Raw genomic sequence first — 72,089 nt, 5'->3', positions numbered from 1 at the left:
ATTCATCACACCCACTTGAAATTTTGTCTAAGTCGTCTTGTGTCTTCCTACAGTCACTCATCTTCGATACCTTACCGTGCACCACAGCATCAGCAAACAAACGGAGATTGCTGCCCAACCTGTCCACCAAATCATTTGTGTCTACAGAGAAAAACAGCGATCCTATCACACTTTCCTGAGGCACTCCTGACAATACCTTTGTCTTTGATGAACACTCGCCGTCGAAGACAACATTTCTGTTCCTTAAGAAGTCTTCAAGTTCCTCAGAAATCTGTGAACTTACTCTGTATGCTCGTATATTTGCTAACAGGCTGTAATGAGGCACTGTGTCAAATGCTTTTCGGAAATCAAGAAATATGGAATCAGCTTGTTGTCCTTCATCAATAGTTTGCAGTATATTATGTGAGAAAACTGCAAGCTGAGTTTCGCATGAGCAATCCTTTCTAAAAGTATGCTGATTCGTTGACATAAGCTTCTCAGTTTTAAGAGAGTTTATTAAATTCGAACCGGGAATATGTTCAAGGATTCTGCACCAAACCACAGTTAAGGACAAGTCACCTGTGCTTCTTTCCAGTTGCTTGGAACTTCGCGCTAGGCGAAAGATTCACGATAAATGCAGACTAGTTAGGGTATCAGTGCCGTACAGTACTCTTTGAAAAACCTTTTAATTGATTGATTAATTAATTGGGGGTAATGGGACCAAATGGCGGGGTCATCAGTCCTACAATTTCGAAGTTAGTCATAGTCGAAAGGCGGTCCGCTAAAAGTGGACAGATCCAGTCAGGGAAGTCAAGTTATAAAATAGTGAACATTAAACACACAGAGTAACAGGCATAAAAGGCGAGACCAAATTAAAAATTGGAAAAAAAGGGGCATTCATGGGGTCACACACCGAGAAGACTGGAAAAGAGGTCCCAACCGCAACCAACCTGTCACTGCTCCAAGACTAAAGTAGAACCTTATATCTGCAAATAAAAACGACTTTCACGGAGGGCAGAGAGAGATTTGATGTAAATCTGCATATCTGCAGTTGGAATCATGAAAGGAAATGGGGGTAAGTATCTGCTTCTCTAGCCAAATGGTCAGCCAGTTCATTCCCTGGGATGCCCATATGACTTGGGACCCAGAGAAAGACAACTGAACAGGTGACATGTCAAAGGCCAAAGAGAAGGAGATGGATAGCGGAGACCAAAGGGTGACGAGAGTAGCACCAGTTGATAGCCTGCAAGCTGCACATTGAGTCTGAACAAATTAAAACACTGCCAAGGGCGGCGTGAGAAACAAAAAGGAGGGCTCTGTGATTGGCTAAAAGCTCTGCTGTGAACACACTACACAATCCTGGCAATAAATGGTTTCCTTACCCAGTAGGAGCTGTGAAAGCATATGCCACTTTATCGATTGTCTTAGAACCATCAGCATAAAAAATGGTGGCACCCTGAAACTCTGCGAGGATGGCACATACATAACACCAAAAAACCATATGTGCGACAGAGATCTTAGGACCCTGGAATAGATTGGTCCTAATCCATGGTCTAGGCACCATCCAAGGGGGAATATGGGAGGAACGACACGGGGTGCATTCCAGTGAATGGATATGGAGATCCCGACAGAGGGAAGTGAGATGCATGCCAACCAGCAATCCCACCCATGGGCAGGTGTTAGGAGGGAGACAACCCTCATTGACAAAGAGTACAGGGTACATGGGATGGTCAGGGAATTGGCGAGAGCGATTGCCTATGAAACCAGGAGTTGGCTTGTATGTGTAGAGGGGGAATCCCCAGTTCTGTGAGGAGACTATCAACAGGACTAGTGCAAAAGGCACCAATAGCCAGACACACCCCACAATGGTGAACAGGGTCAAGCAGTTTCAAAGTGGCTGGAGCTGCTGAGCCATAAACCTGACTACCATAATCTAGTCTGGACAAGACTAGAGCATGGTAAAGATGGAGAACAGTGAAACGGTCTGCACCTTAAGATGTGTAAACCAGGAGGCAGAGAGCATTAAGCTTCCGCATAAAAGTAGTCTTTAGGTGGTGAATTGGGGGCAGCCACGTCAGCTTGTTATCAAAAATAAAGCCTAAGAAACGGGACTGTCCTACAACATCGAGGAGCTGGTCTCCTAAATAAAGTTCTGGATCAGGGCGTACTATGAGTTGATGCCAAAAATGCATAACTCACATTTTGGAGGGAGAAAACTGCAAGCTATGGGAGGTGGCCCACACAGAGGCCTATCGGATGGCACCTTGCAGTTGGCACTCAGCACATGCTACCAAGTGGGAACTGCACCAGATGCAAAAATCGTCAACGTACAACGCTGGGGTAACCAGAGACACAACAGAGGTCACAAGCGTATTAATGGTAATGAGGGAGAGAATGACACAGAACAGAACTCTGTGGGATACTGTTCTCCCGAATCTGAGGGGCACTGAGTGAAGTGCCAACTCGAACCTGGAAGTGCTAGTGAGATAAAAACTCGTGGATAAAAATCGGAAGGGGACCACGGATGCCCCAGTCATGGAGGGTAGCTCAAATGTGATGGCGCCATGCCATGTTGTATGCTTTATGTAGGTCAAAGAAGACCGCGACAAGGTGCCGGCAGTGAGTAAAAGCCTGTCATATGGCTGTTTCCAATCTGAGTAAATGGTTAGTTGGAGATCGTCCTGCCTGGAAGCCACACTGGTGCAGGGACAAAACGCCCTGAGATTCGAGTACCCAACATAATCTGAAACTGACCATGCTCTCAATTGTTTTACGAAGTACACTCTTCAGGCTAACTGGGCAGTAGCTGTCGAGAGATTTTGGGTTCTTCCTGGGCTTAAGGGCAGGGATAACTATACTGTCTCGCCATTGAGATGGCAAAGCACCCGCATGCCAAATGCAGTTGAAGACCCTGAGGAGATGTTGCCTCTCAGGAACGTCCAAGTGTTGAGTCATCTGGTTGTGGATGATATCTGGACCTGGGACCGTGTCTCGTGAAGAGGTAAGAGCTTGCAAGAATTCCCATTCGGTTGATTATAGGGCTCAGCGTGGTATGGGATGAAACAGAGGGGGAGAGGGGTGTGTTCAACTATCTGAGATTCTGTCAGAGAAAGGTAGGATGCCTAAGCTGTCGCAAAGTGTGTCGCGGGGTGTTCTGCGAGAACCAATCGATCAGTGCACAGAGCACCTTGGAGGTTCACAACCTGGACAATTGACTGTCATTGATGGTCCAGAAGGCTATGGAGCTTGGACCAAACCTGCGACTGGGTGTTGCGTGATGTCCTTAGGTTAGTTAGGTTTAAGTAGTTCTAAGTTCTAGGGGACTGATGACAATAGATTTTAAGTCCCATAGTGCTCAGAGCCATTTGAACCAAACCTGCGATGAAGAGGCATATGTCCCCAGGGAGGAAACATGACGCTCCCAGCATTTCTTTTTATCCTGCTTAATAAGGTAACGATCTATAACACAGAGACACTTAAAACCGTGGAGACTGGTCTGTCAAGGGTGTCACTTAAATCACTGCAGCGCCCATCAGCGATCCTGGACAGCGACTGTGACATCCTTGGTCCACCATGGTACCGGTCGATGATGAGGGGGACCTGTGGATGGTGGGATAGCACTGCCAACAGCATGAAGAATAGTGGCAGAGACGCCTTGCACGACTACATCAATAGAATTCGAGAGGGAGGTGCACAGCAGATGTATATAAAGGCCAATTGGCCCTCCAGAACACCCAACGTGGGGCCCTGGTGGCAGCAGGGGAACGATAGAATCACCAGAGAGTGGTCACTGTCACAAAAGTCGTCATGAGATGACCAATGTAGAGAAGCCATGAGGGCAGGGGAGGAGATCGTGAGATCCATAGCAGAAAGGGTGCCATGAGCAGCACTGAAGTGAGTAGGGGAACTATCATTGAGGAGACACAAATCGAAGTCCGTGATAAGTTGGTCAATTAGGAGAATCCTACCTGTTGAAACGACTCATCCCCACAATGTATAGGGGGCACTGAAGTCCCCGAGGAGGAGAAATGGGGGCAGGACTTGCTGAATTAAGGTAGACAGTGTAACTTAAGGAAGTGGCCTACCTGGAGGGAGGTAGACATGCAAATGGAGATTGCAAGAGTCATTTGCACTCGATCCACTATTGCTTCCAAGTTGGTAAATAGGGGGACCCAGTCACTAATGACATTGGAGCAAACCAAAGTGCAGACCCCACCAGATGCTACTCTAGGGCCAGTACGGTTCTGATAGACTGACCGATAACCACGATATGTTGGAGAGCGGTCATCATGGAAATGCACTTCTTGAAGAACAAGGCAGAATGCAGACTAGCAGGAGACAAGATGTTGCATTTCTGGTAGGTGACGATAGTATCCATTGCAATTCCACTGGATGATCAAGTGGTGAGAGTCCAGGTTAGACATAAAGAAGCCAAGAGGAGGGTGTGTCACACGGTCACTAGCCATCATCGACAAGGATAGGGTGACATCCATAAATAAGATGTCAGACTTAGGCTGCGAGGGGGGAGATGGCACTCCGGGGGCAAGGGGGGGCCTTGCCTTGGGATTTATGTTTCTTCTTCTTCTTATTCTCTTTCGGAGGTGGAGGAGGGCAGGGCATAGAGGGAGTACAGGCGTCTGCAAGATCTGGAACCAAAAGAGAGTGGGCAATCTTGGGATGAACAGATGGTGCATCTCATGGCCAAGTGGTGGTAGGAGTCTTCCAGCCTGAGAGATGTCGGGGAGATGGGTCCTGCGAGGGAGCCTGATCACTGGCAGGTGCCAAAGAAGGGGGGCTGGGGTAAGGAAGAGGTAGGAGGAGGAAATGAAGTAACAGAGGCAAAAGTTGAAGATAGTGACACTGGATGGAGTCTCTCATAATTTTGGCGATCCTCAGCATAAGACAGGCGATCCAGGAACTTTTCTATTTGTAAGCCAGGCAATACGGCGAGTCAGGGGAGTGGCGGCCACAAAAATTGACACACACAGGTGGCAGAACACAGGCTTCCCTCATGGAGTAGATGTCCACAGTCACCAAGCAAAGGGTCTGCTGTACAGCAGGAAGACATATGCCCAAAACGCAAGCATCAAAAGCACTGCATAGGTGGAGGGATGTACAACTTCACATCACATCTGTAGCACATAAACTTGACCTTCTCTGGGAGGGTATCACCGTCAAAAGCCAGAATGAAGATGCCAGTAATCATGTGGTTGTCTCTGTGACCTTCTGGACATGTTGAACAAAATGAATGCCACACCGCTCCAGATTGACCCAGAGTTCCTCATCAGTTTTCAGGATGAGCTCCCTATGAAAAATCACACCCTGGACCATATTCAGAGATTGGTGCGGACTAATAGACACTGGAATATTTCCAAAACAATCACAAGCACGGAGAGCTGCAGATTAGTTGATAGAAGATGCTTTGGTCAACAGGGAGCCCCACCAGGTCCTACTAAGAGACTCCACCAAATATGCCCTCGATATTTTCCACAAAAACAATGGCTTTGTGGCAGTGAATATGTCCCCATCAATCTTAGAACAGATGAGGTAATGGGAAAATTGTTTCATCCCAAGACAGTGAGCCTGGCCCTACTCCCATGGTATAGCCGGGGAAGGGAAGGTTGCCGGGTGATATGAAGTAGCATTCAATGATCCTCATCTTTTGAAGAGATGGCTGTTTGAGAATGTCCAGATTTTTGTAGCTTGATATGCTTTATGCTCCATGCATCCGCCCTGATACCACCCACTCCGACCTGGGGCTCTCCCCATGGGCACCACCCAGCCACAACAAGGGCCGTTTGGCATGGCGGCCATTGCCATTAGTTCCAAAGCTCCAAGAAGATAAACAACCACTCTTTTGCATACGTGGGGAGGAAACAGCTCAGGTATCAGTAATGTGATCCGTGTGTTGTCAGGGGTGTCAGCCATATGGGTATATAACAGCCCCACCACATGGACTGGCTACATGTGCTGGTGACCTAGCAGGGTGGAAGGGGGCTACAGCAGGGAAGGGAAAGGAGAAGCAAGGGGGAAGCAGAATACACACCATAGATGCTGGGGAGGGAGTTCTTCCCAAAATGGCTCACACTAAAATAGGAAATTTTGAAGTAGAGGTCAAACCTCAAGTGGGGACCTAAATGCCAAAAAGCGTGAAAGAACAGGCAAAAGGAACAAAATTGCAACCAATGCAGGAAACCAGGTGATTAGACAGATCAATATAAATCAGAACAGTGAGAGAGAGCAAGGAGGGGGGCAATGGGGAATGAATGAGGATAGGGAGGGATGGCAGGGTGAAGGAAATGGGACCAGGGAAGGAGGAATTGGCTGAAATAGCTCATGTCATCCATATGGGAGCCTGTCCGACGGTCAAATGACAGTATGTGTGTATGATTCTCTTGTGTGAATGATTTCTTGAAAGTTAAATTTAAAGCTTTGGCTTTTGTTTTGTGAACTGCAACTGCCACACCGGATTGGTCAACAAGGGACTGAATGAAAGCCTTAAAACCACTTACAGATTTTACATAGGTTCTCTGTTTTAGGATTTTACATAACTTACATAGGATTTTACATAACTTAGGTTCTCTGCCAGACCTTTCCCTAAGGTATGGCAGTGGTAGTTGGTGGGTGCTTCTCACATAGATCTATTCACAGAAATATAAAGCTCTACTAACCCTTGCTTGTAGTTATTTGTGTGTTCTCTTTTGAATCGTGAGTGCAACAGCCTTTGCTTTCTCAGCCTCTTACGAATTTTGTTATTAAACCATGGTGGGTCTTTTCCATCCTTTACCCACTTACTAGGCACATAACTCACCAGACTACAGTTTACAATCTGCTTAAACATTGCCCATAATTTCTCTACATCCATCTTACTGGAACTAAGCGATGTCAGTCACTATCTAAGTGAGATACTAACAACTGCTTATCTGCTCTACGTAGCAGAAACACTCTCCTAGCCTTCTTAACCGATTTAATAACTTTCATAACCATAGTTGCTACAATGACATCATGATCACTAATCCCCATCTCTATACTGATAGTGTCGGCCTATTTGTGGCTACAAGGTGCAAGATACTTCCATTGCGTGTGGGATGCTGAGCTAGCTGCTCATGATGGATTTCAGAAAATGTGTTCGAAAGTATTTCAGAAGGTTGTCTATCTGTACCCCTGTGCAATGAATCCATAGACATCCCAATCTATACTCGATAGGTCAAAGTTGCCTCCAACTAGTACTGCATGATCTGGGTATTTACACACTACTGACCATAGACTATATTTGAATGATTCTAGAACTGTCACAGTGGAGTCGGGTGGGCCGGCAAAAACATTCAACAATTAACATGGTTTCACCTACACCAGTTATATATGACCAGATAACTTCACCGTGACAGTCAACTTCGACCTCAATAGAGGCAATATTTTAGTCAGCTGCCATGAGCACTCCCTGTCCAATGGATTTCTAATCTCTTTCCGATATACATTCCACGACTTGCTAAACATCTCAGAGCTTTCCCAGCTTTCAGTCCCAAGAATAATTTTGAGTGCGAGAACTTTCCTGGAGGGCAGCAGATTTGGGAACTTTATTACAAATACTTTGACAGTTCACTGATAAAATTTTGGAAGTCAAAGTGTCTTTACTCTAAACACACTCTGAACTTCTGCTGCGTATCGACTGGTGAGTGGCCGTCAGAATACCTCAAACTACTGTCTGGCCTAAAAACCTTCATGTTCACTTCACAAGTACTGTGCTGCCCAGGTAGCTGTTTCCTTTGTGTAGTGCATCCCACATCTGTCAAGGGGACACTTATGCTGATATAGGGTCAAGAGTGGCTTTTAATCTCTGAAGCCACAAGTAAATTCCCACTTCACCGTAATATTTAAATTCTTTGACTAAACAACAAAATATTGTTATACAGAAATAAAAAATACCTTTACAGTACCAGTATTTACTGTTCTGCAACACTATCAACCTTAGCAAGTTCATGCTCATCATTTACAATTTTAATCCACTTCACCACTTAAAACGATGGTATGTTAGTCTCTTACAAATAAGCGATAAGGAGTTGCTGAATATTCCTATCGCACATTTTAAGAACTTTTTTCCAACTTTTCAAAGCATTAATTTACTTAGTTGAAGACAGTCCATGCCACTGATCTGCGATCGGGCACCGTTATCCTCTTTTCCTACATTCGACTTCACTTTACATCTTACTGTTCACCAGAATTAACATTACAATGTTCTCTCATCAACTAGTATGCTGAGGAAGAGATTGTGGAGATGCTGGAAAAGAGCAACTCTGAGGATGAATTTGAAGTGATAACGCTTCCAAATTCTGAAAGCAACAGTTTCAAGCTGTCTATCTCAGCAGGTGTAACACTACAGTCTTTCAACAGGAGATGTAACTGATTGTTCATCTGAATAACCTGAAACTGATTATGCACTTTAAGAAAGCAAAGTTTAGTGACAAATTGGATTGGAAAAGATTTTCAACCACGTAATCATGCACTTGATAATCATCCTTTGAGACTAAAAAGTCAGCCACAGGATGATACAATTGTCATTTTCTGTGTGTGTATGTGTGTGTGTTTTTTTTATTTACAGAAGATACTGTGCTGGGGTTTGAAGTGCTACAATATTTATTTTGTTTGTGAAGTATACAAAAGTGAAAATACAGCACATTGTGCCAAGCAATTAAGCAGTATCAATATATGACACTGAGCTACTCATACATCAACCAAAAATATGTACATACAACTTGATTTCCAATGCCTTTAAAACTGGATTGCACACTAAACCGTTTTTGTATATTTTGTAGAGCTGTTCCCCACTTCTTTAGCAAAAGTAATAAGAAGTAGCAAGGAGGCACTGAAGTATTGCATTAGCAACCGTGGTGTGGAGACTTCACCCCGCACTGCAACAGCCTACAATATCATCATTTGGGCTGAGTGAAACTACTTTGTTCTTTTGTAGTGACAGTCATGGGGTTGAGGATTTGGGATTACTTTTTAAAACTGGTGGAACCAGCAAATTTATCACAATTTAAGGGGAGTTCTAGATTGCTTGTGCAGACTGCCCCTTGTGCAGTCTGTACAGTGGATTGCTGTAAGTGTAATTATTTTGGGCGCATAGATAAACAGTGTAGAAAGTCTACGTGGCTCATGACTAGACAAAAGATGCAGGTTGGTACTGCAGGTAACTGTGGAGTGCTCTGTGTTACTGTTGGAGTATTATTTTTCAATTGTTTCAGAGACTTGATTCTGAATCATGAAGATGAGTAACAGAGAGGCATTGAAGATAGGAGTAGGAAACTGAATGAGTTACAGTGAAGAGTTGAATAAAGTATCGTACAGGAAGCCAAGTAAGTTTCATGTTTTTCTGAGAGGTCTGGCACCAGAGACGTCTAGTAAGGTGCACACAGCTGTGGCTAAAGATATACATGCAGTGGTTAGATTATCACTGGAGTATAAGGAAATATATGTGTCAAGAGGTATAATGGACTGAAGAAATGTGTTAGCATCGAAGTTACAATATCTACAGCAAGGATATAGGGATAATGGGAGAGGTGGTCTAGGGGATATGAAGTACCTGCTTAACTCAAGAAGGAACCCAAGAGCTACCGAAAAAGTTCCCAGTAAATATAAATGTAAAGGTAGAATGTGTCAAAGTGGATGTGACATATTATACGGAATATAATGTTTTGTTTGGCACAGAGACATGTCAGCAGACTCTTGAGAGTTGTAGGTAGGTGTTGGACTCCATTATGATACAAGTTGCGTGATATATCAGTGAGGCCTACAACATGATACCGTAGTCAGACTTCGTGCATCATCACTGTGCCATAACTGACCTTCGGCTATGTGTGGTGAACTTATTGGAAAGACATTCGAGCTTGGGGAAGCTGTCAATTTGATCTCTCACAGGGAGTGTCTAGTATACAGGACAATCCATTTAAGACTGGGAACAATGGCATTAATACTTAATTTGCATAGGGGGCAAGTGGAACCAGAAAGTAGCAAGGGGTGAACGTGAACCCTGACTTGTTGTGTTTCGTGGAACCAACAGAGGATAGTGATGTATCGGATGCAGCATGTTGTTTGGTGAGACCAAATATTGTACACGCACAAGATAGGGATGGAGGCCAGGCAGTACCCATCAAAGTAGATAATGTTGGCACCAAGCACTCTAAGTTATTGGAGGCAATGTTTTTGGCTACAACGGACATTTTGGATGAGGGAGATTGCCACTCAGAGGATATAAACGATAGGACACAGGATGCTGCTAGGACTGCATTTTGCAAAAAACTGAAGCATTTAAAGGGGGACAGAAACAACACAGATGGAGAGCCTTCTGCTAGAATTTCAGGATCTGTATTTTGCACAGGGGCTATTGCCTGCTACACCAGTAACACAAGATTCTGCAGAGCACAAAGTGCCAGTGTATAGCATTACATGGCCTCACCGTCCAATTTTGGAGGAATTTATTAAAAATTCACTGACATAATAAGAGAGCAGTAACCCAGGTGGTGAGGGCAGGAATTGTAATTGTATTCATGAAGTCTAAAGGTGGTGCTAAGAAATATCGATTCTGTTGTGACTACTACCATTTAAAGAGTAAGAATACGACGGATCGGTACCTAATTCTGAATTCCACAGAAATGATTAGTCTTGGATAATGCTTTTACTTCTTGACCACGGACTTGAATGGTGGACACCAAGTTAAAAGTGGTTCCAAAGAATGGACTGAAAACTGTGTTTTCAGCACCTTGGGGAAACTCAGTACAGAAGGATGTCATGTGGGCTAAAAAAACTGCAACAACATTCCAGCATTTATCGAAAGGAGCACCAAGAGAATTGATACCATGTCAGTGTTTGGTGAATACCAACAACATAATCGCCTTTTTCGAGCGATGTGCAAAAGCATAGGCAATGACTGAGGGAAGTATCCAAGAGATTTCACGTAGCTCATTTGACATTAAATACTGAGAAATGCCACTTTGCAACAGAATAGTCAACTATTTAGGCCATGTGATTACTAAGGATGATGTAACAACTGATCCTAGATTGGCGGAAGATTTTCCGGTATCAGTGACAACCAAGGAGTTACTATCTGTTCTTGGTCACACAAATTAGTATAGGAAGTTCATGAAGGTGTTTTTGGATATTGCAGGACTGCTTAAACAGTTGTGGAAGGCTGCTTATGTGGTCAAAGGGATGTCGGAGTGTATGCCTAAAGAAATTGTTAAGAGTTCAGTCCTGTGTGTGGGCCTTTCAGAACGAGTTTATACTGCCATGTGGTATGTCAAATCATTCTCTTCGGTGTGTTTTATGCCAAGAAGGCAATGATGAAAAACATTCTATTGCCTTTGCATCATGACAGTTGAACACAGTGGAGAAACTTATCCAACAACAGAAAGAGAAATGCTTAGTTTTGTGTATGGAGCTACATACTTCCGTGTTGCCTTTGTGGAATAAAGTTCAAGGTAGTGACTGGCCACACTGTTTTGAAGTGGTTACTAGGTATTGTATTGTATTGTATTGTATTTATTGGTCCAGTAAATCTTACATGTACAGTACAGCACATCAGATATTGGACAGGTCAAAGTATATCTTATAATTAAAACACTTTAGAAACTAGAAAATTATGTTCACAAAATTTTACAGCACTTCATATACTGGGCAAGTCAATGTGTAAGTTATAATTAAACCACATTAGAAACTTGAAGTTTACAACTGAATACATGTATAAACCAATATTAACGATTAAAGTATTTGCATGATCCTCACTTAAGCTCTAAGGATTTTTGAGGAACTCTTCTACACTATGAACTGACATGTACACTAGAGAATTACATTCACAGAATTTTGCTTCATATACTGGGCAAGTCGCTATACAACTTATACTTGAACCCCATTATAAACTTGAGAATTACATCTGAATGTATTTATAGGCCAATATTAATGGTTACAGTATTTGCATAATCATCACTTAGACTCTCGAGGATTTTGGAGGAACTCTTCCACACTATAAAAGCAATGTGTCAACAGATATTCTTTTAATGCTGCTTTAAAATTTTTTACATCTGTCATTACTTTAATTTATCTTGGCAATTTATTGTAGATAATTTTTCCATGGTGTAATGTTCCTTTTTGGCACAAACTGGTTTTTGTATGGAGTACATGAAAGTCAGTTTTCTGTCTTGTATTATGATGATGAACATTTTCATTTTTGGGGAGGATACTAGGATTTGTTATTGTATATTTCTTTATAAACATTGCACTTTCAAATAGGAAAATACACGGAAGGGGAAGAATCCCCATCCTTTTAAATAATGGTCTACATGGTTTGTTCCTTTTTATTCCAGCCATGATTCTCACTATTCTTTTTTGCATCCTGAAGAGTTTTAGGCAGGATGGCGAGTTACCCCAAAAAGTGATCCCATATTTTAGGACAGAATGTATATTAGAATAGTAAACTGTCATTAGACAGTCCTTATGACAGCAGTTTTCTAGCACTCTCATTAAATAACACATGGTACTTAGCTTCTTTAATATGTTGTCAATGTGAGTTTCCCATCTAAGATTATCCTGTAGCCAGACCCCCAGAAATTTTGTATTAGGCACACTTGCAATATCCGTGTCTGACATCTGAATTTTTATATCCTCTTCAATGTTTCTCTTGATATGAAAATTTAATACTACTGTTTTGCTTTTATTTATTATTAGTTTGTTTTGGTTGAACCAGTTTACAACATTTGTTAATGCTTCAGACAGTCTTGTCTGTAGTATCTCTGCAGTCTTCCCGCTGACTAATATGCTTGTGTCATCTGCAAACTGGATAGTGTTATGGTACTAGTTGGCTGATGTTAGGTCATTTATATATATCAAAAATAGGATAGGGCCCAGTACCGAGCCCTGCGGTACTCCATGTTTTACTGCTTTATAATCAGAATAGTGTCTTGTTGATTTATTTTCTTTGTGAAAATGTATTTCTACTACTTGCTTGCGGTCAGTAAGATATGATCTAAGCCAGCTGTTAGGCATACCTCTGATACCAATTCTTTCAAGCTTCTGCAGCAATAGAGTGTGGTCTATGATGTCAAAAGCCTTAGACAGATCAAGGCATATGCCAGTTACTTTTTGTCCACTATCAATTTTTTCGAGTACTTCACCCAGAAATTCATATATTGCTGTTTCTGTTGATCGGCCTTTCCGGAAGCCATGTTGGGTTGTGGATAATATTTTGCACTTTTCTAGAAAATCTAGCAACCTCTTATGAAAAATTTTTTCTAGTATTTTAGAAAATGTAGATAGCAAGGCAATAGGTCTATAATTGGCTATGTCTTCTTTCTTACCCTTTTTGAACAGTGGTTTTAGTTTCACTGTCTTTAAGCAGGAAGGAAAGACTCCATTTGTTAATGAACTGTTGAAAATGTGGGCTAATGGTATTGCAATGAGGTCCCCCACATTTTTAATGACATAATCTGGAATCTCATCCACACCTGTTGAAAATTTTGTTTTTAACTCTCTTATTGATAGTATAATTTCCTTAGGGTTGGTTGGAGTAAGAAATAGAGAGTTGCAGTTTCTATTTTGATTGGATAGTGTTGTAGCAGGATTTTTATTTGAAGATTTTATGTCAGATAGTAATTTTTCACTAATATTTGCAAAGTATGTATTAAAAGCATTGGCTACTTCTTCTGGATTTGTAATTTTTTTGCCATCTTGGATTACCTGGAGATTTACATTTTGGGAGGTCTCGTTTCCTACTTGTTCTCTGACTATCTTCCACATGGCTTTCATTTTGTTCCTGGCCATTTTTATATGGTGATCATTTGTTGTTTTTTTAGATTCTTTTATGACTTTGTGAAGCACTCTCTTATAATTCTTGAAATGCACCAGAAATTCTTCTGTAACATTTTGTGTTTTTGAGATTTCATAAAGTCTCCTCTTTTCAGCACATGATATTTTAATGCCTTTCGTCAGCCATGTAACATTTCTTTTTTTAGTTTTTAATGTTTGGTTTTTAACTGGAAAAGAAATATTGAAATAATGGGAGAATATTTCCATGAACATGTCAAACTTTTTACATGTGTCCTCATAGTTGTCTATATCATTCCATGTTTCTTTTTTCAGTAAGTGCCTTAAGTGTTCTAGGTTGTGCTTGCTAAAATTTCTACCTTTTCTTGTCATTTGTTGTTCAGTATTTCCTGCAGTGTCTACTGGGAATTCAATAAACTGTGCATAATGATCACTGAAACCTGTATTCATATTTCCAGATTTGTATAAATATTTATCTGTATTTATTAGTATCTGATCTATAGCACTGCTTGACGATTTGGTGACTCTGGTGGGGGATTTGATAGTTGTATATATGTTGTAGGTTTTTAATAAGGCCTCAAGGTTTAATCTGTCTTTTGAGTTCTTATTGAAATCTATATTAAAATCACCACATATGATGGTTGTTTTACTAACTATTTTTATACTGTTAAGTGCCTTCTCAAGATTTTCAATGAAAGTAGTTACGTTTCCATCTGGGCTTCTATATATGCAAATAACAATTATATTTAAATTTGTCAGTTCTGTAGCAGAAATTTCGAAGTTTTGCTCTTCCCCTAGCTGGTTAGTGAACCTTAAATTTTCGTGTTTGACGTCCTCTCTAACATATATGCATGTTCCTCCATGCATGGAGGTTTTCCTACAAAAAAAAGATGAAAGGGTAAAGCCCTCTATCCTTGTGTGATGTAACATATTTTCGGATAACCAGTGCTCACTAACACATATAACAGACACTTCTTTTAGCTCATCTTCTAACAATATTTCTATCTCACTAACTTTATTTGATAAGGATTGTACATTTTGGTGCAGGAGCATAAATTTCGACGATGACTTATTTACTAGGTTGTTTTGGCCTACCTTATGTTCGACAGCTGCACATGACATATCATTTTTAACACTTTTACAATTGAAGTTTTCTTTCCAGAGCGATGTTTTAGAAGATGAAATCAACATTTCTCTGGAACCACTTGCCATAAAAAACGTTGTGGTTCTTTCCTGTTTCGTGTTGGGCGAGTTGACTTGTAGTGTGATGGTGTTTCTGCTGTAATTTTTGGAGTTGTAATTTGAGGAACCGCAACCAGGCTAGATGGGGATCCTCTTCTTGCCGCTTCAACACTTCCTGAAGTCATTGGAGTGATATTCTCTTTATTTGAAATTGGTGATTCCATTGCTGCTGCTGCTGCAATTGGAGGCTGTACTAAGCCTGGCTGATTTCGATTTAATTGTTCCATGATTGCATCGCACACCCATCCAGTACACTGAAGAGATGGGGATTGAAGCTCAGTGAATTTGTATATGAAGTAATCCACGGATCACAGAAGAAGTATAGAAATGCAGAGAGACAGGTAAAGCAGGAAAATAGCCATAGTACAAGCACTTTGTAATGACCTTGTGCAGTAACAAACAGCAAACAGCCAGAGCCGATGAGGAGTGTAAACAGTACAACAGGCAACAGCCCTTTACAATGCATGGCAGATTACTATGTAGGGAAATGAAATTAGGACCACAGGTGATTGTGCCAGCAGAGTTGAAGCAAGAAATACTTGAAATGCATGATCACATCTTATTGGGCCATGGGGGATGCTGGATGAAGAACAGCAGGAAAGTACTAGCAGATGGGAAGGAAGAATGATATTGATTAGGAAGTCAGAAATTGTGTGGTATGTGTGCAGTGTGAAGATTTGAATTGGAAACAGATACAATAGTAATGCACAGATTGCCAGCAGCAACTGAACCATTTAGATTCACTGGGGTGGACGTGTTAGGACCATTCAACCAAACACCAGCAGGTAATCTTTTTGTATGGACAGTTTTTCTTGTTACATCAAGATGATGCCAATGCTGGACCAACTGGCAGTCACAATTGCAGAGGTGTTGATTAATAGGTGGATATTGACATCTGGGAAGCTGGAGACAATTATGGACCAGGGGTCAAACTACATGTCAGACCTAATGCAAGAGTTGTGTCAGCTATTAAAAATATAAAAGTTACCTAATCCAACCTAACGGAGGGATGGAATGAGTTCGTAGGACAATTGGAAAGATGTTTAGTTAGACATGAATCCACACCATTTGGATTGGGGCATGTATTTACTCTTCACACTGAGTGCATGTAACTAACGAGCACATGCTAGGACACGACTGTCATCATTCAAGGTGATGTCTGGTATGAAGATACCATTGCCATTTGATGTGATTAGACAGCAAGATGCAGGAGTTGACAGCCGATCTGAGAATTTTCAAGAACAGTGAGGGGAGTGTGGAGAAAGGTCCGACCAGCAAATACTAATGCATAAGGCATAAATACATCAAATACTATAGCATTCGAGAATCAGGAAGAGGCACTAAAGTGAGTGGCAATGTTACCTCAATATAAAGCAGCCAAATAGGTGATGTTATCAAGTCCCTATACCTGAAGAGAAGAACAAAGAAGTTTGAAACATGGTAATATTACCCTTTCCAAGTAATTGAAACCACATCACTCATAAATATAAAAGATGAAGAAGCTGACAAGATCAACAACTATGCATGTTGGCCATCTACAACCGTTCAGGAGTGAGCCGTAAGCAGCTCCATGAGAGGTATAAATAAAAGTCAGCAAAAGTCGAAGAAGAAGTGGGAGGGTGAGTGCCAAGAGGTGGTGGTCTAGATGCATTGAGGCAAAGTAGTAATTGAAATGTATTGTTTTCTGTGATTTATGGACATTTCTCTTTTGTGTATCGTATAGGGCATTATCATTGATTTGGGTAGTATGGTTGTCTGTTTGTGATAAGGCAGGATTTATTGTTAGAATGTTAAGACGTGCTGTTTGGAGACAGCAGGTTTCTGGGGGGAGGGGAGGTAGTATTGATCCCTGATCTCAGATTGCCGTATGGATAAAATGAGAAAAAATAAGAACGCTAATTTGGCAGTGCTGTATCTCTTCTACAGTGGGTGGAGTGGGCACGCTGCAAAATGATCACTTGGACAGAGGAATTCTATTTCCCAGGCAACCATACAGATTGAACAAAACAGCAAAGGCCATAATGTTAGCAGAGGAAAATAACAAAACTATGCGGTGGCATTCCATGCAGATTGTGAACTTGGAAAGGAGCATGTTAAACAACTCACACACTTTGAAAACTTATTAAAGTCGCGGATTACACCAGAGCCATGGCTAGCACTCTCAATTGGTATCTGGAAGCAGTACAAACACAGATGCAAGTACTACATGCAAGAGTAATGATGACAAATCTATTGCAATTACCAGGAGATATTATCTGGGAAATGAGGGTGGAGATAATGAACTTGCAAGAAGCTGGTCATCAAGCACTACACGGGCAGTTAAGTGCATTCTTGCTGTCACCTGAGCAATATCTGAAAAGGTTGAGGAAGTAGATAGCAGAATTATTGTCGAAATACACTTAGTGGCAGAGCCGAGCAGCCAGAACTTGCCGTTTTATAGCAAAGCACAGTAACTATGATGAATAGTGAAAACAAAATTAATCTCTTTTTGAGTGAAGAGAGCAGACTAATACGTGTAGAAACAAAATTTTCACCTAATAGTTTTCTTAAAATTTTGCAAGTATTTCATGGCTGCCACACCACCATTTCAGCACAGGCAGCAAAATTTGGCAAGCAGTACAGCCACGGCAAAGCTGAGCTCAGTGCAGAATGCAGGGAGCACGTCTGCAGCACCAAAATAGTTAAAGCTGTGACAACTAGATATATGTCTGCCATTTTCAACAGGCAACATGTAAACTGAAATTTAAGAAACATTGCCGAATTTCCTAACAGGACAAGAATTATTCCACAAATTTACTGCTATGTGGTGTACTTATTACCGACAAACAATCTGTCCTCTTTGTAACAATACCCATATGTATAGCGTTAGTGTTTCCACAAAATCAGTTTGCCTTTTATGAGTTGGCAATGAGTTTTTAGTGCACAAAAACTGTCCGAAGGAATGTGACAAAGTTACAGTGAGTTAAGGTGTAAACATAGACCACCTAGCAGCAATAGTATTAAGCAAAGAAGAGTGTGATCCTGTGATGTGAACTGTAATAAAGGGTGCTATCACCTACAGAAAAAAATAAGTAGTTAAGATATTCTCTTCTGTGTAGTATGTAAAATGTATTAATTGTTAAAAATGTTTAATATTAAGAATCTGTTAAATATAAAACAAAGAACTGAATAATATTGTAAAAATAATTATATATTCAAAGAGAAAGGGATATGAGTAATTAGCTGTGACTGAAGTTAGGGGGAGAACGAGACAGGGCACTAGGCAATCCCACCTTTTTGTCAGTTCTTAGAATCGTGGTTATGATGTTTGCCTTTAAGAGTCATGGTGGAAACTTGTGTTCATAAATGTGAGTCAGCGGAGTTTATAGTGCTTGAGACAACTGTCTTAATAATACCATGCGTGATGAAGCTGTATGTCGTCTATGTGGATTAATTGTGGATGTTTCTGCATATAAGGAAAAGTCAGAATTACAATGGTGATACGGACATCGAAAGCGTTCTAATGAATGCTGGCTGGTATTTCATACTAAGTATGCAGCAGATTGTATATTATGCAAGTTATTTTCAAGAGCCACAGGTGACAGGTGCAACTGTTTTTGATGGAGTGTGCCCCACAGCAACTGAACATTTAAGTATTTTCATTCTGTGTGTTATTAGAATTGGAACAAGTTTAACAGCAGGCATTACTGAAATTAAAGTTACGAGTGCCTCGATACACTATGATAAGCATTTTTTTTAAAAATTGTTTTCTTATTACCAGGACAGAGTGTTACATGTTTTTATTCACAAGGTACGTGTGATTCGAAGCCGTTACCTTCGAATAACATAATTTTCCATATTCAGCTGTCATAATAGCAAATGGAAAAGTAATTTCAAACATCAAAAGATGGTAATGAATCTTAAGGATAAATATTTAGCTTTCTCTCTTTTAAGTACCATCTAGTTGGGAACTACACCAAGAAGCTGACATCAAAAAATAATGTGCCAGACACTATTGTAAAGCATAGGCACTGCTGATAAAAATCAGTGAAAAAGTATGTCTGTGTTGTTTTTTTCTTTTTTCTTTTTTTTTTTTTTTTTCCCCTCTCGTGTGACGAAACACAAGCATTTTTCGAATACCACAAGAGGCTGCTAAAATTACATTCACCCAGTTTTATTATTTTCATATCATTACAATAAAGTGAAGCTTAGCTTATTTTTACTCTTTGTATTAACCAATAAATGTGTAGCCACTTTCAAATTAAAACCCAACTGCCAAAGAGTGCACTGAGCCTCCACACCAATTTAACTGTATAAGTAACTTCTGAATATTAATTACTTACACTAACAGTGCAAGTGAAGTGTTTTTCATGTTATTATGGCTTATGTTCTTAAGAGCATAAAGATTCAAATATTCTGTGATTAAATTTTTTTTGTGTGTTATGCTAAGGTCCCTCCAACAGTTAAAAGCTCAGATAGTACTCGCTCCTCTATGCAACCCAAAATTTCAATTAAACATATTTCTTTGTGTGGTAGTTTGATAGCACAGTTGTGTAATTAAATCGACTGCAATAAAATTTTTTACTGAGCCAACACATCAAAAGATTGTTAGCATTCCGAAGACAGGTGCCACACGCTCAAATTCAGAACATTCCTATTTAGGAAAAGAAATAATTAATAGCAATGGAGCGACAGATCTCATCTTCCAGTGATTAAAAACTCAGTCAAGCAAAAGATTGTTTATGATGCTAAAATATGTAGATACGAAATAACAGGAGACTTTTGACTATGAAAATACCATAAAGGACAAAAATACATCACAGGAAAACTATCAATAATTGCTTTCACCTCCCACGTGCAACCAAAGTGTCAATGTGCGATCCAAAAATATCCACTTACCTACAATCAATTACGTATATTTTCCATAGTCAGGTGAATAATACATGCAGTACAGTAGGTATTATCAACATGAAGCTACAAAGGAACACTGAACTTGTGTTGCACATTGAAGGCAAGACAACTATCGGAATAGGTTACAAAAATTGCGTCAGAAACTATTGAGAGAAATGCAGTCTAACTCATGTTCAGCACTGGGCTTGGTAGGCCACTCAGGTAGCAAAATCCCTGCTAAAAGACCAGAAAGACACTACACAGGTAGAACCATTAGGTAGTACCGAAGCTGACCCTCTCACTTCACCTCAAGCATTTGTGACCAACTGACAGCATGCATGTTATGGCACAATATACATTTACCTTTCAGCTGCATGAAACTGCCCCATGCTTTGGGTTATCTCAAAAATTAAAGCTACAGTGGTATGCTTCTGATTAATAAACAAAATTTTCTGTTTTTCAGGAACACATGGTAGTGCACAGTTTCATGCCAGATCAATCCAAATTTCAAGACCAGCTACAGGCATAAGTGCTTCACAGTATCTTCACTCAGCTCAACAATGTTGACAACACACACAAATTACTACAGCACCCTAGCTGTTAGAAACAGCTTAGTTTTTACAATCGGTACGTCATTAAATACTCTCCATCAGTTTAAATCTCGAACATCAACAGAAACTGGTTAATTCAGTGCCAAACTTCAATTATATGGTAGCACTAACCACTCTGAAGAGAATACAAGATCCACCTTGATGGTTCCAACTTCAAAGAAAATTCCTTAGTCCAATCTTAGTGTGATACAACACAGGCCCCCCACCCCCTTCTAAAAACAACAATGTCAAAAACTTTCACTACCTTAGACCAACTCCTCTAAGAGTTTACAAAGACCCCCATTCAGTTATCCTTCTGTGAAGTAATTCGAATTTATCCTTTTAATTCAACAGTAATAAAATGTCTGAACCATTAACCAACACTGACCTACCACATATGCCTGCCAACGGAAGTCATCTGGCAATTCTGTAATACAAAAGTTATATCTTTCATCATATCCATGTAGCTGATATCATCATCATCTTTATTTAAGACTGATTATGCCTTTCAGCGTTCAGTCTGGAACATAGTCCCCCTTATAAAATTCCTCCATGATCACCTATTCAGTGCTAAAATTGGTGCCTCTTCTGATGTTAAGCCTATTATTTCAAAATAATTCTTAATCGAATCCAGGTACCTTCTCCTTGGTCTACCCCGAATGAACAACAGTGGAGACAAGTTGCAGCCTTGTCTTACCCCTGAAACTACTCTGAACCATGAACTCAATTTACCGTCAACTCTAACTGCTGCCTGACTATCTATGTAAAGACCTTTAATTGCTTGCAAAAGTTTGCCTCCTATTCCATAATCTCGTAGAACGGACAATAACTTCCTTCTAGGAACCCGGTCATATGCCTTTTCTAGATCTATAAAGCATAGATACAATTCCCTGTTCCACTCGTAACATTTCTCCATTATTTGCCGTAAGCTAAAGATCTGGTCCTGACCACCTCTAAGAGGCCTAAACCCACACTGATTTTCATCCAATTTGCCCTCGACTAATACTCTCACTTTCCTTTCAACAATACACGACAAGGGAACCTCCCCATCGCACCCCCCTCAGATTTAGTTATAAGTTGGCACAGTGGATAGGCCTCGAAAAACTGAACACAGATCAATTGAGAAAACAGGAAGAAGTTTTGTGGAACTGTGAAAAAATAAGCAAAATATACAAACTGAGTAGTTCATGGGAAGATATGCAATATCAAGGACATTAGGAACGCAGGAGCGCTGTGGTCTCGTGGTAACATCAGCAGCTGCGGAACGAAAGGTCCTTGGTTCAAATCTTCCATCGAGTGAAAAGTTTAATTTTTTATTTTCAGTTTATGTGACAAACTCTTATGTTTTCATCACTTTTTTGGGTGTGATTATCACATCCACAAGAAAACCTAAATCGGGCAAGGTAGAAGAATCTTTTTACCCATTCACCAAGTGTACAAGTTAGGTGGGTCGACAACTTATTCCTGTTATGTGATGCACATGCCGTCACCAGTGTCGTATAGAATATATCAGACATGTTTTCCTGTGGAGGAATCGGTTGACCTATGACCTTGCGATCAAATGTTTTCGGTTCCCATTGGATGCGGTCGCAAAACAAAGACACTAAACCTATTACAGTGAACAGAGACGTCAGTGAACGAACGGACAGATAACTATGAAACATAAAGAAAGAAAATTTTTCACTCAAGTGAAGACTTGAACCTAGGACCTCTCGTTCTGCAGCTGCTCACGCTACCACTGGACCACGCCGCTCCTCAGCTCACACTGCCATGATGTTGCCAATGTGGTCCATGGACTACTCAGTTTGTATATTTTGCTTATTTTTTCACAGTTCCACACAACTTCTTCCTGTTTTCTCAATTGATCTGTGTTCAGTTTATCAAGGCCTATCCACTGTGCCAACTTATAACTAAATCTGAGGGGGGTGCGATGGGGAGGTTCCCTTGTGAGAAGATTTTACCCCCAACGCTGATTAAAGAGATACCTCTGTAATTGTTACAATCTTTTCTGTTTCCATGTTTAAAGATTGGTGTGATTACTGCTTTTGTCCAGTCTGATGGAACCTGTTCCGACTCCCATGCCATTTCAATTATTCTGTGTAGCCATTTAAGACCTGACATTCCACTGTATTTGATGAGTTCTGACTTAATTTCATCCACCCCAGCCGCTTTATTGCACTGCAATCTATTGGCCATTTTCTCCACTTCCTCAAATGTGATCCTATTTCCATCATCATTCCTATCCCATTGTACATCGAAATCTGAAACATTACTGATTGTATTTTCACCTACATTGAGCAACTCTTCAAAATATTCCCTCCATCTGGCCAAGGCATCAACACGATTCACCAGCAGTTTTCCTGATCTGTCCAAAATACTTGTCATTTCCTTCTTACCTCCCTTTCGAAGACTGCTAATTACACTCCAGAATGGTTTTCCAGCAGCTTGACCCGAAGTCTCCAACCCGTTTCCAAAGTCTTCCCAAGATTTCTTCTTGGATGCTGCAATTATCTGTTTGGCTTTGTTTCTTTCTTCAACATAACTTTCTCTGTCTACCTGAGTTCTAGTATGTAGCCATTTTTGATACGCCTTCTTTTTCCTTTTACAGGCTGCCTTTACTGTGTCATCCCACCAAGCTGTTTGCTTCATCCTACCTTTACACACTACTGTTCCAAGACATTCTTTAGCCCCTTTTAGTACTGTGTCCCTGTACCTTGTCCATTACTTTTCCAGTGACTGTAATTGACTACATTCAACTAACTGGTACCTTCCTGAGATCACTGTTATGTACTTGTGCCTGATTTCCTCATCCTGAAGTTTCTCCACGCTTATCCTCCTACATATGGACCTGACCTCCTGCACTTTCGGCCTCACAATACCAATTTCACTGCAGATTAAATAGTGATCAATGTCATCAAAGAATCCCCTGAATACATGTGTGTCCCTCACAGCCTTCCTGAATTCCTGTTATTATATAGTCAATGACAGACCTGGTTCCCCTGCCTTCCCAAGTATACTGGTGAATGTTCTTATGTTTGAAAATGGAATTTGTGATTACTGTTCCTGTTGGCCTCCATATTCTCTCCAAATTTACCCATAACCTTTTCATACCCTTCTGTTTGATTTCCAATCCTGGGATTAACATCACCCATGAGCAGAACCCTGTCCTTGTCCTTTACTCTAACAACTACATCACTGAGTGTGTCATAAGAACTATCCATCTTATCTTGATCTGTCCCTTCACAATGCAAATATACTGACACAATCCTAATTTTCTTGCTAGACACTGTCAAATCTATCCACATCAGTCGTTCATTTACACACCTTATTGCAACAATGCTGGGTTTCATTTCTTTCCTGATGTAAGGCCCTACACCCCATGTGCTATTTCTGCTTTGACTCCTGACAGGTAGACCTTGTATTCTCCCACTTCCTCTTCTTTCTCACCCCTTACCCGAATGTCACTAACAGCTAAAACGTCCAACCCCATCTTACTTGCAGCCTCTGCCAGCTCTATCTTCTTCCCAGAGTAACCCCCGTTGATATTTTAGCTCCTCATCTCGTTACAATTTATTTGCCAAGTCATATCTTAGGAGTCCCTGGTTTGTCAATTAGAGGTGGGACCTCAAAGGTCCGAGGCATTTTGCTCTGATTGTTGCCAGAATCATATTTGAAGTACCAGGGAAGCAGGCTGCTAGCCTTACTTGCCCCGGGTCCCATGAGTTTTACCCCTGACGGTTGAGGGACTAACCGGTGAATTTGGTAGTCTTTGCCGTCTGAGCACAAAGGTTTTAGGGCGCAAAACTGCTGTGGTCAGTAGCGCCCGGTCTGTGACTTCGGAAACGGTAAAAAACGAAAATGGAAGGCAGCAGCAATGGGAACAAAACTCAAAAAATTGGAGAAACGAAAAGCAGAAGGAAAGCTCAAAAATCCACTACAGAAAGGGGTTCGTTGTCCACAAAAAGAGCTTCAAATGACTGACGTCATCTCACTGGCACTAATAAACTCGAGAACGCGATCGGCCGAGCGCGTGTCATTTGCTAAAATGGACGATATATCAGGCGACAGCTATAGACAGGCGCGTAATGGAGTAAAATAGGGGCACTCAATTAAAAGGTGTCTTACCGTCCACAGCTGAGAGCAATGGGGACAAAGTGGGGGAGGATCGCCGCTTAAAAGATGTTGATGGCTAAAAAGACAGTGCCCTATCTGGAGTATAGTTAAAATTACCTCCTCCCGACGACGTGTTCGGGAGGAAGAGGTCCAAGCACAGGGAAGAGCTTTCACAACCCGCAGTTTATTATGGGGAAGTGTCGACCAATGTGCATGCCATAAAAGAACAACACGACAACATAAGACGCTCTGTAGATCGGCAAAGGGAATCGATCGAATAGCTGGCCGAAGAAGGGAGACTGCAGCCTTGGCCGCTATATCGGCTGCCTCATTGCCACAGATACCAACATGTCCTGCGAGCCAGAGGAACGCCACAGAGATGCCCCCCAAATGGAGCAAGCGCAGGCAGTCCTGAATCCGGTGGACCAGAGGGTGGACAGGGTACAGAGCTCGGAGACTGAGGAGAGAGCTGAGAGAATCTGAACAGATAACATACTGTATCCGCTGATGGCGGCGGATGTAGTGGACAGCCTGGAGAACAGCGTAAAGCTCTGCAGTATAAACCGAACACTGGTCGGGAAGCCGAAATCGATTTGGGGTGTCGCCAACAATATAGGCACTCCCTACATCAAACGATGTTTTCGAGCCATCAGTGTAAATAAATATGGCTTCCTTCATTTGTACACATAGAGCAGCAAATGCCCGATGATAAACAAGTGAAGGGGTACCATCCTTGGGAAATTGACAAAGGTCACGGAGCAGGCAGATCCGGGGACGGAGCCAAGGCGGTGCTGTACCCCAAGTTGTCAAGAAGGTTTTAGGAAAGCGGAAGAAAAGAGAATGGAGCAGTTTACGGAAGCGGACTCCCGGTGGTAATAGGGAGGAAGGGTGGCCTGCATACCCTACAGCCAAGGAGGTGTCGAAAAAAATGTCATGGGCCAGATTAGCAGGCATGGAAGACAGAGGGCTAGCATAACGACTCAGAAGGACAGGTCGCTGATTGGACAGCGGAGGTTCAGCAGTCTCAGCATAAAGGCTTTCCACAGGGCTGGTGTAAAAAGCTCCAGACACTAAACGTAATCCACAGTGGTGGATAGAGTCGAGACGCCAAAGAATAGACGGCCGAGCAGAGGAGTAAACTATGCTTCCAAAGTCCAATTCCAAGTGCACTAAGGTGCGATAGAGGCGGAGAAGGACCACTCGGTCCGCTCCCCAGGAGGTACCATTCAGGACACGGAGGGTGTTGAGGGATCGCAGACAGCGAGCCGAAAGATAGGAAACGTGGGAGGACCAGCACAGTTTTCTGTCAAACATAAGACCCAAGAATTTAGCGACGTTGAAAACGGAAGGTTGACAGGTCCTAGATGTAAGGAGGGTGGAAGAAACTCCTTACGTCGCCAAAAATTAACACAAACGGTCTTACTGGGAGAAAAACGGAAGCCGGTTTCGATGCTTCAAGAGTGGAGGCAATTGAGACATCCTTGAAGACGTCGTTCAAGAAGGCTGGTCCATTGAGAGCTGTAGTGGATCACAAAATCGTCCACAAAGAGGGAGCCCGAGACATCAGGAAGGAGACAATCCATAATTGGATTTATGGCAATGGCAAACAGTACAACACTCAGCACGTAGCCCTGTGGTACCCCACTTTCTTGGGAGAAAGTACGGGAGAGAGTGGTGTTCACCCGCACTCTAAATGTGCGCTCTGCCATAAATTCGTGAAGAAAAAGGGGTGGCTGACCTCGAAAGCCCCAAGAGAACAGTGTGCGGAGGATGCCTGTCCTCCAACAGGTATCATATGCTCTCTCCAGATCAAAAAATATTGCTACTGTTTGGCGTTTCCGGAGAAAATTGTTCATGATATAAGTGGAGAGAGCAACAAGATGGTCAACTGCAGAACGATGCTTTCGGAAACTGCATTGGGCAGGTGCTAAAAGACTGCGGGACTCCAGCCACCAAGCCAAACGGCAATTCACCATACGCTCCAAAACCTTACATACACTACTCGTGAGAGAAATGGGGCGATAGCTAGAGGGGAGATGTTTGTCCATTCCAGGTTTCGGAACAGGAACGACGATAGCTTCCCGCCATCGTCGGGGAAAAGTACTGTTGGTCCAAATTTGATTATAAAGGCGAAGGAGGGAACGCAGACTATGGTATGATAAATGCAGCAACATTTGGATGTGGATACCATCCGGTCCTGGGGCAGAGGAACAAGAAGAAGAGAGTGCATGTTGGAGTTCCCGCGTGGAGAAAACAGTATTGTAGCTTTCGCAATTTTGAGAGGAGAAAGCAAGAGGTCGCACTTCCGCTGCACGTTTCTTCGGGAGAAACGCTGGCGGGTAATTTGAAGAGCTTGAAATCTCAGCAAAGTGTTGACTCAATGAGTTAGAAATTGCGACAGGGTCCACTAATGTATCATGCGCGACAGTGAGCCCAGAGACCAGGGAGAAACTAGGCGCGCCTGAGAATCGTCGAATCCGACTCCAAACTTCCGAGGAGGGAGTGAAGGTGTTAAATGAGCTAGTAAAGAATTTCCAGCTTTCCTTCTTGCTATCGTGGATGACGCGACGGCATCGCGCTCGGAACTGCTTATAGCGGATACAGTTGTCCAAAGTAGGATGGTGGCGGAAAACGCGAAGAGCACATTGCCGCTCACGTATTGCGTCACAGATGCCGCATTCCACCAAGGAACTGGGGGGCGCCGGGGCAATGCGGAGCTGCGTGGTATTGAACGTTCCGCAGCTGTAAGAATAACGCCTGTAATATGTGTGACGTCATCTTCGACGCTAGGAAAGTGACGGTCATCGAATGTCGCTAGTGTCCAATCGGCTTCGCTAAACTTCCAGTGTCGCAGGCGCATATATGGCTGTTGAGGCTGCAGTCTAAGGACACATGGAAAGTGGTCACTCGAGTGTGTATCATCAAGGGCGAACCATTCGAAGCGCCGAGCTAGCGGAACAGTACCGACCGAAAGGTCCAAATGAGAGAAATTTGTCGTGGATGCAGACAAAAATGTAGGGTCCCCAGTGTTGAGGCAAACTAGATCTGCTTGGTGGAAGACGTCTAGCAATAGTGAGCCATGCGGACAAGGATGTGGAGATACCCGAAGCGGGTGCTGGGCATTGGCATTGAAGTCCCCAACCAGCAAATAGGGGGGTGGAAGCTGACCAAGAAGATGAAGGAGATCAGCTCATGCCATTGGTGTGGACGATGGAATGTATACAGTACAAAGAGAAAAGGTATATCCAGAAAGGGAAATACAGACAGCGACAGCTTGGAAGGAAGTGTTTAAGGGGATTGGGTGATAATGGAGAGTATCATGGAGAAGAATCATGAGTCCTCCATGTGCTGGAGTGCCTTCAACAGAGGGGAGATCAAATCGGACGAACTGAAAATGGGAAAGAACAAAGCGGTCATGGGGACGCAGCTTTGTTTCCTGAAGACAAAAGATAACCGAGCACAAAGGTGACCACGACTCAGAATATGTCTGAGATGCCCAGCCTTATTCCAAAGTAGGTGGTATCCCAACTGTCAGGATCACTTACTTGGCCCCTTATACGTTGCCTGATATTTATCAATAAAAATACATGCACCTGTCAAGGACATGTACAACTGGGTAATTTTACAGCTGTGAAAGTATATTTATACAATCAATAGAACATTGTATCTTTTCTACTATTCTTTTCATTAATCGTATGTTTGGAACTGCAGTTAACCATTAGATCTAACGTGGAGAAGTATGGCGTGTGAGAGAAATGAAGAGGTAGATTGCTAGTAACTTGCCCATGCAGTCTCAAACAAAGTAACTGTAAAACAGTACCTACCAGGGTACATATGCAGCCAAGAAAAAGTCCCAGATTTCCCAGTTAAAAATACTTTTTTCACAGTGAAAACACACTGCTTTCTGTGTTTGGTGAAAATATACTTTCCCTTAGAAAAGCTAAGCTTTCATATGTAATATTGGTCGTCAAATGTTTAGCTGTTTTTCTGAGGGTGTGGTTAGGCAAGGTTCTAATAGCATGGCTGAATATTTCTGACAAGCACGATTTTAAATTTCACTGCTGTGCGCCAAACATTTCATGCATTACCTAGCTGAATAGATGATGATGATTATGATGATGATGATGATGATGACAATGATGATTAGTGTTTTAGGGCGCACAACAATGAGGTTATCAGCGACCATTCCCAAAAGAAATGTTGACGAGTGCAGCCAAGATCTGTTAAACAAGGATCAATTCAGAGCCAATCTTTGCGAGAATTGTAAATGTTCAAATTTCAAGATTGGACATACAACATCAAAACAGGTAGATAAAACTAAAAAAGCAGTACAAAACAGGTAAAAATAATTAACGGTGGCCGAGTGAGCACTTACAAACAATGGGTGACCAAACCACTTTACAGCACATTAAGATCTCAATCCCAATACTTTGGGAAGAACTCCAGACATCACACAAAAACGTAAAACTCTAGCGATACTCACCTCATTATTAGTTAAAATTGAGGGCAGGTCTAGTGGGAAAGTGAAATCTTCCCTCAAACCCGCATATAAAACACTCAGTTAAAGTGTGTCGTATCGACAGCTATGTCCCACATGTCTGACACGTTGGTGGCTCCTCACGACGTAAAAGAAAACCATGTGTCAACGGACAATGTCCTATTCTAAGCCGGGTAAGGGCTACTTTCTCAGCTTGGTGTTGTCGTTAGGAGGTAAGCCACAGTCGGACAGAATCCTTCACTGCTCACAACTTATTATCCTTCACTTCCAGCCACTGAGCCTCCCACCAACACACGACCTTCCGAGTCACGAATGATGTTATTGCCTGCAGGGGGATGGATCAGCGAGCAGGAGGTGGGATGGAGCAAGCCTCCTTGGCAGCCGTATCTGCAAGTTCATTTCCAGGAATCCCTATGTGCCCTGGAACCCAGCAGAAAATTACATCCTTACCCTGCTTATGCAAGAGCAGGAGTGCGTCCTGCACTTCTTGCACCATCCGATCTGCTGGGTACATCTGTTCAAGAGCGTGTAGAGCACTTTGGGAATCTGAGCAGATGATGAATTTCGTGCCATGATGTCGTCGCACATGCTCTAATGCTTGCTGAATGGCAAACAGTTCTGCATAGTAAACTGAGAACTGCTCTGGGAGCCCTATCGACAGTATCAGGAAAAACAGCAGTGCAGCCCATAAAATCCCCGTTTAGACCCATCTGTGTAAACAGTAACAAAATCTGAATGCATGCTCCGTCGAGCACTTCAACTTTACCACAGAAAAGCCAATTACATGTGAAATTTCTCAAGTACTCACCCTGCACACTTTTTTTTTAAGTTTAATTATACTTTTTCCATCATTGTTTAATAATAATTACTAAAATAAATATGAAAAACTAAAACTAACATTGAAGCTGGGTCTTTTTCCTTTTCCTCATTTGTTACCGTAGCATACATTCAACACAAATATGTCAGTAAAATTTTAAATAATGGCTTAAATGGTTGGTCTGAGTCTCAAATTTTTCTAACTGGATGGTCCTCATAGTGTTAAGTTTTGAATGTATCTCAAATGTGCCATGATTTAATAAATTCATCACACATTCTCTCAACATAATTTATCTTGAGGAAAGTAAATTTACTTTGAAAGCAACACTTTTCAAACCATCATTAGGAATGTTTTCCCCACAACCTGTTAGAAATATAAACAGTTGTGATGTACATCACACTTTAAGCATTTTGTTGTTATGGAGTATTGAATGCTCTTCATCTTAAAAGCCACTGATAAATTCTGCTGTCGACATGCACTATGTTTTGCTGTTTTAAATGGTGCATTTTCTCTTCAGCCAAAGTTTTATTTTGCTGTTATTCTTTTGTTTCATTGCTGCATTATTATTCTGTAGCACTGGGCTAAAGTAAAATTCTTTGTTAGATTATCAGTTTTTGCCAGTCAAAATTACAGAAATTTAACTGAAAAGTAAAATAATGAAAAATTCCCAGGTTTTCCACGAATTTCTCCTAAACAAAGTTACCAGATTTTTCCCAGGGCGTATACACCCTGTTGACAGACCCCTTGACCTAGTGTAATCAGATGAGTAATTCAAAGTACAACTAACACCAACTGTCCGCTACAATCCACACATGGTTCACTATACCTTACTCTGTGCATCAGACTAAGACTGGCTTGCGTTTCACTATACTGGCTATACCTTTACAGGTTTCTTTAGGCTATTGATTACAGGGAAATTTCTGTGTATCAAAAACGGAGAAACCTAGTAAGAGCAAAAATTGTCCAACCATCATAGTGTTCCACTTAACCAGTAACACAAGAACTTCACTAGTTGTTTTCATATTTTTCATCCAAAGACAAGTTTCCATTACAACAGGCATGTCTAGCCGCACCCCATACACTGAAGCACCACTTACCACCCTTTAGACAGCACATAGGTACGGATTCCAAAACAAAACTTAAAATTACTAACAGACAATTTTAATCCTACAGGTGATTTTGTAAGTATATACAACCACCCTTTCCTCTGAGAGGTACCTTACAGATTTTTTTACTATAAAACCTCATCAATATTTACAGTAACCTGACATTTTGCAGCTGACAGTTATCTATAATGTACTGTCTGAAAGAAACAGCATAAAAATTCCATCAGATCTTGATAAGATTTCAACGTGATGTGAAGATTGGCAACTTACTTTAAATGTTCAGAAATGAAAATTGTGCACTCCACAAAACAAAAACCTAGTATACTAAGACTATAATATCAAGTCACAGCTGGAATCAGTCAACTACAAATACCTGAGTGTAACACTTTGTAGGGCTATGAAATGTATGATCACATATGCTCCATTATGGGTAAAGCAGCTGATAGACTTCTGTTTATTGGTAGAATACTGGGGAAGTGCATCGGTTTACAAAGGAGACTGCTTACAGATCACGCAACTGGTTCTAGAATACTGCTCAAGTGTGTGGGATCCATAGCAAATAGTCCTAACGGGAATGGTCACAGGTTGGTTTTATCCATGGGAGAATGTCTGAGGACACTGAAGAAACTAAACAGGAAGACACTAAGAAAAACATATAAACTAGCCCAAGAAAACATTTCAAGACCTGGCTTTAAATGACAATTCAGGGAATACAGTTTAACCCTGCTTTTCCATTCCTGGGATTAACATATTTCACACTGTTTATAACATTATTATTCTCATCAAATATCTTGTCTTCACAACGTTAATTTTCCAATAACTTGTTTATAATTTTCCTATAATTTACACTTTATGAACAAATGTTCATGGAGAAAAACTGATGTAAAATAATGCTGATCAATCAGCATTTATAAATAGTATGCAGTTAAGTTTCTTTATGAAACAGGGCACTACTCAGCAGATCCAGACCAGTACACTGGTAGAAGTCTGAAAAGTTTGTGCCGTATCTCCTGCCGTTGCCAAGCTCCACTCGATGTGGTGGTTGATGGGAATAACAAGGTTCGTACGAACAGAAATACCATGACGAATCACAACCATTCCCAAACTGTCTCTACTGCGCATGTGCAGCTTCACGATTGTTGCAATTGTCTTGACACCTTTCTCAAGCCATGTTTAGCACACTTCATCTTTTGGGCAAGTTAAGTGCTAGTTGACACCTTTGCTCACTTTATGTGGCTCAAATGTTTGATTTAAACACAGCACCAGTTACGTATTTCTTCATGCTTAGCAAAACATGTTTCAAGAATTTATTCTTGTTACGTGCAATATTTGTGCAAGTAATTTTTTTTTATGTTTCACAAACAATGCGAGTGATACTTAGCATGTGTGGTTTTCAATGTAAGTAAGGAGGCACAGTAACTGATAATTTCAAAAAGACAACTATAGGGCAAGAGATGCGAAAGAAAACACAACCACCACACAAAATACTTATACAAATATTTGTACTTAATAACAAATAAACTCTCTAAGCACTTGCTGCTCAGCAGGGAAAAATGCTTAACTGGTACAATGTTTAACAACTTAAATAATGAATGACAACTGCATGCTTTCCAATAACATCGATGTATATGAAATTAAGTCAAACGTGTCAACTTCCCAGACAGTTTTTCTTACACAATCCTTCATTAGATAATAAACAAGTCCCTGACAAGTATCTTGATGTCTTATGTACATATACCATACATTAAGTGCAAAAATGCAAGGAGGAGGGGAGCCTACACATAACTTTGCGTTTAAAACGTTACTTCCCACATTCTACATTTTCCCACGTTTTACACCATTTTTTAAAAATGGTCTTGGAAAGTGGGGTTTATATCACTCAGGGAGCACGAGGATAAAATTAGAATAATTACAGCATGCACAGAGGCATTAAAACAATTATTCTTCCTGCACTCTATACATGAACGGAAAGATGAGAAGCCCTAATAACTGGTACAAAGGGATGTATCCTCTACTATGCACTTCACAATGGATTGCAGAGTATAGATTTAGATCAATGCACAGATCCTCACAACTGTCAGTTATGCATGCACGAATGGCCCACTGAAAACGAAAATTGTTAATACTCTGTTCTGTCACAGCCAATTCTGTAGTTAAAACCATACACTGATTAGGGAAAAAATACATTTTAAAACTGACTGGAGAGGAGGGGCGCTCAGTTACAGGGAACTTTGCCCACTACTTGAATTTGTTTGAACTATTTAATGGTGGAGTTAAAATATCAGTTAAATGACAATATCTTGTGAATTTAAGTGATACACCATTGGTATATTTGACAAATGTAACAGATTAATAACAAATCATGTCAATCATTTTATTTCAATCAACATGTTATGCAACAGCTGCATCTTCCTTGATGTGGACTTTTTTAAGCAAGTCCATAAATGAAGTTGGCATCAGCAGTTTGGAACTGTCCACGACCGAACATGGATGAAGTCTCAATGAATTATAAGTGGATCTTTCCAAAGCCTTCCTCTTCTTGTGCACAAGTAGTGACTGAAAACCAAACAGAGGCTGTAAAACGTTTCCAAGTATTTCAGCAAGAAATAGGTTTCAGAAAATTAAACTCAGTCCTATCATTGATCATCAAATTTATTGCAGAATCCTTTTGGCTCTACTGCAAAATCATCATGCTACTTCTCACTAAAATAATTAATAATTTTATTACTCCTTACCTTTTGTACAGTTATAACCCTCATATCTGATCTCTTACACAAATATTTTATGATAAAGTCATCATTGACATCACCATAATGTGAGGCACCTCACAATAGTGTAATGGTCTATTAAATCATTCAATATATGCACTGTTTTTCATCACCTGAAATATTTGAACAAGTTAATTATCCACCCTTATAATCTAACAACAAATACGTCTAGTTCATCACCATAGCAAAATACAAAACACACCTTTCCATCTTTCACATTAATTCCCTGACCAATGCAACATTTTCTCATTGATCTGCTCTATGGTGGTAACCTTCAAGTGTGGCTACAATGAATGACTATCAGGATGGCAAGCACCAGTGGGAGCACCCTTACACAAACCCTTGCATGTTTTACACGGCAGCTTCTTTGTGTGCTAATGCAATGTAACACCTGAAACATGAAGATTTTGCAGTTAACAATAAGCAATATCGTCAGTGGCTCCACCAAGACAATGACAGAGGGGAGGAAAAAACCAGTAACTATCAAACATAAATCTCTATGAGAAAATTACTTTCACATTGCTCAACATTTAAGAGGTTCATTGCCAGTAGGAAAGCAACATTGTGTGTTGCAAATGCTCTTTTATGTTAAAGTTTCATCAATTCCTCAAAGTTTTAAAATTATTTGGACATAAACTGTTTAAACACTGAAGTAAGAGAAGCCATAGGATACCTCATAATATTGTGTAGGACCTTTTGCCCATCAGAGTGCAGCAACTTGGTGTGGCATAGATTTGACAAGCCTTTGGTAGTCTCCTGCGTAAATATTGAACCATGACACCTCTACAAATGGGTGTAATTGCAAAAATGTTGCCAGTGCAGCATTTTGTGTACCTGGAAATACAAGCTGAAGATTAACTATTTGCTGCACACAATGAACAGCTGCAAGTTTATTAGCAATTTGAGTAGTACATAAACACTAAATGGAGCTAAGAAATTTGAAGCATTGCCTGTGACATAAGTGATGAAGTTCACAAACAAGCCAAGTGCAAATAAAACCCATTCAACTAGCATAAGAAGTCTAATAGCTGTTAGCAGTTAGAATTTGCATTCAATCTACTGCAGTGTTGACAAACAGCTGGATTTCAAAACTGTCATGAGTCAACACACCTTTACATTTTGTCACAGGCAAACTAAAAGATCCATAATCTACAATAAAATGTTAAGTTTCTCACATAATAAGAAAAGTGACGCTTTTAAAACTAATTTTATGAAGCTGACGAAAGTAAATTCACAGATAACCTAAAAATGAATCTTAACAACATATACAATCTGTTGTTAAAAAGGCTATTATATTATTACAGTCAACAAGACGACCTGTACCAGGCATGGTTTGTCTCCCAGGTCACCACCCAATGGGTTCCTGAAAGCCTATGGAATATGCCGTGCCTCTCCACACTCCCAGAAAATGGGGGACAGAGATGCTGTATGATGCTGTGGCAAGGAATTGACTGCACAAAGCAGCTCCAGTGCCACAATGGTAACTTAGTTCAGCCTAAGCTGTTCCTCAGCACCAAGCATCAACTGAAAAAGATAATGGAAAATTTAAACTTTACTCACCTGAGTGGGCTCCAATAACCTTGTCATGTCTCAATTTTTTTGAGGTCACAATCAACTGACTTATAACCCAGATCATCTTGCCATTTCTTGGAAGCTTCTTCCTTGACTTGTACCAGTTCAAAAACATCTTGGGAGTGTAGCAGATAAGACAGAATGCTGGTATAGGGAAACCAGATTGGCAAACAAGTATCTCATCATTATAAGCAGGGATGATTCTTCTTCGCCAACCTGCAATATTCCAAGATGAGCTGTTACAGCTCTCACCTTTCAAGCAGAGTGCTTAACATCAATCATTAGAAACTGTACACAAATTCTCTACAACTATGCTTAGTAACGGCTTTCAAGCTTGAATTTAGGTAAGTTGGTTTATTTGTTGGAGGGGACCACACAGCAAGATAATTGGTCCCATGATCTAGGATGGCAGAAATCAAGGGAGGAACAACACAAACAGCACAGTCCAGTCAAGGGGAAGAGATAACCTGCAAACAAGGAGGAAAAATGGATATCAGGGCAACACAGAGTGGAAAGAACAGGACGAGGGTGGGTGGAAACTGGGAGAATAGCGGTGGTCCAGAAACACTATACGTGGTGGGGCACACCACCACCACCAGCCCATCCTGACACCCACACCATAAAACACCAGTATCACAATACAATGGAGACAACACCATGGGGAGAAAACATGAGAAGAGGGGAAACAAAACAGCACAACCGAACACACAAAACGTAGGGGAAAGGAAGAGAATTTGGCCAGTATGTAGGCAAAGCGAAGGCCTCCTTAACTGACACCTACACTGAGGGAGTAATTCCAAAGGAAAATTCAAGGTCTTCCATCAGAGCACAAACCACTTTTGCAAAGCAAAGCGACAACAGACAATGATCAGAGGGTTGTCTGCTAACACCCAAGACAAGGAAGGGCAGGGGGGCGGCATATTTAGTGTGAAGGGGCAGTCCAGCAAAATATGGATAACCATGATCAGAGGACAGAAAACCTTAAGTGGGAGTCACGATGGTGCGAAGTTTATTAGACAGGGGGTAGCCTCCCAAGAGTCAGACCACCATCGAGAAAAACTGGAGTTTATGTCAAGACACAAATCCACCACTGCAGAGGGTCACAAAGATCGGGATAGGTGTTCACGTCCAACTGACCCCCCACCTAGATGGACACAAACCCAAAGGAAATCCACTGAACAAGCAGCATCACCAACATCAGCAAGGTGGTCTTTGATGCCAGAGACCAAGGGGAGGCAGGACGACCACTCATTTAATCCATACGTAACAAAACACGGGTGAGTGAGGACTATAATAAAATAAGAGGGCCCAATCAATGGCCATCAATTCCGCAGTAAACACCCCACAAGTGGCACACAAGGGATGGTGTTCCATGCCAGCAAATGACGTAAAGTCATATCCCACATGATAGCAGATTTAAAGCTATCTGAGTAAAAAACAATGGAATCCTGAAACTGCTGTAAGAGCATTCAGAACAAACAACAAAACCCCTATGGACGAATAGTAGCTTTTGGCCCTCAGAAAAGATCCATCTGAATTAACGGCCAATGAACTAACAAAGTAGGAGTTGTTGGGAGAGACCACTGGAAAGAAGACTAGCAGAGGAGATCTGTCACAGCAGAGAGAAGCAAGGCAAAACCCAATCTGTAAAACAACCTGAAGATCGGCAGCAAGGGGAGGGGGAGGGGGCGGGGGTGGGGGGTAGGTGCGGCAATGGCTTGAAGCCACAAAATACAACAGAATAGGGAGGATGAGCAGGGCTAGAGCAGTTATTGATAGCAAAGGAAACCAGGAGCAGGGACTGACAAATCTAAAGGGGAGGGATCCCAGCATCAACCAAAAGACTATCTAGAGGGCTAGTGTGAAAGGCACTGGTGGCTGAACAGATACCACAATGGTGAACTGGGTCCAAGAGGCAGTGTGTAAAGGGCAGCACATTCATGAACTTGACAATCATAGTTCAGACAGGGCAGGACTAATGTCTGGCAAAAGAACGATCCACACCCCAAGAGGTGTGGACAAGGAAGTGAAGAACACCATAGTTCATAGCAACAGCCAACCTTTTCCTAACGTATGGGACAACCCAATAAACTTGTCAAAAACGTGACCGAAAGAACGATAGTGGGGGACCACAGTCAGGTGTTAGGCACTTTTGATAGAGCTCTGGATCAGGGCGGACCATAGTATGGCAACAAATGCACCAACCTAGACTTAAGGGGAGAGTGCCCGTCACCCACCCTCCCCCCCCCCCCCCCCCCCCAACACACACTTTTCTAGATTCTCTGAGCTTATGTATAGTAATTAATAATATTAGCTGTCAATTTTAACAAAAATCATCATTATAAATGTATTGCAAAAACAAAGCCTGTCCCTTTACGGAAGTTAATAAATTATAGTTTCCTCGTAATAATAACTACGATGCAACATAAAACGACAAGACAATTACTCAACTTACTTGAACCAGGCCTATCGGCGTCTCTCACCACGTGACTCGTACCAGCTTTATAGCTAAAAAGTGAAGTAACGTGAAACGCCTTCGCTTCGCTTCACCACGAAGCCTCTATGATCTCTTCTCTGGATAAAACCCCATGGAACTATGGCGACGGGCGCTAACCATTCGACGAGACTTGAAACGAAAGAAAAGAAATTATTTTCATGCGAGAGCATTTAAATAATCAGCTCTATGTATAAAATGTGTCTCAGACCGCCCTAGACAATTTCCTCACACACGTGGTCAGTGGTCTAACCATGTACAAAGCTAAATCATCATCGACTGAACGTTTAGCAATTGAAAAATAAGCTACCAATTTCCAAAAAACTTTAGCCTGCAACTGCTGAAAACATATATTCGAAATTACATCGTGAACACGCACTTCCTACCAAACTCACCATCCCGGCTACGCGAACGCCGAACAAAATGAATAACTGGTCTGGACTAATCGATTGTGGAAACTAGAAATCAGTGTTGCCAACAGTATATGACTCTTTCCAACCAGATTCATAGTAAAAAAGACTAAAAATTACCTTAAAATAACTAGAATCTAAATGTTTCTTCAAGAGCAAAGACATGACAATGAAACGCCACTAACTCGAGATATAGACTACATAAATAACATATTTTTTACTAATATAATGGAAGGAAACATTCCACGTGGGAAAAATTATATATAAAAACAAAGATGAGGTGACTTACCGAACAAAAGCGCTGGCAGGTCGATAGACACACAAACAAACACAAACATACACACAAAATTCAAGCTTTCGCAACAAACTGTTGCCTCATCAGGAAAGAGGGAAGGAGAGGGGAAGACGAAAGGAAGTGGGTTTTAAGGGAGAGTGTAAGGAGTCATTCCAATCCCGGGAGCGGAAAGACTTACCTTAGGGGGAAAAAAGGACAGGTATACACTCGCACACACGCACATATCCATCCACACATACAGACACAAGCTTGTGTCTGTATGTGTGGATGGATATGTGCGTGTGTGCGAGTGTATACCTGTCCTTTTTTCCCCCTAAGGTAAGTCTTTCCGCTCCCGGGATTGGAATGACTCCTTACCCTCTCCCTTAAAACCCACTTCCTTTTGTCTTCCCCTCTCCTTCCCTCTTTCCTGATGAGGCAACAGTTTGTTGCGAAAGTTTGAATTTTGTGTGTATGTTTGTGTTTGTTTGTGTGTCTATCGACCTGCCAGCGCTTTTGTTCGGTAAGTCACCTCATCTTTGTTTTTATATATAATATTTTTTACTAAACTTACCTAAAACTGGATGAGAATGTAATCTTAAACCATTATCGCCATCATCCTCATGGGAAAGAGAAGCTGCAGTAGAAGTTGATGGTCTCAATGTATATGCTTGAGTAGTCCCAATTGTTCTGAGAACTCACTCAGGAAATATGTAATTATGGCAGCACCGATTCTGTCTGCACGAATCCCTCATATGGCGTTTACCATATCTGTGCACATTCGATTCCTTATCTTCGTTTTGACGAGATTCAACAGTCTGAATATTCTTTCTACCTCACTGCTGGACCAAAGAAGTACGAGTCTAGATAATGCAGGTTCTTTAAAAGTATTTTCACCGCTGGCGTCATGGTAACTGAATACCTCACGACACAAATCGATAGAATTGTTAACGTTACCGGTATCCCATTGTACGACGGTCATTTTTTGCCACTGTAATTTAATTATTGTAATTGTATCATTATCCAAGTGAGAGATTTCTAACAGGGGAATTAAGGGTTCTTTTACCACTACAAGCGCCTTTGAAACAGCAAATAGAGATAATTTCCTCAATACTTGAATCTTTGCACCAATTGTTTGACAAGTACAAGTGAAGAAACAAAATTTACACATCTTTCAATAATAATTTTTTCTTCACCTTTGGTCGTTTTGTTTTTAATTTCTAAATTTTTTTTCCAAACAAGTATCCAACATACAGCTTTGGATCTAGGTGGTTTTGGAAATCATTGTCAAGACATTTTCTCTGAACCAGATGGGTGGGAATGGCAACTTGCTTAAGAAGAGATTGAATAAGGATTATCAGGTCATTTAATAACTTGCATGGGTGCACACCATTTGACTCAAATTCCTCACTGATTCTCCGAAGACTTGAAAAGATAGGTTTCAAAAATAGCAAATATAAAAAATTAAGTTCGTCACTAAACATCGAATAGAGCAGTCCAGCTGTGTAGCATTTTTCGCTTTGCCTAATAATTTCAAAATGATTTTTTAACTCGAGCCATTCATCAATTATTCTACATACCACAGGTTCAATAAGAAACAATTTCATGTCACAAACACGGAAGATTTTAAGTGGCTCCTCCCCATCATTTAAGACTGACAAAATCTGGCAGTAAAAGAGCTATCGTGAAGAAGATTGAGAAAACCAGTTGTAAGTTTCCCTAATCAAGAAGTCCAAATTTCTTTGCAGACATTCTGCAATTGCTGCAGAGGTTGCCAACTGAATGCAATGACAGACACACGTAATAAGTACCAAATGCAGAATCTCCCTTTTAAGTATTTCACACACTCTGTTATTAATACCGACCATCACAGCTGCATTATCTTTTCCTGTTCTCTGCAATTTCTTTAAATCTAAATCTTTCAACGCCTCTTTAATAGCTGATACAATAGACTCAGCACTGTATTTTCCAAGTTCTACTAGTGTGAGAAAGGTCGAAACAATCTTATGAGATGTTTTACTATGATAAATTATAGCAATTGCTAGGAGTTTAGTGACATTAATATCAGTTAATTCGTCAGTTAAAATACTGTACATGCCATCATCAACATCACTTCTCAGATAGTTCCCAAAATAGGGCCCAAGAACATCCTTGATAATAGCAATACACGTTGTATGATGTAACTTAATCTGGCTTGCAACAAGACTGTCTTTGAACCTGTTTTTACACATTTCTCCTAAGTGATCACATGACATTATAGCACAATGTGCAGGCACAAGACAGTGAGTGACCCTTTAGCTTCGTAATGTCATACGGAATCGTGAACTGGTTTAAAATTAATTTTTGCCTGTCTTTGGGAGGAAAAGGAAGAAACTTCAGATTTATGTTTTCTTGTTTCTGCATGTTTTTCTATGTTCCCTAACACAGCTCTTTCAGTACAGACACACGCTTTACAGAATTACTTTGTGTTATCTCCTACAGCTTGTGAAAACCATTGGACAAATTTAGGATTATTTTAACCATTCTTCCCTTAACTTTTGGATGTATTGAGTTTTAATTTTACTCTTTTCAACAGAAATATAATCAATCACAATGACAAGATGAACAAGCATTAAGCACAGCCACTTCTGACACAAACTCCACAATAACTGAATAATAACAATCAGTTTGCATTTCATTCAGCTTCTCGGTCCTCGACAATGGGAAAATATAACAGAAATACAATTTACAGCTTCAGGTCGCAAAATGGAAGGTTCACACAATGGATGCTCTAGACCAGGTGGTAACTCTGATGGGGAATCCACCATTACATCATGTAATGCAATGGGACGTAGGATTCTGGGGAGTCCCAACATTTTCAATGAAGAAGAGATGGAATATATTGCAAAGCCTTTCAAGTTTCAGTTCATGAAGTAGTACTACTTTGGAACATTTAATGTAAATTCTCTTCTAAAAATTGGGAAACAAAAGCAATTAGAATTATTTCTGCAGAAGAACAGTATACAAATTGTAGCAGTACAGGAATAACGATTCTTACATGAGAATGTAGTTGATACACAGGATTATAGAATTTATAAAGGGAAACCAGCAATGAGAATAATGGAAAACATTCCAATGTTTGGAACAACATTTTGTGTAAACAAAAAAAAATCGTTAACAGTGTAACAGAATATAGATTGAATTCAGAAAGAATATCCATATTAACTATAAAGTGCAAGAATAAATGTTAACCCTCATAAACTGGCATGCACATATAAATGTAGACAACAGAAGAAATCTAGAGAAAGTACATCAATCCTGGGATCTTTTAGAATCTGAAATTTCTATCAAACCTAAAAAGAATGTTAAAATACTACTTGGTGAATTCAATGCGCAAATTGGAAGGGAAAAGAAATTTAGGACTACTATAGGTGAATATCCAGCACACTCAAGAACAAACAGAAATGGTGAAAGACTGATCAATGTGTGTAAAATGTTCCAGTTAAGACTCATGACCACGCATTTCCGCAAATTACCAAGAAAAGCCAAAATTTGGAGACATCGAAATCCAAACCTAGGAGAATTTCAACTAAATCACACAGACATATCTAAAAGGCATAACATGGAAAATTATGAATGTTACAATAGTCAGAGATGGGGAATTCGAATCAGACGATTATCTCTCTAAGATTAAGATAAAATTACTCCCATTTAAAATAAAAAAGGCGACCAATAAAGTGATCAAATACAACACCACTATAGCAAATATTACAAAAGAAAATATAGGAAATTTTAGACAAGAAATGGAGACAAGTAAAGAAGGCGATTGGTGTGAACTCCACATGCAAATAACCCAAGCAACAGAAAAAAACTCTAGGATTGGCCGAGAATAAAGAGAAGACATGGTGGAATGAGGAGTGTGAAGAAGCAATAATATCAAAAGCTCAAAAATAGAGAAAATGGAGATGTTAGAAAAAAGAGGAAGACCTTGAACAATTCGGACAACAAAGAAAAGAAACATCAAAAATAATCCAGAAAATCAAAAGGAACTTTGAAAATTCTCAGCTTATTGAAACAGAAACAAAATTACACCAAACATAATACTAGAAATTTTACCAAACTTTTAAACGCATACTTACAGGATATCAGGCACCAAGCATTTCTTTTATATATGAAAATGGCAAAATCGGATTAAATAACAAAGAAAATTGTGAAATTTTAGCAAAATTATTTGTAAAGCTGTTAAACTGTCCAATTCCAACAGATTAGAATTTCCAGTGACACCTCAAAATCTAGAGGAAGATTTCCCACCAACAAAGTTAGAAATTCGTGATGCCATCAAAACACTCAAAGACAATAAAGAAAGTGGTGAAGACTCCATTTCTGCAGAATTATTGAAGTGGTCAGAACCACAAATCATAAAGGATCTACAACTGCTTCTTGATAACATTTGGAAAACTGAAAAGATTCCAGTCGAATGGAATACAGCATTAATCCACCCGCTACATAAAAAGGGAGACAAACAAAATGTCAGTAGTTACAGAGGAGTGTCACTTCTGCCAGTGGCATATAAAATATTATCAAAAATTCTCCTGAACAGAGTGGTAGATACTGTAGACAAATGACAGGGAGAATATCAGGGTGGTTTTCGAAAGTGAAGATCCTGTTCAGAACAAATTTTTAACTTAAAGTCAATAATCCGCCATAGAATGTTAACCAGGAAACCAATAATAGTATCATTTATTCATTCGATTATATAAACAGAGAAAGAATAGATAAGGTCATTAGAGAATTTGGTGTTAAATCAAAATTAGCAAAGATAATTTGTGAAACACTAACAAGTACAATATCTAAAGTCAAATTTATGGAAGAAGTATCTCAGGCATTTTAAATAAAAACTGGTGTTAGACAAGGTGATGGTTTATCACCTTTAGTGTTTGATTATGTTCTAGAAAAATCACAAAATTGAATCAATAACTCTGGGAAGGAAAACAAATGGAATCAAGGTAAACTGCTTGGCTTTTACAGATGATTTTGCAATACTTTCAGTTGTTCAGATAAACCTTCTGGAAAAAATAACAAACAGAACTGGGCTCAAAATTTCAGCTGAAAAAACAAAATTCATAACAAATATAAAAAATGCGCCAAAATTCATAGTAGCACAAAAAGGTAAAATAGAGCGAATCAAGAAATTTAAATATCTTGGATAGACTATACAACGAATGGACTAGAAAAATCTGCAATACATGTAAGAATGAACAAAATGGAAAGAGCATATGGTTTGACCAAAAGTATTTACAACAAGAAGTGTATATCCAGAAAAACAAAATTAAAATGCTACACCACAGTGGTACGACCAGAATGTTTATATGGATCTGAATGCCTAACGATGAAAAATAGGAAACAATAACACAGAAAGAAGAGGATTTGAAGTTGTTATAATGATCCTAGATAGTCAATACGATTGTAAAAAAAAATCGAAATATTGTACAGTATCAGGCATTACCGAAGTTAGTCAAACTACCATTTCAATTTTTTATACATTTAAAATAAGTTTGCAAAATAAACTATGAGAGCTCCATACTTAAGTACTTCTTGCACTCGTTATTTGCATTGTTGAGTACCAGTAGCAATTAAGCTTAGGTTCGTTCGAAGAGCTGCTAGGCAGCTACTTGAAGAACCAGCAAACAGGCGCTACTGCGCCTGCGTGTCATGGTTGACGTCAAGAGCCAGTGCTTGGTGTCTGGGCTCTTCAAACGCATTTTACTGATCGACTGTTACCGAGCAGCGAACAGCTGAATTTCTATAGGTGATTTTACAAGAATAAATAAAAATAATACACAAGAACAAAAAAAGTGCTTACCTTACAATTATCGAATATCCACAAACAGTGAACTTATGCGATCGGCTACTGAAAGACAATCGAAAAAACTTAACTATGCACATGCGCAAAACTGGCAGCTTGTGAGCGCCAGAAAATTTTCCTCAGGTAGCATCTGGCTACTTGATGCTACTTGCTAGACGCTCTTCAAACAGCGGGTGCCTCACTTCAAGTAGCCAGATTTGGGACCAGATGAGCTTTGAACGTGACTACCGATCTGCGCATGTGCGGTAGCCTGAAAGCTACCTTTCGAGTGTGTGTGTGTGTGTTTGAGGTTTACGGGCGCTAAACATACCTTTCGAACGGAAGTTTTATGTTTCTTAACAAATCTACATAGACCCAACCAATGACAGAGCACCACCAACCTAGTGCGGCGCTTAGCGCGCTGTTTTTTAAGTTCTCCCTCGTTCTTACCGTCATATGTTCGTGATTTGTGAAGGATCGGAGAGATTAGAATATGATCCACTTTGCTTAGAATATTACACAGGAAGAATAGAACGAAATCACTGCATTTTATATTATTTCGCTTCATTCTCAAAACATTTTCATGAGTTTTATAACCATCATCAACAGTAAATTGCTTTTAACAGGGAATTCTGCCACCATGGAATATATTCGTTACTGATGTGGTCAAAAGTGAAATTGATGAGAAATTGAAGGAAGAATAATTCCTAGTATCCACTAAAAATGAGTATGATTTTAAGCAATGGGTAGTCTTCAACAAATGGTACATTCAGTATCAAATCAGCTGATTCTGCACCAAGACAAAAAATACTGGTCGCACACTTACTTGATCCCTCTGTCATCGCTGTATGTAGGCTGATTTCATGCCATTCAGGAATGTTTGCGCTTGTTGCCAATCTTAGATAAAAAACGGATTGTCTGCAGTAAAAAGTAGCCATTGTGACTATGTTGATCTGTGTGCACTGTTGTGCATAGTGGTTGATGTTATCTACAAAAATGAGCGACTTGCCACTGTGACACATTAATCTATTACAGTTCGTTTCTTTTACACCCTGTAAGGTGTGGGAAAAGAAGGAGCAGCAGCCATGTGCTACGAGCCAATCACAAGCTTCTGTTCCTTACATCCTCCACTCAGGGGCCAAGTAAAAGTGGGTTTTAAGTAATGCAAAAGCAGCTTCTGTTGTTAGCACAATATTAGCTGTGAACGCATATGTGAGCTTGATGTACACAAAGTCACCAAAAAATTAACTGTTCTTTGAAGCTGACAGTCACTCTACATGCAATTAAGACATGATATAGAGGGAAATGTGATTTCTTCCCTGAAATGCCACGGCAAGTAAGTTTAACACTAAATCAGAACCACAGTTTAGGAACTGCTGCATTCTTAAGCTTCGAAAACCATCAAGTGATGGACAAGTTGATTAGTCAAAAAAGGCTATAATTATTGTTATCATTTGCTCTGCAGTGTTTTTTAAAGAAAGACTGTGATACAGTGGATTTTAACAGTGAGGTAAAAGGACTGTTGTTGCAACATGTATATGGCTCTATGGTAATGCTAAAATAGAATGTGTGTGTGCCAAAATGTTCAACAGTTAGGGAGTTACTATCCATTCACAGATTTCCACAACTGAGAAAGTTATCACCTTTCAGCCTAATGCAGACCTCGGGCTACACTATAGACAAGCATGTCACCACAGTCAAAGGTGGTTTTTTCCTCCTTTTCTTTTTTTTCCTTGATGGGGGCAGAAGGAGGGACTTCCAATAGCATACTCCACCCCAAATTATAATACAGGACTGTTACAGATGCAAGTCACTAATTATCACAGCGTATCTAGTACAGTTAAATGTGGAATAAAACATCTGAAGTAAATCACAAAATTTTAGACTAGCTAGTTTCAAATAATACGGCCTTGCCACAGTAGTAACACTGGTTCCCGTCAGATGACCGAAGTTAAGCACTGTCTTGCTGGGCTAGCACTTGGATGGGTCACCATCCGGTCTGTCAAGCACTGTTGTTAAGTGGGGTGCACTCAGTCCTTGTGAGGCAAATTGAGGAGCTACTTATTCTCGTGGTCCTTAAGTAAAATGAACATTCATGGCAATAGAATTGTTCTTCAGTCAATTCCAAATGACAGCTCTCTAAATTTTTTCGATAATGTTCCACAATAAGAACATTGTCTTCCCTCCAGGGATTCTTGTACAAGTTCACAAAGCATCTCCATAATAATTGCGTGTTGATTGATCCTAATGGTAACACAGCTATTAATAGCAGCCCACCTCTGAACTGCTTCATTGTATTCGTTTAATCTAACTTGGTGGGAATCCCATACACTTGAGCAGTACTCACCAATGGGTGACATTAGTGTTCTAAACAGGTGGGATCCTATCAACCTGTGGTCTAAGCGACAACTCCCCATTCCCAATCCTTCCAAATCCGTCCATCTTCCCAGAGGAAGGGACCAATAATCCTGAAAGCTAGACACAGTTTTTTACTCAACTGCTTTTTTCTTGGATACGTCTTACACTGCATTTTATAATTTTACAAAGTGCACCATCAGCTGATCACATAATGATAAGGTTATAAATTTGATTATTGTGAACATTAGTATTAACCAGTACATCAATCTTGGAGTCAAAATATTATAATTAATTATAGAAGTAGAGGCTAATAAGATACACTTTCTCTCTGTATGTTTTTTAATATCTTGGGAGTCCAGAGTGCTAACCACTGTGCCACCTCACTTGGTGAGTAATTCAGAAAGCAGCTGTTATATTTCTGATGTTTTAAGAATGGTCGCTATGCCCTATCTTTAAGGTATCTGAACAAGACAGTGCACAGCAATAAGTTCCGTGTCCTATCTTGATGCAGAGGTGTTCAGCAATTGCCATGGCCAGTCTGTTCTCCAGATATCATCTCACTGAAAACATCTGGTCATAGACTGTGAACAGACTGATATGCCACCAGTCGCCAGTCACTATGACTGATGACCTCTGGCACAGAGATGAGGCAGCATGGAATGATGTACTTGTGTCTGTCATCCAAGCTCATTTTGACCTAATTCCCAGCCAATTTAGACCTATTGTTGCTGCCAGACACCAGGTCGGGTTGACAGAGGAGATAGAGAAGATCCAAAGAAGAGCGGTGCATTTTGTCACAGGGTTATTTGGTAAGCGTGATAGCGTTATGGAGATGTTTAGCAAACTCAGGTGGTAGACTCTGCAAGAGAGGCGCTCTGCATCACGGTGTAGCTTGCTGTCCAGGTTTCGAGAGGGTGCGTTTCTGGATGAGGTATCGAATATATTGCTTCCCCCCTACTTATACCTCCCGAGGAGATCATGAATGTAAAATTAGAGAGATTCGAGCATGCATGGAGGCTTTCCAGCAGTCATTCTTCCCACGAACCATATGCGACGAACAGGAAAGGGAGGTAATGACAGTGGGAGGTAAAGTGCCCTCCGCCACACACCATTGGGTGGCTTGCGGAGTATAAATGTAGATGTAGATGTAGAACACTGTGCAATAAATTTTTCAGTCATGCTCTCAAATCATCAACAAATTTAATAATGTATTCTTCCTAAAGTACTGTACACACACAACAAGTAAAATTACATAATTTGTTATCCTTTCCGATGTTGCAGTTTTAATGTTTAACAATGTATATAATGTGAGACCATTGTGCTAGAGAAAGGACATGCTGAAGCTAGAGAACGTAATGTGTTCTAGCACGCGACATGACCATTACTCCTGATGCCACTGTAGAGGTGTCGTGTGTGGCAACCCCTATGGCGGGTGGTGGAAGAGCAATTCTTCTGGTTTGGTGGGTGGTGTCTGGCTTCCCCACCTGGGCGCAGTAGGTCTGATGTACTGCCAATGGACTACAGGAACCCACTGGAGTTGAAGATGGCTGCAGAAGAACACATTGCATTCAGGAAAACACCGTATTGCTCCAACAAGCTAGTTCAGATACATGTATGTGTCCTCATCTGGTAGTGCTGCCTGGCCACATCTTCCTCGGGGTACAGCAGCATCAGTGGACACACCTGAAGCTTATGCACACTGCTAGGAGCCAGCTTGCCCAGGTGGTGCTGGTAGCCCTCTGAGGCTAGTAAAGAATTCTTGCACACTGTAGCGATTGTGCTTGGCACAGCTGGTGCTGTGGAGGTGGGGTGTCACAATCTCTGAATCTTCGTGTACAAGTGGCAGGCCGATGATGACGATGGCTGTACAGTGGATGCTGGAGGTTCCAGCAGCACAGCAATTATCTGGTTACACTTGCTGGTTTGAACTCCTCTGGTGGCTTGATTGGTGCACATAAATCATAGCCCAATGACTGTCTATTTGTCTGTCTGGTGGCAGATGAATGCACCTTCTGTTGGCTCAATGCTGCATTAGTGAGTTGTAATGAGTCTTGCACATATTGATGTAACATACAGGGCATTTTGCACGTCAGCTGTGTCATCAGCCATGACAGCCTTCATGACAGTAATTGGAAAGTCATGTCTCAAATTTCCTAGGTGTCATGATTCTTTCCCCTTTGGAAAAATTTGGTTCCCAATTTAGCTTGGCAGCACATTGATGAAGGATAGATAGAAAATAAACTCAAGTACAATTAGGAATGACACGTCTCTCCATAGTATGTATAGTTCATGTCACAGCCATTTTCTGAAAACTATGCAGAAGTCTTGCAAACAGATACTACAATAAATTCAACAAAGGGAAATACAGGAAGGAAGTGTAACAATACTATGAAAAGGATAGTTCCTACTCACCATATAGCAGAGATGATGAGGCACAGACAGGCTCAACAAAAAGACTGCCAGAAAGTGAGCTTTTGGCCAACAAGGGGAGAGTTGCGTTTGTGTGTATGTGTATGTATGTTATCTGCTTCCGACAAAGGCCTTGTTGGCTGGAAGCTCATTTTCTAACAGTCTTTTTGTTGTGTCTATCTGCAACTCAGCATCTCTGCTGTATGGTGAGTAGTAACTATCCTCTTCACAGTACTGAGACACTAGGATAGCTGATACATGTCACTGCTGCACTTTGACTCCAAAAGTTACTTTTGTCCAAAGCGTTCACACTTGAATCCACTTTTATGTAACCCACTCACTGCTTCATCCAACACTTTTTTTGCTCTCTCACTGTGTCATTCGAACATTACATGCAAATGGAGCATCTATATTTTTTATCTGCGTTTATTGGCATATAGAGTCATGCATGGTGCTGGTTTCAGCCTGCCCAGCCTGTATTTTGTGGCCTGACCCATATGGGCCATGGGCCAGCTCATTGGGCTTACGAGCTGAGTACAGACTGCTGTGCCAAAGCCAGATAGCTTATATGGTCTGGTGGTCTGCTGCTTCCCCAGCCCTCAGGGTTGTGCATTGTGGTTACTCACAGTGCAGCCTGTTTCTTAATAGCTCTGCTGTGTTACTTCTTACTGAACGTGCCTACTGACATAGAGTGACAAACAATGGTGATTCATGTAGTAATGAGAATAACCAAATAAAAATCAGTTCAGTCAGTTGTTGGAAAACAATAGATTCATTCAGTTGCAGTTTTACGCCTAGGTTATTCTTTTGATTGAAACAGTCTGTCAGAGCAACTCAGTCAAACCATTGGCACTTCCTGTTGTAGTTTCGCATATTGATTGAATTATTCATTTCTTCTTTTCAAGTGAAGTCACTCTGTAGCTTTTCTGTCATTTGGAACATGTTTTCATTCTTTTAACTGAAACTGTTTTATTTCACTAAGCATTGATCTTTCAGAGTAAAACCAGGATTCACTACTTTCATTTCATATGTGTACAGATTATTACATGATGATATTTGTACCTGATTTAATGATCTGATGATGGCAATAAGCCAATACTGGTAATGAGATTTTTTTAACATATGGGGTCAAGACAGAAATTTAAAAATAAAGTGCCCAGCATGATCGAGGACTCGTATACAGGCTTTGTTTGTTCATTGGGTACTTTTATGAGTTGAACTAAGGCAGAAGTATACAACTAGGGTTCCCATACCACCGGAAGGTAGCCCTAATGCCTAGGAGTAGGGGAGAGTGGGGGAATTTGATGCAGCATGTAAAATGACGCATGTCAGTGTATATTTAACTGTGAGAGCTAGCCTCATCTGATTGGTGCTGCCAACTGGTGCTCAGTTACACAAGTAAAAATGCGCAATGCAGGAACCGTTACTTGCCAGGTGTCAGTGATAGAAGCAGGAGTTAGTTTCTACTAATATGTGATATCTCTAGTTCGTAAGAGGTAAGCCATCTCCTGTTATGTTAAAATGCTAGTTTTTGTAGTTGTGCCTGTCTCTGCACAATGACACTCATGATTAGATATGTATTACACTTTTATGTAAGCTGTGCTAGTTGAGGAAATTTGACACATAGACACTGAGTACATCATTTTACCACTCTTCAGTTTTACACTAATAAAAGTAGGTAATGAAATGAAATACTTAATGAAAGTCAAAATAACTTGGTGCATCATTTGTATAAGAATGGGTTCTTCTGTTCAGATGCTGAGGGCATACACCCGTAAAACACAGAAATCTTCTTGAATGGTGATGACAGATAAATTTAAAAAATGCCATCAGTGCTGTTCATAATGGGACGACTATTAGATAGAGCACCATGGAAATGGAAGAGGATGTAGATAAAGACAAAATGGAAGATATGATACTGCTTGAAGAGCTTGACAGAGCACTGAAAGACTTGAGTCGAAACAAGGCCCCTGGAGTAGACAACATTCCATTAGAACTACTGACATCCTTGGAAGAGCCAGTCCTGACAAAACTCTACCATCTGGTGAGCAAGATGTATGAGACAGGCGAAATACCCTCAGACTTCAAGAAGAATATAATAATTCCAATCCCAAAGAAAGCAGGTGTTGAAAGATGTGAAAATTACCGAACTATCAGTTTAATAAGTCACAGCTGCAAAATACTAACGCGAATTCTTTACAGACGAATGAAAAACTGATAGAAGCCGACCTCAAGGAAGATCAGTTTGGATTCCGTAGAAATGTTGGAACACGTGAGGCAATACTGACCCTATGACTTATCTTAGAATAAAGAATAAGGAAAGGAAAACCTACATTTCTAGCATTTGTAGACTTAGAGAAAGCTTTTGACAATGTTGATTGGAATACTCTCTTTCAAATTGTAAATATGGCAGGGGTAAAATACAGGGAGCGAAAGGCTATTTACAATTTGTACAGAAACCAGATGGCAGTTATAACAGCCGAGGGGCACGAAAAGGAAGCAGTGGTTGGGAAGGGAGTGAGACAGGGCTGTAGCCTGTCCCCGATGTTATTCAATCTGTATATTGAGCAAGCAGTAAAGGAAATGAAAGAAAAATTCGGAGAAGGTATTAAAACCCATGGAGAAGAAATAAAAACGGTGAGGTTCGCCGATGACACTGTAATTCTGTCAGAGACAGCAAAGGACTTGGAAGAGCAGTTGAACGGAATGGACAGTGTCTTGAAAGGAGGGTATAAGGTGAACATCAAAAAAAGCAAAACGAAGATAATGGAATGTAGTCGAATTAAGTCAGGTGGTGCTGAGAGAATTAGATTAGGAAATGAGACACTTAAAGTAGTAAAGGAGTTTTGCTATTTGGGGAGCAAAATAACTGAAGATGGCCGAAGTTGAGAGGATATAAAATGTAGACTGACAATGGCAAGGAAAGCGTTTCTGAAGAAGAAAAATTTGTTAAGATCGAGTATAGATTTAAATGTCAGGAAGTCGTTTCTGAAAGTATTTGTTTGGAGTGTAGCCATGTATGGAAGTGAAACGTGGACGATAAATAGTTTGGACAAGAAGAGAATAGAAGCTTTCGAAATGTGGTGCTACAGAAGAGTGCTGAAGATTAGATGGGTAGATCACATGACTAATGAGGAGGTATTGAATAGAACTGGGGAGGAGAGGAGCTTGTGGCACAACTTGACTAGAAGAAGGGATCAGTTAGTAGGACATGTTCTGAGACATTGAGGGATCGCCAGTTTAGTACTGGAGGGCAGTGTGGAGGGTAAAAATCGTAGAGGGAGACCAAGAGATGAATACAACAAGCAGATTCAGAAGGATGTAGGCTGCAGTAGGTACTGGGAGATGAAAAAGCTTGCACAGGATAGAGTGGCATGGAAAGCTGCATCAAACCAGAAGACCACAACAACAACAACAACAACAACACCATCACAGCATAATATACCAGAGGCAACATTATGCAGAAAAATGAAATGAAACTTGGAAGTTTCAAAATTGACTTTCAGTTGTTCATCCATATTCTCTCGAACAAGAGTTAAAGTTAACCAATCATGTATTAAAAGTGGCTAAGTTATTTTATGGGCTTACACTTAATGACTTAAGAAAACTGGTTTATGATTATGCAGAAGCTAATAACATAGCAAAATATTTTAATAAAACTGAATAGCTAGCTCAAAGTGACTGGTATTATTTGTTTCTTAAGCATCACCCGCACAATAGAATAACAGGTTTCAGTAAAGAATCTCTAGAGACCTATTTTGATAATCTGGAGGACTTTTTGCAAAAAGTAATTAAAAGAAGCAGAGTTTTTCAGTAGATGGAAATGAAATAACTACAGTCCACAATCCACCAAAATAATTTGAGCCTAAATGAACCAATTAGTTTGAGCCACAAATTTCCTGGGAAAGAGGTAAAAATGTGACAGTAATTAGAGTGTGGGGATGTTGGACCACTGACTCTATACACCAATAATATTACTTCCTCACCTTTACAAACCAGTTCTCTGTAGTACACACACTATGTTACATGCATTGTGTATACTCTGAAAGAATAAAAGTATTCATTGTAAGTGATGGGCGTGAGAGTGATTATTTATCGTTGTAATTGCCATGCCTGCTCCCCACTACCTACAGTCTTGACCCCATTATTTTCTTTTCAACCGCGCTGTGAAATACTGAGTTCTACTTGTGCTGGCATGCCACCGATTACTGTCAGATACAAACTTCACGCCACGAAGAATAAGCCCCACACTGGTGCTTCATCGCCTGGCATCACTACAGGCAATTTATTTGTGCATCTATTTGGTGTTCTTGCCGATTCCCGGATGATATAACCAGTTCTCAAACGGCCAACAATGTTCCCATTGTTTCAACAACTGCCGAACCAGGACATCTGTACCTCTCACCAACAAGATTAACGTACTAAATCGCAAATCAAGCATGATGTTATCAGTGAAGGTGAGACAAAGCCTGTCACTCCCTTAATTAACCGTGCTACATCAACAGCGACCATACACGGTGAACAATGGCTGCCTGCCACCGTCACCACCTCCCACCTAACCAGTGGTACTAATATAATGATCAGTGACAATTAATGAGTTACACTGCAATCATTTTCATTCTAATAAGTCAGTGCATATCGACATTTCAAGTGCAACATACCAAATTACTGACACCCTCCAGAGTACCACAATTGTTGACAAACAATCGCCACCATATACAACCACCTTCCACTGCAGAGAACCGATATTGCAGACAAATCCATCCTACAAATGACCTTCCTGTGCTATAACATGTTTTTCCACTGCCTACACTTGAACTTTATGTTCCATGTGATATTGTACGTCACATGAATGACGTCACACTTGTTATGCACATGCCGCAACATGTCTCGTGTAATCACGATGACGTCACACTGACAACAGCTGCACCATGCCACAGCCAAGCCTACCATGTGGCGTCACTCAACAAGCAGGCACACCATGTCTCCCTGCAAACACACAGGGTTATCACACCTCGCGACCACAGCATATCAGTACAGCGAGCCTGACTGCAACTATGACAATGCACCATGGGAACACATGGACCACCTACAACAGCCACCACAATGGGTGACCTACATGAAATGCCATCACCCATGATTGTCAACAACTGGGATCCGTCCAACAAGCCACATTCCTTGGTAAACCTCTATGACAGTGTCCTCTATGACGCCCACTCTTCAGCCGTAACACCCGTGCCACGTCCCATGATAAACGGTCATAATACACACATTGCTAAGACACCTACGATGACTATCATGCTGCTACACAAGCTGCTGGCCCTATCAATGCTACCAAGTGGTGTTCAAGAACCTGCACCATGTACTTCACATGATTACAACAACCTCATACTGGTCCCAGTCCCTTGCCACCAGGCAGATTACCACCGGCCACACACCAAGTTACATCTGCCGCCGCTACAAGCTGATTCTCTGCAAGTATGGTTTGCACTATGCGATTGCATGATGCAATCGGCTGGCATCATAGAAGACCATGACACGTTTTTGGTGCTTTTGAACCACCTCCACACCAATACTGACCGTATCAGCAATTGCCTGTTACACACATCAGCCATTGACAGACACGAGACAGCGAAGACTCTCATACTACACAGCCTGTTGCGTTCATCTGAACAGCAACTCCACATAGCCATCGCTGAGACGTCGCTGGGCCACGATACCCAGTCAGCACCCGGGCGCAGGTTATGCCTCCGAATTGACACAAACCTCTTACCAGATCATGCTCTCTGGTCACTATGGCTTCTCAAGCTGCCTGAAAACATACAGGTGATTATGCTAATGCATGAGGGTAAACCGCTGGAAACCTGGTTACATCCTGCAGCCGGATGCTTGCTCTCCTGCAACATAACGCCTTGATAAATTCTTGTGTTGGCTCCAGCACAGATGTCAACACCGGTTGTCTCTGCAGCCAGCCCGAGCCAGCCTGCACACTGGCCACACCCACAGAGACTACCACACAGCACTCACTGTGCAGCGCCCAGACAACCGACAGTCATTGAGCTACTCCGATATCAGCTGAGTCATTCCATGCTGCGCCTCCAGCCTTGCAAGACTCCACTGAAGTGAGGCAGCAGCAGACAGATACCATGACAGACACAGGCACCACATTTGTAGCAGAATGTAAACTACCACCTACCACATTCACACCCAGTCATTGACCCATGCCTAAATGTTACAACTACTCATCCGGCCAGGATGCTGCACCTACTCAGCTGCAGTGCCCCTGCTGGTTCCACACACGCTTTGGTGGCAACGCACGGAAGTATCAGGTTGCTCCCCTGCTTCAAATCTCCTCGCTACAAAACATAACACCACTCATCGTATCCCATGTCTACATTTAACAGCACATGGCTCTTCATCTATGACACCATCCTTAGTACTACATCGTGAAGGCTACACACTGATCAGTGGAGTAAATAGGGACCACCTACCACCAGATGAGACTCCACTGCCTGATATTCCTACCTCTGAAACAGTACTGGACCTCACGCTGAAGTGCCGGGCATTGTTCAAGCAGTTTAAAACTGCAACTACTGTGTACACTAACATCCGTCACACCAATGGCAGCTCACGAGGAACTAAGGAAATCCTCTGAAACAGCTGCTCTGAGTTCATGGCACAACTGCGCATCATAGAGCAACAGCTCTCATTGTACCAGCAACAACAAGAGCCTCCTACCTGATACCCCACCAGGCCTTCAGAACCACAGCTTCTGGGTGAAAACAGTGACACTGCTCACGAATGGGTTGAGTGTAAGCAGTGATACTGCCTTTTCGAGTGGTTAGTGTGCCTCATATGCTACTCCACATCAGCTCCATAAAAAGATTAACATCGTACTGTACACAGAATTAATACTACCCCTGCTCCATTGGTCCGACATCGGCCCCACCGCCTCACCCCTCACAAATCATAGGTGGCCAAGGCTGAATATCAAGGAACTGCTACACGAGGGCACCATCAGGCCATCAGACAGTGTGTGGGCCTCATCTGTTACTATGAGAATGAAAAGAGATAAAACATGGCGCTTGTGTGGGGACTATAGACATTTCAACGAGAGCACCATCACTGATAGTTACCCCATGCCCAATATTCAGGACTTCTCTCAGGAACTGGCTGTCACAACCATCTTTAGCGTGACTGACTGCAAAAGAGTTTATTCGCAGATCCCAATGGCCACAGACGACATCCCGAAGATGGCAATAATTACACCATTTGTCCTATTTGAATTCCTCTTTATGTCCTTTGGACAAAAGACTGCAGCCCAGACTTAGCAATGGTTCATTGACGGCTTGTTTTGTACCATGCCCTTTTGTTAGTCTTACTTGGACTATGTAATTATCTTCTCACAAACAGCTCAAAATCTTGGGAAACACCTCCAAGCAGCATTCAACAAACTAGCAGAGCATAGTGCTGTGGTCAATGAGGACAAATGACAACTCTGGCAAATATGTGTTACATTCATCGGCCACCTCATTGACACTTTGGGCATATCAGTTGTGCTTTGTGAGCTCATTGTTTGCTTGCATTACTAGGTACAGTGTGCATAGGAACCCATACAAGACTACAGGTGAAAAACACAGAGAAACTAACAAGCTAAAAGTAACAAAAAAAGAAATAAAAACCAAAACACAGTGCCCCTAGCAGAATGCATGGAACTACTTAGCTGATGTGCAAAAATCGACACTTGAACTCGGGTTGACATTCGCGCATTAACACAACATACGCTAGATGATAACTGCAGTCACTACAACAGTTCCCTTGGCAGGACCAGAACACCGTCTAAAAAGCAAGCCGGGAAGTGCACAACGACCAGATCTCGTAGTGTGGTACGATACAGAAGCCATTGGAAAAGGTGGTGTGGTTGTCCAGGTCATACTCAGGCACAGGTGGGCACTGGAGCAGGTGGCAGAGGAGGCATTGGTTGCTGGGTCATGGGTGGTGGTGGCTCATGGAACACATAGGCTGGCTTCACTCTGTCTATCACGATTGTGGTATGTTTTCCATTGAAGAAAATGTCCATGGTGCACCCTCCCCTGCTGACAACCTGGTGTGGGACAGCTGGAGAGCCGGTCTGATGCCATCATTCCATAGCACCACTTCTGAGCACAAGTTGAGGTCCTTGTGTGCAAACAGTAGATCAGTACCGTGTCTGGATGCCTGTGGTGGGCATATCTTCTCTATGCATTCTCCGAGGTGCCCAAAGGGCATAGAAGGATCGATCTCTTGTTGTAGGGTGACATCTACAAAATTGCAGGGTAGTCCAGTGTTTCCCCATAAACTAGCTCTGCCAAGGAACCACCAGGTCAGGTCTGGTCTGGTCTGTTGTGAAGCCCAAGAATGACTGGCAGAGCCTCAGTCCACCTGGCCACATGGCACATCGGAGCTGCTTTTAGGGTTTGGTGCAATTGTTCCACCATCACGTTGCTCGCGGATAGTAACTGGTCATCTGATGATGGATCATTCCGCAAAGTGCTGCCTGTTTTTGGGACAATTCAGACTCAAATTTTCTGCTTCTATCAGATGTGACATGACAGGTCAGCCAAACCATGATATCTAGTCTGTTACAAAGGCCTGTGCCAAGGTTTCTGCCAAGATATTGTCTATCAGAATTGCTTCAGGCCAACGAGTGAATCTGTTGACAATGGGGAGCAGGAAACAGTGACCATTTGAGAGCGATAGCAGTCCAACAGTGTCGATGTGAACATGTGTAAAGCACACTGTGATGTTGGTGATATTACCTACTAGTGCATGAATGTGCCTGCTAACTTTTCTGTGTTGGCATTGTAGACAACACTTTGTCCACTCTCTGCAATCCTCCTTTGCCCCTACCCACACAAAGCAAGCTAGAACTAGATGGAACTTAGACCTCATACGTGGGTGGTACACGTTGAGGAGGGATTTGAACACTTACTAACGGAAGTTCAAAGGCAGGTATGGACATGGTTTGACTGTGGACACATTGCAATACAGTTGTTCAACGGTGCCAGGAATGTCCACAAGTTGTAGTTGTAATGATGACCCATGTCTTGTAACAAGTCTTGAATCTCTTGACCCAACCTCTGTGCTTCTGCAAGTGCCATATAGTGTACTGTAGAGATGCTTCTGATGTGAGAGAAGCAGTCAGTCAGCCATGATGTTGCCCATACCTGAGATGGGCTGGACATCTGTAGCGAACTATGCTATGTGCAGTAGTAGCTGATTGTGTTGCCTTGGCTAGTAGCTCATATTATTTTGCGGGAAAGTGAATGTCAGCGGCTTGTGATCAGGAAATATTGTGAAGGTGTGAGCTTCAATATGAGGGCAGAGGTACATCACCAGTAATTCACTGTTGAACTCGCTCCATTTACTCTGCGAGGTGGTCAGCTCTTTAGAAAAGAAAGCTAACGGCATCCAGGTCTTGTCGACACGTTGTTGAAGTACACTGCCTATCGCCATCTGACTCACATCTACTACCAAAGTCAACAGTGCTTTTTGACTCAGGATGTGCCAACAATGATGCATCCACTATTACTTGTTTTAGACTTCTCAAGTGGCGTGATCATATTGTCTGTCCAGGTAACTGTTAAGTTGCCTTTAGCCTTTGGGCCCACCAGTACGGCTGTCAGTGACTCCTGAACTTCAGCTGTATGGGACATGTACTGTCCATAAAAGTTCAGTATTCCTAAATAACTCCTTAGTTCTTTGTATGTGACCACCTGGGACAACTGGCAGAGAGCCTCAACCTTGTCCGACAATGGTAGAAAGCCAGTAGGAATTAAAATCCATGGAGAAGAAATAAAAACTTTGAAGTTCGCCGATGACATTGTAATACTGTCAGAAACAGCAAAGGCATGGAAGAGCAGCTGAACGGAATGGACAGTGTCTTGAAAGGAGGCTATAAGATGAAAATCAACAAAATCAAAAAGGATGATGGAATGCAGTCAAATTAAATTGGGTGATGCTGCAGGAATTAGATTAGGAAATGAGACATTAAGTAGTAAAGGAGTTTTGCTATTTGGGGAGCAAAATAACTGATGATGGTCGAAGTAGAGAGGATATAAAATGTAGACTGGCAATGGCAAGGAAAGTGTTTCTGAAGAAGAGAAATTTGTTAACATCGAGCATAGATTTAAGTGTCAGGAAGTTGTTTCTGAAAGTATTTGTATGGTGTGTAGCCATGTATGGAAGTGAAACGGGGACGATAAATAGTTTAGACAAGAAGAGAATAGAAGCTTTCGAAATGTGGTGCTACAGAAGAATGCTGAAGATTAGATGTGTAGATCACATAACTAATGAGGAGGTATTGACTAGAATTGGAGAGAAGAGAAAATTGTGGCACCACTTGACTAGAAGAAGGGATCAGTTGTTAGGTCATACTCTAAGGCATCAAGGGATCACCAATTTAGTATTGGAGGGCAGTGTGGAGGGTAAAAATCGTAGAGAGAGACCAAGAGATGAATACACTAAACAGATTCAGAAGGCTGTAGGTTGCAGTAGGTACTAGGTGATGAAGAAGCTTGCACAGGATAGAGTAGCATGGAGAGCTGCATCAAACCAGTCTCAGGACTTAAGACCACAACAACAACAGTCTGTAAACTCATACAATTTGTGCCAAAATACAATGCGACATTGATTTCAGTGAAAACAGGAATGACCTGCTCGTTGTTTCAATGACTTGAAATGCTTTGTGCCAACGATATATTGTAGGCTGCTAGTAGAAGAGGGGCAAGTTCTTGCACATAACACATGTAGACTCATATAGTACTCGGCTCCTTGCACGTTGTGACGAAGCAAGCTGGGACCTCTTAACTTCCTCTCTTGTTTTGCCAGCTGCCTCCTTATATTCATTTCATTTCCATTTTTGCCTAATTACGATTAACATGCACGAGTATAATCTGCATTTCCAAAAACGAGAAAGGTTGGCCCTCAGTGTTAAGGAATATAGCATCAGTTCTAATTTTGTGGTTAGTTTTGTGTTGTTGTTGTTGTTGTGGTTTGATGCAGTTCTCCATGCTACTCTAACCCATGCAAGCTTCTTCATCTCCCAGTACTTACTGCAACCTACATCCTTCTGAATCTGCTTAGTGTATTCATCTCTTGGTCTCCCTCTATGATTTTTACCCTCCACGCTGCATTCCAATGCTAAATTTGTGATTCCCTGATGCATCAGAACATGTCCTACCAACTGGTCCCTTCTTCTTGTCAAGTTGTGCCACAAACTCCTCTTCTCCCCAATTCTATTCAATACCTCCTCATTAGTTATGTGATCTACCCATCTAATCTTCAGCATTCTTCTGTAGCACCACATTTCGAAAGCTTCTATTCTCTTCTTGTCCAAAATATTTATCGTCCATGTTTCACTTCCATAAATGGCTACACTCCATACTAATACTTTCAGAAACGACTTCCTGATACTTAAATCTATACTCGATGTTAACAAATGTCTCTTCATCAGAAACCCTTTCCTTGCCATTGCCAGTCTACATTTTATATCCTCTCTACTTCAACCATCATCAGTTATTTTGCTCCCCAAATAGCAAAACTCCCTTACTACTTTAAGTGTCTCATTTCCTAATCTAATTCCCTCAGCATCACCCGACTTAATTTGACTACATTCCATTATCCTTGTTTTGCTTTTGTTGATGTTCATCTTATATCCTCCTTTCAAGACACTGTCCATTCTGTGCAACTGCTCTTCCAAGTCCTTTGCTGTCTCTGACAGAATTACTATGTCTTCGGCGAACCTCAAAGTTTATCTTCTCCATGGATTTTAATACCTTCTCCGAATTTTTCTTTCGTTTTCTTTACTGCTTGCTCAATATACAGATTGAATAACATCGGGGAGAGGCTACAGCCCTGTCTCACTCCCTTCCCAACCACTGCTTCCTTTTCGTGCCCCTCGGCTGTTATAACTGCCATCTGGTTTCTGTACAAATTGTAAATAGCCTTTCGCTCCCTGTATTTTACCCCTGCCATATTTAGAATTTGAAAGAGAGTATTCCAGTGAACATTGTCAAAAGCTTTCTCCAAGTCTACAAATGCCAGAAATGTAGGTTTGCCTTTCCTTAATCTTTCTTCTAAGATAAGTCATAAGGTCAGTACTACCTCACATGTTCCAACATTTCTACGGAATCCAAACTGATCTTCCCCGAGGTCGGCTTCTATCAGCTTTCCCATTCATCTGTAAAGAATTCACGTTAGTATTTTGCAGCTGTGTCTTATTAAACTGATACTTCGGTAATTTTCACATCTGTCAACACCTGCTTTCTTTGGGATTGGATTTATTATACTCTTCTTGAAGTCTGAGGGTATTTCGCCTGTCTCATACATCTTGCTCACCAGATGGTAGAGTTTTGTCAGGACTGGCTCTCCCAAGCCTGTCAGTAGTTCTAATGGAATATTCTCTACACCCGGTGCCTTGTTTCGACTCAGGTCTTTCGGTGCTCTGTCAAACTCTTCACGCAGTGTCGTATCTCCCATTTCATCTTCATCCTCTTCCATTTCCATAGTATTGTCCTCAAGTACATCGCCCTTGTATAGACCCTCTATGTACTCCTTCCACCTTTCTGCCTTCCCTTCTTTGCTTGGAACTGGGTTTCCATCTGAGGTCTTGATATTCATATAAGTGGCTCTCTTTTCTCCAAAGGTCTCTTTAATTTTCCTGTAGGCAGTATCTATCTTGCCCCTAGTGAGATAAGCCTCTTTTGTATGTAATTAATTTCCTAATTCATTTTGACCATTCCTAGTTAATATCTTTGTTATAGGGTAAAATCAGTAATTGCTTCACGTCTTAAATTCTATTGTTGACTTATAAATAAATATAAATTCTGTACTAATTATAAACTTTTGGAAGAAAAACTACTAGGATTCTTAAAGTATTTAGTTGGCTTTATTCGAAAACATGTTAGCAAAGCTAGCCCTTAATTAATTCCAAAATAATAACCAGGTTTGTCAAAGGTATTGTTTGTATAACTATATCTGTTAATTTAATTATTTAAACAAATAATTCAGCCTAACTTTTCGGTAGAATGAACTGTTAAAAAGAAGGAATTTTTTATGTATTCAGTTAATTGAATGAGTTATGTTTTAATTGTAATTTCTGAATCTTAAACATTGAACAATGTGTAGTTTCAGTGCCTATTACCGTGAGGATATACAGGGTGTTACAAAAAGGTTCAGCCAAACTTTCAGGAAACATTCCTCACACACAAATAAAGAAAAGATGTTATGTGGACATGTGTCCGGAAACGCTTAATTTCCATGTTAGAGCTCATTTTAGTTTCGTCAGTATGTACTGTACTCCTCGATTCACCACCATGATTTCATACGGGATACTCTACCTGTGCTGCTAGAACATGTGCCTTTACAAGTACAACACAACATGTGGTTCATGCGCGATGGAGCTCCTGCACATTTCAGTCGAAGTGTTCGTACGCTTCTCAACAACAGATTCGTTGACCGATGGATTGATAGAGGCGGACCAATTCCATGGCCTCCACGCTCTCCTGACCTCAACCCTCTTGACTTTCATTTATGGGGGCATTTGAAAGCTCTTGTCTACGCAACCCCGGTACCAAGTGTAGAGACTCTTCGTGCTCATACTGTGGATGGCTGTGATACAATATGCCATTCTCCAGGGCTGCATCAGCGCATCAGGGATTCCATGCACCGGAGGGTGGATGCATGTATCCTCGCTAACGGAGGACACTTTGAACATTTCCTGTAACAAAGCGTTTGAAGTCACGCTGGTACGTTCTGTTGCTGCGTGTTTCCATTCCATGATCAATGTGATTTGAAGAGAAGTAAGCGTTTCCGGACACGTATCCACGTAACATATTTTCTTTCTTTGTGTGTGAGGAATGTTTCCTGAAAGTTTGGCCGTACCTTTTTGTAACACCCTGTATAAAGGATGAATTTTTGGTACTGACACAGTCAGTCCACGGGCGATTTTTAGACAGGGATTATGTATTGGTTAAAGTAACAACAATTTATCAGCTTAACAGTGGAATAAGTGTAACACAAATAGGCCATGTGTTAGATCAACTAATGACAATATCTGTTCAATTTATTTGAGAAATACTGTCACACATACCTTATTAGATGTTTAACAGCAAACTACTGTAGCAGTATGTTGATGTTTGCCTGCAATCTATTAATGAAGCTTATCAACATTTACCAATAATGAACTGGCTATATAATTGTATAATAGTGGGGGGTTGCGAACAGTGAAAGTAAAGAACTGCAAAATGCAACTGTGTAATTGTTCGGCTACATCATTTACAGTAGTCAGTGTTTGAACTTCCACTCCCCCCCCCCCCACATTTTTCAGTCAGTATAACAATGCAGTACATCGAAACTGAGAACTTGTAATAACTTCAAGTTGAACAAATATATTTCAAGGAAGACGCAATACATGAAAGTCTCAGATCAAGTAAACAGAGTAAGACGTGTGTACACTTTAACAGTCAAATCATAACTGAGTCCAAGTCTAGCGGCCGCTGGCTGGCTGGCCGCTTAGGTGACACTGCTGCTGCATGGCTGGCGGACAGCGCCACATGTAGAGGACGCACGTAACTGCGCAGCGGCACTTTGAAAGATCGGCGAGTCACAACACTTTCCCCTCTTTGAATTTTTTGCACAGGTCTTCATGGAGGTGGCCTGTAGATTGCTAACGTCCATAGGTGTTGTTTGACTGGCCGTAAAGTCTCGAGGAGGAGGCTTCCCGTACGGATGGAAGTGTCCCCCATGATATGGGTCGAGATGACAGGAGACGTGGGGGCTGAATCTGCTGGGGGCCCGTCCACCAATCTGCCCGTTGCGGCAAGTCTGGTTGTTATAACAGGAGACATGGGCGATGTGTCTGCGTCCATAGGAGAAGGAGGCGAGTAGAGTTACTCCGACAGATGATGGTCATCTGGTTTCTGCATAGGCATGTCTCCTGGTGGCGTCAGTTTTTGTGCTGGCACCGATATTATGGTGAGAGGACTGCATTGCGAGTAATGAGGGATTCCAGTATCCCGAGCATCAGGTAGAGCCGAAGGTGGTGTAGCGGAATCCGGAACAGGCGTTGCCGGCACACGAGGCCGAAGCTGGTCCGAATGACGCACTGCAACACCCGTGTCCATCTGGATTTCATACAGGCATCCGCCACAGTGTCGTAAGATGCGGCCAGGACTACATTTTGGCCGCCTGCCATATCCCTGTACCCATACAAGGTTGTCGGTGGTGAACCGGCCAAGCGAAGGCACCCACGGCCATGAGGTGGAAGGCCGCAGAAGATGAAGTAGCGTGCGGGGCTGTCGGTCATGTAAGAGCTCACCCGGGCAGTGGTCGCCCATGGGGGTGAAACGGTAAGAAGCCAGAAATTAGAAAAGCGCGTCATCAGCAGAAGAACTCAGGAGGTTCCTCATCTGAGCTTTAAATATGCGGACCAGTCGTTCAGCCTCACCGTTTGACTGTGGATGGAACGGAGGGGCCGTGACATGCATGACGCCGTGACGGGCACAAAAATCTGCAAAATCGGAAGAGATATTGCGGACCATTATCAGTAACAAGAGTAGAGGAAAGGCCTTCCAAAGAGAAAGTGTGAGTTAGAGCGTTGGTGGTTGCCGTGGTGGTAGGCGACGTGCAACGCACAATGAAAGGAAAGTTAGAGTAGGCGTCAATAATGAGAAGCCAATAAGTACCTAAAAAGGTCCCGCGAATTCAGTATGAATACACTCCCAGCGCTTCTCAGGCGAAGGCCACGGTGACAAAGATGACTTCAGGGCGGCGGCCTGTGACGCACAAGGGCCGCAGGCAGCGACCATGTGTGCGATTTCAGAATCAATGCCAGGCCAGTACACATGACAGCATGCCAGAGATTTTGTGTGAGACACACCCCAGTGCCCTTGGTGAAGGAGGCACAAGACTGAAGCACACAAAGACACAGGTACCACAACACGCGGTGAACTATTTTCGGTGGAAAGGAGGATAACACCATCCCTAGCCGTGAGGCGGTAATGCAAAGTGTAGTAGTTCCGCAACGGATCAGAAGTCTTAGCGGACGGACGATCTGGCCAACCCTTCTGAATACAGCGTGAAACCCGGGAGAGGGTAGGGTCAGAACCCGTAGCAGCTGCCAGCCGGTCCCCGGTGATGGGGAACCCGTCCACAACCCACTGCTCGGCAACATCCAGGTGGAAACACAAAAGTTCGTCCCCATCGAATGCCAGATCAGGACCCATGGGAAGGCAAGACAGTGCATCAGCAATTGCTTGTTGAGCTGTTGGCCGAAAATGAATGTCATAACTGAAACGAGACAAGTAAAGAGCCCAACGCTGGAGGCAGGGTGCAGCCTTGTCGAGAAGTGATGTTGATGGATGAAACAAGGAAACAAGTGGTTTGTGATCCGCAACAAGATGAAATTTGGATCCATAGAGAAAAAAAAAAAAAAAAAAAAACTAATGAAGAGCATAAATAACGGCCAAAGCTTCTTTTTCAATTTGAGAATACTTTTGTTGGGCATCCATGAGCGTTTTGGAGGCATAAGCAATGGGTTGTTCAGAACTGTCAGAAAAACAGTGCGCAAGGACTGCACCGACCCCGTATTGAGAGGCGTCCGTGGCAAGAACAAGATGTTGACCAGGTCGATAAGTAGCCAGGCACGGGGCCTGTTTCAGCATAGTCTTCAAATTCTGTAAAGCTGCATCGCATGACGCGGACCAGTGAAAAGGCACGTTTTTATGCAACAGGCGATGCAACAGATGAGCCACCAAAGCAGCAGACGGTAAAAACTTGTGATAGTACGCTATTTTCCCCAAGAAAGCCTGCAGTTCCTTAACAGATGTAGGGCAAGGAAGGGCATTGATTGCAGCGACAGTTTGCTGAAGCGGACAAATACCATCCCGAGAGAGTTGAAACCCCCAAGTACATGATAGATGCCTGAAAAAATTTTGATTTCTGAAGATTACACTTAAGACTGGCAGTCTGTAAGACATGAAAAAGTGTGCGGAGATTTTGAAGATGTTCGTCAGTGGTGGAGCTAGTGACAACAATGTTGTCCTGATAATTTATACACCCAGGGACAGTGAGCAATAACTGTTCCAAGAATCGCTGACAGAGAGCAGGGGCGCTGGCAACCCCAAATGGCAATCGTTTGTATTGATAGAGGCCAAAAGGCGTGTTAAGGAGCAGAAACTGCCGGGAAGCAGCGTTGAGAGGAAGTTGATGATAAGCTTCTGACAGGTCAAGTATAGAAAAATACTGGCCTCCAGCAAGTTTAGTGAACAATTCTTCAGGTCGAGGCATAGGGTAAGTGTCGATAAGGCATTGAGCATTTACAGTGGCTTTGAAATCGCCACAGAGATGAATATCACCATTTGGCTTAGCAACGACAATGACAGGAGAGGACCACTCACTGGAAGTGACAGGAAGCAAGGCCCCTGAAGCAGTGAGACGATCCAGCTCTCGTTTGACCTGATCACGAAGGGCCACAGGAATGGGCTGAGCCCGAAAAAACTTAGGCCGAGCAGTGGGTTTGAGTGTGATATGAGCTTCAAAGTCGCTTGCATGGTCTAACCCAGGAGAAAAAAGGGACGAAAATGTCATCGACAAGGAATCCAATTGAGCATGAGGAATAGCATCAGAGACGATACTGACAGAGTCATCTATGGAGAACCCAAAAACGCGAAAGGCATCGAAACCAAAAAGATTCTCCACATTACTATGGTCGACCACAAATATGGGAACAGTGCGAACGACAGATTTGTAAGGTACCTCAGCATCAAATTGTCCCAAGAGAGAAATCTTCTGTTTATTGTAAGTCCGTAATTGCCTAGTGACAGGTGACAGGATTGGAGAACCCAACTGAAGATAAGTCTGAGAATTGATGATAGTGGCAGCAGAACCAGTATCCACCTGCATGCGAACATCTCGACCAAGTATTTGGACAGTGAGGAATAACTTCCATGAAAGGGAAGAAGTACAGTTGACAGACAACACAGAATCAGAATCAGCATCAATGTTCATGTTCATGAACATCATGTATGCGGTCGGATTTGCAAACGGATGACACATGACCCTTTTTTTTGCATTTGTGACACATGGCCCAACGTTGTGGACGATCTTCTTGTGAATGTTCATAAAACACCGTGGACAGGAAGGAAGTTGCCGTGGGTTTTGCTGCAGTTTCTTAGAGGTTTGTTTATGGTTAGGCCGACGCTGCGCTTGGGAGCGTACTGCGGCCATGTCGGCCGGCGGGGACACGCCACATGCTTCGTCAACATTGCACAGAGGTTGTATTTCCCCGACGTCACCCCATGCCTCTATTTGCGCTCCAGCGGCACAAGAAATTTAAAAAGACTGAGCGATGGATAGGACTTTATCTAGAGTCGGATTTGCCAACTGAAGGGCACATTGTCTAACTTCTTTGTCGGGCGCAGATCAGATAATCGGCTTAGGATTCTTTGTGAACTTCAGTAACAAACTGACACTTTCTACTGAGGCCGTGAAGTTCAGCAGCCCAAGCGCGATAGGATTGATTCAGTTGTTTGTGACAATGATAAAAGGCAACACGAGAGGCTACCACATGTGTTTGCTTTTGAAAATAGACGGACAGAAGTGAGCACATTTCAGCAAAGGACAAAGACGCAGGATATTTCAAAGGAGCCAACTGCGACTACAACCGATACATTTGAGGTGAAATCCATGAAAGGAACAGAGACTTACATGTTTGTTCGTCTGCGACATGAAATGCCAAGAAGTGCTGTCGAAGACGTTTTTCGTAATCAGACCAGTCTTCTGCCGTCTCGTTGTAAGGAGGAAAAGTAGGTAGAGACAATGACGAGAGACGCCCCGCATTTGATGCCGCGACAAAATCACGAATCGCATTCGTGAGAAGTGTTTGCTGTTCTGTGAGACCTTGCAATAGTTGCTCTAAAGTAGCCATGGAAACGTGTGTCAACGATGGAAAAAAAAAAAATCACTACCTCGTCGCCAATTGTAATAACTTCAAGTTGAACAAATATATTTCAAGGAAGACACAATACACGAAAGTCACAGATCAAGTAAACAGAGTAAGACGTGTGTACACTTTAACAGTCAAATCATAACCGAGTCCAAGTCTAGGGGCCGCTGGCTGGCTGGCCGCTTAGGTGGCGCTGCTGCTGCATGGCTGGCAGACAGCGCCGCATGTAGAGGACGCACGTAACCGCGCAGCGGCACTTTGAAAGATCGGCGAGTCACAACAGGGCTATCAATGAAGAAATAAAGCAGGCGAATGTCACAACATTACCACTAATGAGTGATTTTAATTTATTTTCTATCCCTGATCTCTTAGCTTGATATCTATCATTTTGATATTCATGTGACAACTGAAAGGAGGAATCACAGTTACAACTGCTGAAAGCAAATTTAATACTTCAGCCTTCTCTCTGTCATTCTGCATTTCAGTATTAGTATGATCACTGAGTGACTGGATAGATGGCTTTCATCCATTTTCCCTCTGACTTGACATAAGACCAAAACTTCTTAGTATTTTTTGTCAGATCAGTAGAGATAATTTCAGTGCCAAATATGTTAAATGCTTCACACATAGATCTCTCATGCTCATTGCAGCTTCCTTCGGTTTTTGTTTCCCAACAATGCTTTGGCCATGTTCCAATCTGTCGTGAAGTTTCAGAGTAACACAGCTGATGGACCACAGCAGATGTCAACAGACCACAAGAAAACATTTCCTCAATTATAGATAATGTTAGGCACATATAAATTTAATTAAAGGAAACTAAGGGAAATAAAATTAAAAGAAAGAATGCTATGGCTACTCACATGAGTATGCACCGACTTGAGGACTGCCAACGAATGCAGATACCAATATGGGTGAGTGGAGCAGTGTAGCAAGAATAAGTTTAGAAATAGTTGGCAAACCTTTAGTTACTCTGAGGCTGCCAGTAAAATATCTAGTAACGTAAAGTGGAAATTATTAATTAGGAACTTGAGTTAATTTCTTTTAGTTTGTGTGTTTTTAATAGATTTTTATTTTTTGAATGTTTTGTTTTGCTCTAGATTAATAATAATTATTATTATTATTATTATTATTATTATTATTATTATTAACGAATGTTTCTGTTGGAGAACAATAAGCAGGTGATTTTCTGTCTTTCTTAGGGTTCTTCTTAGTTTTCCAATATTTCTTCATTTTCTCCCTGAAAGCCTTCTTTCTTTCTTTAGTCCACTTTGGTTGGTATGGTTTTGGTTCCATCTCTGGAGTAAATTTCCACTTTTCAATTTTGCTTCTGAATGTATCCCTGTCTGATGTGTTTGTTACCTCAATTTTTGCTTTTGTCAAACGCTTCTTAACTTCAAAAAACAAAGATGATGAGACTTACCAAACAAAAGCGCTGGCAGGTCGATAGACACACAAACAAACACAAACATACACACAAAATTCAAGCTTTCGCAACAAACGGTTGCTTCATCAGAAAAGAGGGAAGGAGAGGGAAAGAGGAAAGGATGTGGGTTTTAAGGGAGGGGGTAAGGAGTCATTCCAATCCCGGGAGCAGAAAGACTTACCTTAGGGGGAAAAAAAAGGACAGGTATACACTCGCACACACACACGTGTGTGTGTGTGTGTGTGTGTGTGTGTGTGTGTGCGCACGCGCGCGCGCGAGTGGAATGACTCCTTACCCTCTCCCTTAAAACCCACATCCTTTCCTCTTTCCCTCTCCTTCCCTCTTTTCTGATGAAGCAACCGTTTGTTGCAAAAGCTTGAATTTTGTGTGTATGTTTGTGTGTCTATCGACCTGCCAGCGCTTTTGTTTGGTAAGTCTCATCGTCTTTGTGTTTAGATATATTTTTCCCACGTGGGAATGTTTCCCTCTATTATATTTATAGAAATGTATGGTTTTTTAAAAATCAATGAATGTGCAGGCTATTGCTTTTGATCTGACTGTCTTAATTTTTAAAATAGTTTTAATATTAAAGATCTGTTTGTAACGAAGCAGGGTTGCCCACTGCTATCCTGTTTTGGTTTTACACTCCTTCAGTAACATAGTTAAGCAATGAACTTTTATTTTTTTTTCGTTTTCACTACTCAGATTCCGACTACAGATTCTGTGGCCCTCAGCCTCATAGCACAGAATTCAGAAATAGTTAAAATAAAATTCCCCTAGTAAAATCTATTATTTCAGTACATTCTAATGTCTATTCTGAAAGTAATGAGCTAATTAGTTTTATTGGAAATGCATCCTATTAAAAGTTATGAACAATGATGTATATTGTGCAATACATAATAAGTAAAATTCGAGTGAGCTAATAGATCGAATTCAGCTATAAGACTGCATCCAAAAGAAAGCCTAAATTTTACTGATTCCAGCAAAGTGTTTAAATTAACCTAAAATATACTAGTTAAATAGATATTAAGACTTGAAATCTGTAGCCTGTATGACTTTCAGTGCCAACTGTGACCAAACTACTAAATAATTCCGAGATCTGTTTTGATACTTTTGCTACCTTTATTTTTTCTTCGTAAAATGACTCCAGTCTCAACTTTGTAAGTGCATTAATTAAGAATTAAGTAAATTTGAATAAGTAAAAATTATTGTTCAAAAGGGCTGCCATGGTTATAAGTTGGGAATTCCCACTGCAGATGCATAAGTTAGTTCTGCGTATTTAAATTGATACAGCTCACTCATGTTATTTAAATAATAAAACCTAATAGTTAACTTCAAAACCAATTAGAAAGGATCATTTTAACCCTGGGAAATTATAAACTATAATATATTAGTAGAAATAGTCAAATATTCAAGCACTTTTGTCTATAAGGTCCGAGCTGGTGCAGTTCTCAGTTAGTTCTCCGTCAGATTCTCACGGAGCGAAAGTGCGGCAAGTCGGTGCCGGAATGTGATGTGATAATACTTAAAACAGGAGCTTACCTTTTCTGGTTGGTACCAAAAAAAGTGTAATTGTATTCGTCTTTGAACATTTAATGCGTATTGTGAACATTGTTTAAGACTGGAAGTTTTTGATCTACCTAATGTGACGATTATTAAGTGTAAGAGGCCTGGTCACATGAATATTGTGTGTGTGAGTGATAACAAATAAATCACACTGTGGTTCTCATAAGTGTTCAAGTGAATACGGTCTTGACTTTTGATTTTGGAAAACATAATCTAGGATCTTGGCTTCTTAATTGCAGTGTGATTTAGGTGAGATGGATGCAGCTACCGAGAAGACGATATTGAATAAGCAAAGCAAGGTAGGTCAGGAACACTGCGCACTATCTACTGGGTGAGGAAATGTTTCAATACATCTGGTTGTGACGTGAACTTTAAGTGGCACTAATACGAGGAATCAGCCCGGCAGGTTACATGTTCCACGAACAATCTATTAGGTCAAAAGCCTGCTTGGTAATCTGAAATTGTGTGTTCCATTTGTTCTTGTGCCCTCTTTAGAAGACACACAGATAACAGTTTGTAAATGACCAGCAGAACTGAAATGCTTCTGTAGTTGTTTACATCTGCTCTCTCTCTCTCTTTTGTGCAATGGATGAATTAGTGCACATTTCCAATCCTCTGGATATCTTCTGTTGGCCAAATTTCTTTTAAGGAATTTGGACAAAGGTAGTTCAACTACAGTTCCATCTTCTCCTGATGAGTTATTATTTTTGAGTTTTTTTAATGTGACTACAAATTTCTACTTGAGTTGGTGGTAGTGAAGTTTTATTCATGTGTTCTGGTTGTAATCTGGGGAATTTCGTACTTATCTGTGAGCAATTTAGAAGAATTTCTACATTAATATTACCAATGGTTGCTGTTAACATAATTCATGACTACATACATAATGTAAAACATTGTATGTAACCATGATCATGATTACTGAATATGTATGACCTGTATAGAGTTTCCAGATAACAGGTCTAAAATTTGTAGCAATA

At 41.3% G+C, this 72,089-nt stretch overlaps 1 long non-coding RNA gene across 1 annotated transcript; it reads right to left on the bottom strand.

Moving 5' to 3' along the window:
* Positions 1–33,336: 33,336 nt before the first annotated feature.
* On the bottom strand, positions 33,337–39,224 carry LOC126458307 (uncharacterized). Its single transcript, XR_007585608.1, has 7 exons — positions 39,122–39,224; positions 37,825–37,995; positions 35,358–35,585; positions 34,471–34,631; positions 34,000–34,188; positions 33,765–33,910; positions 33,337–33,585 (listed from the first exon to the last, which is right to left on the bottom strand). It is a non-coding gene; the product is annotated as an uncharacterized LOC126458307 (long non-coding RNA).
* Between the last annotated feature and the right edge of the window lie 32,865 nt (positions 39,225–72,089).

The sequence above is a fragment of the Schistocerca serialis genome, chromosome 2 (genome assembly GCF_023864345.2).
Source record: "Schistocerca serialis cubense isolate TAMUIC-IGC-003099 chromosome 2, iqSchSeri2.2, whole genome shotgun sequence".
In the NCBI taxonomy this organism is placed as follows: Eukaryota; Metazoa; Arthropoda; class Insecta; order Orthoptera; family Acrididae; genus Schistocerca; species Schistocerca serialis.
Note: the sequence above shows the minus strand (reverse complement) of the source record. Positions and strands in the feature narration are given on the sequence as shown.